This window comes from Antechinus flavipes, chromosome 1 (genome assembly GCF_016432865.1).
Source record: "Antechinus flavipes isolate AdamAnt ecotype Samford, QLD, Australia chromosome 1, AdamAnt_v2, whole genome shotgun sequence".
NCBI lineage: Eukaryota > Metazoa > Chordata > Mammalia > Dasyuromorphia > Dasyuridae > Antechinus > Antechinus flavipes.
In genome coordinates, this window is record NC_067398.1 from 656,292,662 (window position 1) to 656,344,094 (window position 51,433).

Below are 51,433 nucleotides of genomic sequence, written 5' to 3' on the forward strand. Positions count from 1 at the left end.
TATACTAGTTATTCATGATCTTTTCTGTAACCAGTTTTTGGTGGGAACCTAAGCTGGTTAAAAAAATATATGCTAAGTGCTACCCTTCCCTTGAGAAGTGTGATCAGGGAAAGTAGGCCCTTAGACTGCCATACTTGAGTTGTGGTAGAGAGATATAACTATAGCTCAATACCCTTTTTGAACATAAGTAAAAGAGCAAATGACCAGCCACTTGCCCTCCTGCTCCCCACAAATGTGGGAAATCTTCAGCTCCTATTTGAGAGATGGGCCTGTTCCTAAGTTAGATATCTATGCCACATTTCAGAGTCAGTCAAACCATATATAGAGTTAGTTCCCCACACATATCTTATGCATAGGACTCAAATCTGGGCTTACTCTGAATCTTAAAATCTATCATTTGTGGAGAAAGGAAAGAGATCAGGGTTTTGAGTCATGCGAATCCCATAACCCGAGCCAGTATTTTACCCCAAATCATACTAATCTTGAACCTGAAGAAAAAAAAGAACAAGGTAGCAGATAATTGGTGCAGAATTTTTATCACTCAGTTTTTTTTTTAAACAAAAGATTCAGAGGGGGAGGAGATGAGTTATATGTTGAAAATTCCTGTAGTAGAAAAGAAAAAAGGAAATAAAACTGCAAAGAAAAAGGGTCATGTCAGATGACAAGTTTTCCTTTTCTAACAGGTTTCTAGGCTTGATAGATCAATGACATGTGGTAGATATATCAGAAAAGCAGAATTTCCCTCATGATATTCTCATGAACAAGATGGAAAAATATGGGTTAGGTGAGAGTCCAGTTGAGTGGATTCTGAATTGAATGACCAGACCTAAAGGGTGATTCATTAATTAGTTAATGTCAGCTTGGAAAGGAGTGCCTCAGGGACCATCTAGATGTCTGTGGTCCTGAGCTGTTTGACATTTCTCAATGACTTGGATGAAGGCATAGATGACATTTTAAATCCAATTTCCGGTGACCCAGAGCTAAGGATAGCTAACATACTGCATGGTAGTCTGGATCTGAAAAGATTTTTGGCAGCTTGAATGAGGGACTATATCCAATACAATTAAATTGAGATAAATTTAAAATCCTTTGCTTGGGTTAAAAAAAAATCACCTGCACAAGTAATTTATGGGAGAAATGTGGCTGAAAAATATTTTATATGAAAAAGATTTGGAGATATTCATGGATTGAAAACCTAATATGGGATATGGCAGTCATAAGAAACTAAATCTTAGGTGGCAGATAATAACCAGCACATATATAGCATTTCAAGCTTTGCAAAACACTTCACAAATATTAACTTGTCATAATTCTTGGTGATAAGTACTATTAATATTTTACAGATGAGGAAACTGAGAGACAAAGATTAAAGCGAGTTACCCAAGGTCAAAATTTTAAATATCTGAAGCTGGATTTGAACTAAAATGACCTAGCCACAGTGCCACCTAGCTGCCCAAGGAAAGAATTCATACAAAGGAAGTAGTGTTTGCTCTTAGTTGCACCAAAGCTCCATGGAGCGTGCCCAGGAGAGAATGAACATGTTGATGCAATGAACTGAGGACTCTTCCATAAAAAGCATAATTAGAAGGAAATAGATTCAAACTAAAGAAGGTGGCAGCAGAAAGGTTACAGCTGAAGGTAATAACAGAAAGGGCCGTTCGTGGGAGGAAGATTAGGCATGTTCTACTGGGCCTCAGAGAGTGGAACTAGGAAAAAAGTATGGAAGTCAAGAGAAGGCCAGCTGATGCTTGATGTAACAATTGGAGCTACCCACAGAATGTCCCTTGAGGTCCTGTCTTTCCAGCCAGACCTCAAACAAAGGTTTACCTTATGCTCAGATACAGGACAAAATGGCTCCTGTAGTCCTAATTCTGCAAATTGTATAATGAAGGGATTGGGCCATGTCCACTAGCCAGCTTCAGTCCTGGGACTTCTTTTCCCCCTACACTATTTCACTTGGTAATCTGATTCAATTATCTCTATGCTGATGATTCTTAAATCCAATTATCTAATCCCAGCCTCCCGTCTAATCTCCATCTTGAACTAGATATCCTGGAAACATCTTCAACTCAACATGTTCAAAGCTAAACTCATAATCTTTTCCCCCTAAAACAGCCTCCCTTCCAAATTTCCCTACTACTGTTGAAGGGCATACAATGCATGCAACCTGGGTGTTGTCCTTGACTTCTCACTTTCATCCTTCTAATCTGTTGCTAAGACCTATTGATTTTTACCTTTGTAATATCCGTCAAAAATGCTGCCTCCTCTCCTTTAATACTGCTACCAATCTGGTGTAGGCCTTTATGTCCTCCCTCCTGGACTCCTGGACTATTGCAGTAAGTTTTTGGTGGTCTGCCCGCCATACATCTCTTCCAGTTCTAATCTATCCTCTACCCAGCCAAATCCCAGCTAAAATCCCACCATTTACCAGAAGCCTTTCTCAATCCCTCTTAATTTGATTACCTTTCCTCTGTTTATTTCTTATTCATCCTTTATATACCTTATTTGTATATAACTGTTTACATTTCATTTCTTCCATCAGATTGTGAGTAGCTCAAACTTAGGGGCTATCTTTTCATCTTTCTTTGTATCCCCAGAACTTAGCATAGTCTGGCACATAACACATGTCTAATGTTTATTAACTGAGTGACTCATTTCTTTCAGGCCCTATCATCCCTTGAATTCCCCTGGCTCTGTACCCCTTAGTCCTGCTTCTCATAGAGCCTCAGGACTTCTGTTTGTTTTTCCCTTGGTCTAAGCCCCATTGAAAAGGTGATGGATCTTGCTGTTTTGTACACACACACACACACACACACACACTCACACAGAGGTTAGACACACATACACTCAGATTAGACCTGGAGTTAGAATCCTCATGCTTTGTAGCTATGTAACCTCAGAGCCTTTTGGGAACTATCCTCTCCTAATTAATACCAATTAATATTCATACAGAAATTTAATGTTGGCAAAATACTTTATACATGTTACTTCTTCGGATCTTCACAACAACTTTAATATTTAAGGTCTTCCACAGCTGGCACCTAACCACATTTCTGGTGTTATTTCCTAGTACTTTATTTCATGGACTTCACATCCCAGCACATCTGGACTATGTTTAGCTGTTCAATAAGCTTCCATCATTCACCTCTTGCCTCCATGGTTTTGCATAAGCTACTTCTCATGTTTAGAATGAACTACTTCCTCTATCTTTTCCTCTGGGAAAATCCCTAATTTCCACGATTTATTTGTTTCTTTTCCTCGTTTCCTCAAATTCTATTTACTTATTTAGGTGTTAAATTTCCTGAGTGTAATATTTTTGAGAGAGGAGATTTTTTGTCTTTGTACATCCAGCTCCCAACTCTTGAGTTCTACATGGCAGGTGCATAATACTAATTCATTGAACCAAAATGAATTAAAACCTCTTCCCCTTTCTAGATTTAGGCTTATCTAAAATGAGGGAATTAGATTACATTGTTTCTGAGATTCTATCTTGTTCTAAATCCTATGAGAGTGTTTTTTACCAGCTGAAAGATCCAGGCCCTTTGGCTTCAAGTTGGAAGTCCAGTTATTTTCCTCATCTGCAGCAATGACACATCCTCTTCAGTCCCCGCCTCCTCTGTCCCTGCCTGATCATCAGCTTCTTTCCCATCCCTGGGAAAAGGTTATCGCTAAACCCAGGTGACTTCCTTGGGAATGGAGGGGTCGAGGAGATGGACACCGGTCCTGCTGCTAGCTAGAGGAGATAAGAGAGGTCATACCTTATCTTATAACACTTGGCTATAAATGGGAGGCAGAAGCAGGGATGGAAAAGGCAGCGGGACCTGACATAGCGCTCTGGTTCCAGGCAGGTATTTCTCCCCAGCAATCCTTGCCTTTGGTCCACCATGCCCAAGGCTGTGCTACTCCTGGTACTGTGGGCTTTGCTGGGGAATCTACCAGCAGCTGAGGGCCGGACATCTCCCTACGCAGTAAAGCTGTGCGGCCGAGAGTTCATCCGGGCTGTCATCTTTACCTGTGGGGGATCTCGATGGAGACGAGATAGGGCAGGTGAGTAGTGGGAAGGGAGGGGACACCTGAGAGTGGAGCCAAAGCCTAAACCATTGACCGTGGATGCTGAGAGTATGTGTACATGTGTGTTTCAGGCTGGGCCAGGGAGAGCCAGAGATCAGGCAGAGCAGGAAGGGGACACAGAGGCAGTCTAATCAGTTTAATCATTCATTTTACAGATGAGGAAACTCAGGATAAGGAGCACAGTCACATGGTCAGGCAGTGCCAGAGACAGGATTTAAAACTAGATCATAATTTTCTTGAATAAGAGGCTTCAGACTGGAAGAAATTTAGAGACTGTTTAATCTAAACAAACCCATTAGAATCCATGCACTTTTAAGGGCTCTGTGGGGAGAAAATGAGTCTGAGGTGGGAGAGAGACCTCATTCTGTCCTGGGAAAAAAGGAGGACCTGCAAGCACAGATTGCACCAGCTGAAAGTTTCTAAATCCCTTTTTAGTGGAGGGAAGTCTGAGGCACTTAAGGGACTCAGCCCATTCAAGGGGAGAATTCAAGAAGCTATATCATGTCTTACTCTGTTTTCTAGGGAATGCCTTTGCTGAGGAGTTGGGGGATGAGTCCCAGGAGACCACTTCGATTGAATGGCTGTCCAGCCCCCTCGTGCCACTGTCCAGGGAGCCTGAAGACTTCTACAGCAGTGTCAGAGGCCCTAACTGGTCCGGGATGTCCAGAAGCCGACCAGAATTGGAGCCTGAGGCCAAGCCTGGCCAGGGCTTCCTTCGGGGGGGCCGGGATGTTTTAACAGGCATTTCCAGCAGTTGCTGCAAGTGGGGCTGCAGCAAGACTGAAATCAGCAGTCTGTGTTAGATTCTCAGGGGGAGATTAAAATTTCTCTGCAGAGTTTTAGACTCAGGGGAGTCTGACTTTTCCCCTTATTCCTCCTGGTTCTAGACTCCAGTCCTCCCCGCTCTTTGCCCTACATAAAGCCACATTCTATGTCCTCTCTCTGCTCTCTGTCTCTCTCTTTCTCTCTCTCCCCTCTCTTCCCCAGACTCTGTTCTTCCCTTTGTTTTCCAGTCCTAGAGTGGGGTACCCTTCCCTTCCATGTCCCTACTCTAGTTTCCTTTCTGGTGTTAAGATTTCTCTCTGCTTCTCAACTTCTCTCTAATTGCCTCTACCCCCAGTTCCAGATCTATGTACTGTCTCCTCAGCTTTGTACCTCTCCTCTGCCTGGCCCTTGAGCTTCCTCTACCCTGATCCTGTTTGGGAAATGGAGCCTGCCTATCACCCTTCTGCTATTTTTGTGGATACAAGGAGGAGGAAATCAATTGTAGGGGGTGGTCATAGAGAACAGTCCTAAAGTCACTGATTTCTGGCCCTGGGGAGGGAAAATTGTCATACGGAATTATGGATCATACATTTAAAGCCAGACAGGGCTTCAGATGTATTCCCACAGTTACAATTTGGGATTGGCCCATACATGATGGTGAATATCCACTATCATACCTACATTATTTTACACCTAGAATCATCCAGTCACACAGGGCAATGATAGATAGTTGCTATTTGCACTCACTATGGGGGATGGGGAAAGGGTGGGTGGCTGGGGCTGGGAGGCCGGATGCATGGGTTCAGGATGTGGGTTGGCCCTGGTCCAGGCTCTCTCAAAATCTCAATAAAACTCTGAATGACTTTGTGTGTATGTGTATCTATTGATAATTGTAGGGGTAGGTGGTCAACTAGCCTCCCTTCTCCCCCCACTCCCCAGCTGAGGGGCAGTGCACCTCCCTTGAGCCTCAGTTTCCCCAAGAGAAATCCTCATTGGTCCTTTGGTTAGGGCACACCTCCCTCCCACAATCTGGGACTTTCTGCCCTGAGCATGGGGTTGAGGGTTGTTATTACCTCATCAGTTAGAGCAGGAAGCTAGGTCCGGGGTCAGCTGGAGGGAGCAGAGGGAGCCGGGTAGGGGCTGCCATGGATACACTTGGGTGCAACTGGACTCCAGGCGCCAGCTTTCCTCTGTTCCCGGCACAGCCGCTACCCCCAAAGTTACTGCTATTGCTGTGGCTATTGTTGCCTTTGCCAGTGAGGTCTCCGGATGTCCCAGAGGGTGAGTAACTGACTATAGCCTTCCATGCCCCTGATCTGCTCACCCAGCTCTGGTGGCTCTGGAGGGCCCTTCACTTCACGCTGAGCCTCAGGCGGGTGTTGGGTGGGATCCTCTATACCCTTCTTTTTCCATTCCCTCTCTCCTCCTCTGGGCAGTTCACTCCCTGTGAATATAAGAGAGCTGAGAATGATTTATATATGTATAGCTTGGAGGAAGAGAAGAGGGAGGCTTGGGAGGAGTAAGGCCCCAGTCCCCTGGTGTGGTAGAAGCTGGAAGTTGCTCCTTCAAATGATTTTTATTTAACTGCCTGTGTACATAAGTCGTGCTGACCACTGGGTAAGCAAGGAACTTTTGATAAAACATCTAGAAAATTCATGGAGATTCCTATTAGTGGGGGATGATTATTAGTGTAAAAAAAATTGAGACTTATAGTTAGTTGAAATTTGAATTGGAATCCTGACTCAGACGGGTCCTCACTGGCAGTGGGGACTGAACTTTTAACCTTAGTTTCTTAACTTCTAAAATGTACAGTTTTATAGTCCTATAGTCCCTACCTCCCATGGTTGTCAGGAAGAATAAATGAAAGAATGTATATAAAGTGCCTTGGGAACCTTAGAATAAAATGTCATTTATTACTCTTAAGTCCTTATACTTTTTCAGTTTCATCCTCTATGAAATGGGGCTAAAAGTATTTGCACTATTTAACTTACAAGATAGTCATGAGGAAAGTGCTTTGCCAATCTCAAAAACATTGGGTTGTGGTATTTTATGAGGCTGTATGCTCTTCACGATTACATGATCAAATGGAACACTGAAGTAATACATATGAATCCATCCACAAGAAGGTCATGATTGAGTCAAACTCAAGGATTCAGATGCTCCCAGGCAGAAAGGGGAAGTCAGGAGGGTCTATAGAAAAGAGTTCAAAAATAGATGAGCTGAGGTACTGCCCATCCTTTCTACTGACCAGCTGCTGGATTTGAGCCCTCTCTGACCTTCAGCATCCTCCTCTGTGAAATGAGGAGATTGGATACCATAATCCCTTTCAGGTCTGACATTCTGTGAGTTGAGCTTTAAAAGAATGGAAATTAAGCAGATAAAGAGGGAGAAAACTTGTAAGTGTAGGAGACCACGTGGGCCAGGAGAGTGGTGAGCATAACTAGGAGTCAGAGAGGTCTATAGTTTGGTTAGAGAGTGAGGAAAAAGTGGAAATAAGTATAGGGGCCCAATAGGAAAAGAGATTGGAAAGACTGGGGGGTGTGTGGCAGATCTGGAGTTGCTTTGAATGCCAGGAAGCAGGGACTGATCTTGACTATAGCTGCAAGAAGTCATGGGTTTATGGGGCAGGGGAATAATGTGACAAGATCTCTCTGTGTAAAACTGGAACAGGATGGCATGCGGACCAGGAATCCATGCCCTCCTGGGCTTCACTCCATCAACTCCAGTGCTACTATATGAAGCCCAAGGAGTACATGAACTGCACCTGGGCACCCAGCTTGGACCCTGACATTCCTTATAACTTCTACTTTCAGAGCTTAAAGTAGTGAGTAAAACGACTTTTCTACCACACCCCTCCTCTCCCACATCCCTTCCTCCATCACCATCAGAACTGGCAGCTTTCAGGTCCCACCCTCTAGCCCCACTGATGTACTTCCTCCTCAAGCCGGGGAGAAGACCCGGCACTTGGCACCCCCAAGCAGATTTGCTCAGGTTTCAGGATAATTTTATCCTCTCCTCCAAGTGATTAAGTTGGTCCCTTAATGAAGAGGAATGTGGTACATGGGAAAGAGCCCTGCCTTTGATGCTTATTCAATGTGATATTGGGCAAATCACTTCATCTCCTTGGGCCTCAGTTTCCTCATTTGTAAAATGAAAAGATTTAAAGTAGATGATCCTATAACTTCTATCGACCTCATGGGTCAGATGAGAGGATGGATAAAATCCAGCTCTAGGATGCTTCTAGATTCCTGTGTCCTGCCTCCTCCACGATCTTTCTGTTTTCTCCCTCACCAGTCACTCTAATAGGATCCAAAATGTCACAGTGCCCAGAGATCAGAGCTGGGTCATTGTGGAACGGGAGCACCTCACCATCGCTGACCAATACCTTGTATGGCTGAGCCCAAAGGACAAGACTTCCCAGCCTGGCGACCCAGCGCCACTCAACTTGTCTTTGGATCACATAGGTACCTCCAGAGAGCGGGGAAAGGGGGTTCCTGTCTGGAGAAGAGCTTCTTAGGAGTGCCTGGGGTTCACAGGATTATTGCTCTTTTTCTCTTCTACAGTAAAGCCTGAGCCACCAAAACTAGGCCAAGAAGTAGAGTTCTCTAATGACCCTACAGAGGTCACTGTGACTTGGACCCTCCCTGACTGGCCTTCCCATGAGAATTTCGAGTGTCAGCTCCGCTTCCGGGAGGTCTCTGCTTCAATATGGCAAAAGGTGAGTCACATCCCCCAAATTTCTGAAGGCCATTTTGGGTTTGATGTTCCAGAATAATATTAATGATAATAACTAGTATTTACACAGTACTGTAAGACTTGCAAATTACTTTATATATACTAATTTGATCATTTTTATTATTATTATTATTTTTTCAGAGCCAGAATTGGTTTTATTGATATTTTTCATGTTTTTTTTCCCACCATATTCATTTCTCAGTCTACACCCTACACTCTCGGTGAATCCTTCCTTGTAACCAATAAAAACTGTTAAGCAAAACTAACCTACACAGTGACCATCTCTGGCAGTGTATGCTGCATTCCATGCCTATTGCAGTCCAGCTCTCTGCTGAGAGGAGGAAAGTGTGTTTCATTATCTGTTCTGAAATGAGATTGGTTATAATTAATTCGAGTTCAGTAGTCTTTTGTGTTTTAATTTACACTATTTCAGTCATTATGGATATTGTCCTTCTGCTTTTGCATATTTCACTCTATATACCCTACCTACCAATATGGTAAGGCCATTGGATTTGGAGATAGCTATAGTTCAGCTGTTTCAGTCATATCTGACTTTTTATGATCCCATTTGGGGTTATCTTTTTTTTTTCCTCAACAGGATTTTATTTTTCTAATTATCTATAAATATAGTTTCCAACATTAATTTTTTGTCAGATTTTTAGTTTCAAATTTTTTCTCCTTCCTTCTCTTACCTCCCCCCCTCAAGATACTAAGCAATCTGATATAAGCTAATATAGTAATATTGTACAGTCATTTTATTTATTTATTTATTTTAAAATAACTTTTTATTGACAGAACCCATGCCAGGGTAATTTTTTACAACATTATCCCTTGCACTCGTTTCTGTTCCAATTTTTCCCCTCCCTCCCTCCACCCTCCTCCCCTAGATGGCAAGCAGTCCTATATATGTTAAATATGTTGCAGTATATCCTAGATACAATATATGTTTGCAGAACCAAACAGTTCTCTTGTTGCACAGGAAGAATTGGATTCAGAAGGTAGAAATAACCCCGGGAAGAAAAACCACAATGCAAATAGTTCACATTCGTTTCCCAGTGTTCTTTCTTTGGGTGTAGCTGCTTCTGTCCTGAGTTAGGTCTCTTTGTCAAAGAAATCCACTTCCATCAGAATACATCCTCATACAGTATCGTTGTTGAGGTATATAATGATCTCCTGGTTCTGCTCATTTCACTTGGTATCAGTTCATGTAAGTCTCACCAGTCCTCTCTGTATTCATCCTGCTGGTCATTTCTTACAGAACAATAATATTCCATAACATTCATATACCACAATTTACCCAGCCATTCTCCAATTGATGGGCATCCATTCATTTTCCAGTTTCTAGCCACTACAAATAGGGCTGCTACAAACATTTTGGCACATACAGGTCCCTTTCCCTTCTTTAGTATTTCTTTGGGATATAAGCCCAGTAGAAACACTGCTGGATCAAAGGGTATGCACAGTTTGATAACTTTTTGGGCATAATTCCAGATTGCTCTCCAGAATGGCTGGATGTGTTCACAGCTCCACCAACAATGCATCAGTGTCCCAGTTTTCCCGCATCCCCTCCAACATTCATCATTATTTTTTCCTGTCATCTTAGCCAATCTGACAGGTGTGTAGTGGTATCTCAGAGTTGTCTTAATTTGCATTTCTCTGATCAATAATGATTTGGAACACTCTTTCATATGAGTGGAAATAGTTTCAATTTCATCATCTGAAAATTGTCTGTTCATATCCTTTGACCATTTGTCAATTGGAGAATGGCTTGATTTCTTATAAATTAGAGTCAATTCCTTATATATTTTGGAAATGAGGCCTTTATCAGAACCTTTAACTGTGAAGATATTTTCCCAGTTTGTTGCTTTCCTTCTAATCTTGTTTGCATTAGTTTTGTTTGTACAAAGGCTTTTTAATTTGCTGCAATCAAAATTTTCTATTTTGTGATCAGTAATGATCTCTAGTTCATCTCTGGTCATAAGTTTCTTCCTCCTCCACAAGTCTGAGATATAAACTATCCTATGTTCCTCTAATTTATTAATAATCTCATTCTTTATGCCTAAATCATGGACCCATTTTGATCTTATCTTGGTATGCGGTGTTAAGTGTGGGTCCATGCTTAATATCTGCCATACTAATTTCCAGTTATCCCAGCAGTTTTTGTCAAGATTATTTTTATTATTATCATGACTGTTATCATTAGTCCCATTTTACAGATGAGAAATGACAGGGAAAGCCACATAAACAATAAGTGGCAAAACCCAATTTTCAACTCAAATTTTGGGTTCTCTTTATGCTATTTCATGTGATTCCCCTCACAAGCAGACTGTAGATAGGATATAACTATGTCATAACATTTTTAAGTGCCTCCAGGGTACCAGACACTATGCTAAGTGCTAGGGATATAAAAAGAGACAAAGGACAGTCCCTGTCTTCAATGGGCTCACAATCTAATGGATAAGACAATGTGCAAACTAATATGTACAAATGGAACAACATTTGTATCTTCATGATCCCATTTGGGATTTTGTTGGCAAAGATACTATTAGTGGTTTGTCATTTTTTTTCTCTGATTCACTTTATAGATAAAGAAACTGTGATAAAAAGGGTCAAGTGACTTGCCCAGGGTCACACAGCTGAGGCCAGATCTGAACTCATGAAGATGAGTCACCCTGACTCCAGGCCCAGCACTCTATCCACTGCGCCATGTAGCTGCCATATATAGGATAAATAGGAAATAATGAACATAAGGGAAGTATTAGAATTAAGGCAAATTGGGGAAAGCTTCTAGTAAAAGAAGGGTTATTAGTTGGGACTTAAAAAAAGCCAGGAAGGTCAGTGGTCAGAGTGGAAGAAGGAGAATGTTCCAGGCATAGGGAGAAACCAGAGAAAATGCCAGGAGTCAAGAAATGAATGTCTCATTCATGGAACAGCCAGGAGGCCATTGTTACTAGATTGAAGAACAGATAAAGTATAAGAAGACTGCAAAGGAGAGTGGAAACTTAGTTTAAAAAAGGTTTTAAATGTCAGAGGATTTTGTATTTTATCCTGGAGATAAGAGCCAATGGAAATTATGGAGAAAGAGGAAGGATCTGACATAATCAGACCCAGAATAATCTAGCCTACATATCTGTGATAGGATGAGAGATGTGGGCTGAGGTATAAAACAATTCTGATGTTTTAGATTAGGTTGAATGACTAGCCACAAAGAGTAGTGATTAAAATCTCCATCTGTGTAATAATTTCCATGTAGAAGAGGCTGGGGAGACTGCATCTAGAAATACACAATCATGTATAATGGAAGTACCCTGCTCTAGATTTGGACCATGTGCAGATATGCCAGAATTGGTCCCAATCTTCCATGATTCCTTTGCTGAGGTAGGGAATCCATGTCATAATGCATATCATATTTTTTGATATATTGGGCAATTTTGCTAAGAATTTGTTTTTCTTCTTTCTTCTTTCATTTTAAAAAAAATGATTTGTTGTAAGGAATGATTCTCTGGGAGGAAAGAAGAAGGATTCAGTGAGGAATCTAGGTGATATAGCAATATAAAATTTTTTATAACATTGGAGAGAATACTTTTCTTTGAATGATGGTTGAATTCTAAAACCAGATTAGAAAGAATTTAAAAGAAGAAAGGAAAGCAATGAATCTATATAGTTGTTTTTTTGTTTTTTGTTTTTTTTTGTTTTTTTTTTTTGGAACTTTGGCTATGAAAAGGAAGAGAGAGGGAGGATATTGAAGAGATGATAAGGTCAAGTGAAGGTTTACTAAAAAAGAGGAAATCACAGATTTGTTTGTAAGCAACATGGGAGCCAGGAATAGAGAGCTATTGAAGATAAGGGAGATTGATGGGAGGGAGATGATTGTAAGGGCAGTCAGATTCAAGACAAGATATCTAGGAGGAGCAGTATGTTATTATCTATGTTACAGTATGTGAAGATGCACTCATACGAAGAGTAATTGGAAGTAATTCATTGGATTCCAAAGACAAGAACTAGGAAAAATGGGGTGGGGGTGTGGAGTTGTGGATTGTATTGATTGAATAAGCCAAGCCTTTCACAGTTGAGCTTTATTACCCCATTTCTGTCACTGTGCACAATGATCTCCTGGTTCTTCTCACGTCACTTTGCATCAGTTCATGTAGGTCTTGCCATATTTTTGTGAAATCACCCCCTCACCAGTCATTTCATAGAGCACAATAATACTCCATCACAATCAGATGTTAGAAGGCTATCTTCATTCTGTATCACTTTATTTGGCTTCCTGTGAGGTTATCATATGCTGCATAGGACCACTGAGATTTTTATATGGCCCTTGGAGAGGGATTGTCTGAAGATCATTATATGATGCATGAGAGAAATGATTATTAATTATTATGTGTAATAATACTGGCCCATTGAAGTTAATCTATAGATCCACGGAGGTTATTACATGATCTATGGGAGCTAATTCTCATCCATAAGGGTTATGATCCCTCCTTATCTTTCCCTCAGGTGGAGTCTAGAAATTTATTTCATGAGCTTCAGGGCTTAAAGCCAGCCACAGTTTATGAAACATCCTCCCGCTGCCGGCTGCAAAACAACATGGGCTTTTGGAGTGACTGGAGTGCCATCCTGAAATTCCAAAGCCTCCCAGCTGGTAAGAAGTCCCTTCTTCTCATGGGCCTGGGAGGCCCAGTCCCGGATGTTCCTATGCTTCGTATTTCCTGTCCCTTCCTAGCAACTAAAGAAGTCCCTCACTCTACTCTCCTTTCTCTTTGTGCTTCTGTTTAGCCCCAACCGGCCAAGTGGATGTGTGGATCTTTGGGTCACCCTGCAGCAGCTCACGTCCCCAAGAAGAGCCCTATGTATTGCTATGGAAGGTGACCTGGGGTCTAGGGTTGTCCCTATGCATGGGCCTCAGCCAGAGGTAGTTGTAACTTGAACATAGGAGCTGGGGTGGGAAGGGGAAGGTAAAGGCATAGAGACTGGGGAAGAGGAAACTTAGGCTCACTTTTCAGAGGGCTGTGTCCCAACTGGGGCAGCATGATATAATTGAAAGAGTGTTGGACTTTCGCTGATTAAGGACCTGGGTTGAAGTAATTTATTCATCCTACTTAGTAACTGTGTGACTTTGAGTAAGACTCTCCCCCTTCCTGTTTATCAATGTCTTCTTTTGTACAAGATGGGGAATGATATTTGTTACTTTAAAAGGTTCAAATATTCTAATATAAAGGGATGTGCTTTTCCAGGAGGGTAGGAACACTTGTCTTAGAATATTAATGGATTTTTAAAGTCCTCTTCTTCTAAAAACTCTGCAAGGAAGGTAGTACAAGATATATTATTTGCTCATTGCAGATGAGAAACCAAGAGAGGGAGGTGACCCAAAATGGTCCAAGGTAAATGGCAGAATCAAGACCTAAGGTCAGGCTTCCTGAATACAACTCCAGCAATCTAAGCTAAACTTTAAATCCCTTTCTTCCAAAGTGGCCTAGCATCTAGTCCTGACCTTCATATACACCAGGCATTTAATTAATGTATCTTGAATGAATGCTGATCTTCCTCATGTCACATTGGTTCCTGCTTTTCCTGTCTTAGAACCTCATGCCTGGGTTGGGGCTCAGCTATAAGGTGGTATTCCAGGTACCAGGTGAAGACCTGCACTCCAAAGTTGTACCCTGCTGCAATGTCACCCTTCCCAAAGGCACAGAGTGGATATCGATAGTGCCTTTCAATATTACTGGCCAGGGACATACATCTAACCTTACTTTGGCTTGTTCAGGTAAGGGACTGTGAGCTTTCTCCAGGAAGTATGGGAGAGAGATGGTGAGAGATTATCCTGTTTCCTGGGGGGGGGAGGGGAAGGGGGAGTCCTAGGTATCCCAGAGTAGGGTGTTTTGCTTCTAGAAGGAATAAGCTGCCCATCTCTAGAAGTCTTCTACTTTCTGAACAATATGGGATATTGTCAAGAGGATCCTTGTTGACATACAGATTGAAACAGATGAATATAGAAATGTCTCCCATTTCTGAGATTCTGTGACTTGGGGGAAGAGGCCATGGAAAAACAACAGATAGGAAAGAAGCACTCATTGGGAAAGAATTGAATAAGCCACTTGCAATGGGAACAGCAGATAGGGAAGAGGTATAATAGGGTCTGATTTCCCTACTGTATTGACAGGTAGGGCTCAAAGCCTCTTGGTTTGCACTTGTCCCTAGGTTCTGCTCCTAAGAAGGTCCAAGTACACAGCATGCAAAATCAGGGGATGTTGGTCACATGGGCTCCAGAGCCACAGGAACACCAGGAGTTTGTAATAGAGTGGATCCAAGAAGAGATGTCTCCTCAGGGGCTCAACTGGACCCGTCTACCAAAGGGGAATCACAGCATTCTGTTGAGAGGTACATTAAGGAACCAATCAGGCTATAGGGATGTCTGTATCCTCCCTCTAAACTGTCAAAGGGTTCTACAGGCTGATGGATAGGTGGACAGGAAAATTTGTGTCATGGTGAAAAAATAAATTAGGAATGGTTAAAAAAGAGAGAGAGAGAGAGCTGGTGTCCACAGTGGACTGCAAACTCAAAAAGGAGGTTGGTCATGCAATACAAAAAAGTAACTGCATTGTGAGTCATTGGACCCAAAAGAGTGATAATCCCACTATCTTTTGTCCTATTCAGATCTTGTCCCCATATTATGTTCAGTTCAAAGGCGTTCAGTCAGGATGGTGAGAGAACATAAGATCAGATCATAAGATCAGCTCGGGAATGCTGAGTTTGGAGAAGAAAATATATAAAAGGGGCAGAAGTAGATTAATGACTAATAACTGTTTTTACACAATTGAAGGACTTTGGTAGTGGTTGGTGGAGGTTGCAGACATAGGCTTAATATCAGGAAAAACTTTCTCCTGGTGAGAATTGTCCAAAAGCAGAGTGAGCTATCCTAGGGGTCAATGATCCTTTTTTATTTGTAAGTCCTTTAGGCTTGATGACTGACTGTTTGGGGAACCTGTTGTAGAGGATGTGGACTTAGTTGGAGGTGGGAGTGTTCTCATTGTTTTCAAAGATGCTTTACAACCCGAAATTTGGTGGTTCTGGGAGCTTGGAAAGGAGAGGCTCATAGGCAACAAAGATGAAGAATAGAAGATGTGATAGGAGGTGGGGAAAGCAGGCGTGGAGGTGGGATGGAGAAGGGATGGGAATGGGCTTTTCCTGTGATTTTTCTGAACCCATGTCCCCTCCCTTCTTTCAAGGAAACTTCAAGAAAGGAGTTCCATACCGTGTGACTGTGAGCAGTGTCTCTCAGAAGGGCCTGGCTTTTGCCTCTCCAGTCTGGGGGTACAGTCAGGAGATAGGTAAAGGAACTGGGATGGGGCATAGGAGAAGGAGGGGTGGCACATGGGTCCTGAGGAAGGGGTTGCAAAGGCCTCTGATATTTCTTTTTCCCTCCAGCACCCCTAGAAGGGCCAACTCTGTGGCAGATTCCAAATTCTGCCAGTGGAGCACTGACTGTAGCATGGGCTGAGCTCCCCAGAAGAAAGCGTGGGGGATACTTCACACACTACACCGTATATGTGCAGCCAGATTTGGGGTCCCCCACCCTTCTGAATGGTAAACATGTACCCCCTTTTTCTTCATCCCCCTGTATTGGCCCCTAATCCAGGTTTAGATTCCACCTTCCTGGCAAGTCTTTGAAACACTGTCTCCAGCCAGTCCACTGTGGCTAATCCTGGAATCTACCACCCAAGGACTTCTGACCTAGCACACTTGCTCACAGAATCACAGAATTATGGAAAGGCCCTCAGAGATTACCTAATCATCTTATTTTACAGATAAATGAACTAAGGCCCATAAAAATCAAGGAATTTACTTGTCACACAAAAAATTTAGGCGCATAGGATTTAGTTCTAGACAGAGCTTGAGATATTATAGTCCAATTCTTTCATTTTACAGATAAAGAAACTAAGAAGCTGAGAGAAGGGGACAAGTACTGGCCCAGGGCCACTCTGTGAATAAAACTCAGGTTTCCTGGCTTCTGGCATAAGGCTATTTCCTTTGTCCACACTGCTCCTGAACTTAATGCAGGTTTCTTCCAGGAAGCCTCCCTATCTTCCCTCTATTAGTCCCCTCTGCTCTATTTTCTCCTCACTGACCACTCTGTCCACATCCTCTCTGTCCCTTTAGTGAGTGCAGATACCAGAAATATAACCCTGTGGGACCTGCCTGGAGGATACTATAAGATGTGGGTGATAGCATCCACCATTGCTGGTCCTGGACAGCCTAGCCAGATCCTGCAATTCTTCCTCCCTGGTGGGTATGCTGGAGACATAAAGCCCAGGTGCTGCTGGGAAGGGGGAGGGATGTAGGTTTAAGAACTACATTGTGGAGTTAAGGGAGCGGCACCCTTATGAGATGGAAATTTTGCATACAATCTTTTGACCCTCACTTCATTCTAAAGAAGTCAGAATTTTTTTTCTTTTTCTTTTAAGGGATATTTATAGTACCTTATTGTAAAATTTGGGTTAAGTGTTTAGTCACAAACTATATTATACAATACTATACATACATTTTATAAATTTCTGAGTTTTTAAATTTTTTTCTGTGATATCTGCTGACCTTTGCATGTTATCTGCAGTTTCTATAAAAAAAAAAAACTCCCCTAAACTTCTCATTTAATTTCCCCATAGCATATCAAAACCATTATGGGGAAAATAGTGATGTGGAAGTGATAACTGTACTGACAGGTGATGATGGTGGATGGTAAATCCTAGCTTTTAACAGAGGATTAGAGTCTGAAAGGAACAGCTGCTGGTCAATGGAATGCATGGCTTTGAAGGGGAGTCAGGATGCTAGGGGCCTTGGATGAATTGGAGGTGGGTACAGGTTAGGGGAACATGCTGCTTAACACATATCCCTAGGCCCTGATATCTGATTCCTGGCTTCTTTTGCTCCTAGAGAATAATTTGGAAGAGTGGAAAGTGCTGCTGATTGTCCTGCTGTTCTGTGTCATGTTATTGCTGATTTGCTGCCTGGGTTTGGCATTTTCTAATTGGTGAGGGCTTTGGATGCCTAGGTCCTGGCCAGGACTGCCAAGGGGAGGGGAGAAAAAGTGTGGCTTGTACATGAGTCTATTGGGTAGAGAAATTCTGGATTTCTGAGAGGACAGAGTATCTTGGGTTGGAGAGCCCGATGCCTTCATGCTACCCCTTAACTATGTCATTGACTTTCTTTTCTTGGCCTGACTCAGCTGCCTCCAACTCCGTCACAAGCTTCTGCCACACTGGGTCTCTGAAAGAATCCCTGATCCCTCCAATAGCAAGAGCTTGCAGTCTTGGGGAGAGGTGAGCAGCTGGGCTTCCTAATCTATGAACTTGGAATTTAAACTCCTCTTTGAAGCTCTTGAATTCCTCCTGTCTGTCATATGTTGGGCATGGGAGGAAGGAGAGGAATGGCCGGGTGGTGAGGGAAGGAAGACCCAAAGCCTCCCTTTTCACCGTTCTTCATTAGGAGCTTCCCCAGGCTTCACCTCCCAAGGAGGCCCTTTTCCTAGAAGTGGAAGAAGTGGAGACTCCAATATCCCCAGCCCTCCAGGCTCCAGAGGCTGCCATCCCACTTGCCTCTGGATATGAGAAACATTTCCTGCCCACACCTGAAGAGCTGGGCCTTCTGAGCCTGCCCAGATCACAAACCTCTACCTGTCCTGGACTATGAAACTGCCGAGAGGATAGATCTATGATGTAGAGGAACCAAGCTCAGGATCAAGGCATCGTGGAGGCAGGGGAACCAAGTCTCAAAACCATAGAACATCAAACCTGGAAAAGGTTTAGCAATCTTCTTGTCTGTTCCATCTGCCATCTTACAGAAATAGAGACTAAAGGGGCAAGGAGAGAGTGAAAGAAGATGGGCCAAGGCCATATAACAAGTTAGAATCAGGGTTGGGACTCAATCTTGACCCCTATTGCACCTACTAAGTCCTTTTATGTTTTGGGAGAACTTTAGAAAAATCCTTGTGTGTTAGTCTGGTCATTTGGAGCACTTGGGGAGAAAAGGACATGACTTCCCACGGTGAGTTAGAAAGTTTAGGGCTGGAAGGGACCTCAAAGGTCAAATAGTCTACCTCCATTCCTCTTGTAGAGTAGGAATAGAAGTGCAGAGAGAGGGAGCTTTCCTCAAGGTTGCATGGCTCATTAGAAGCAGGAGAACGCAACAAGACCTAAGCGCCTGACCCTAAATCTAAGACTTTCTCTCTTTTGGCCTACATTCCTCATTCATCCTACCCACATTTATGAGCACAGGATTTAGTTGTCTCTCCCCTGCCCCCAAATCTTGTATGGCCTCCCCACTGCGATGGGACCAAGTCCAAACCCTTCTTCTTTACGTTCAAGAGCCTACAATCTTGTCCCAGCTCTCTAGATTGCTTCCCACGGCTTCTCTCTGCCCCCCACCTCACTGCAGAACCCAACAGTCTATATATATAGCTTATCATTCATATCTAAAACACATTCCCACCACATCTCCAGATTTTAGTTCCCTCCATTCACTCTTCCCTTATCCCCTGAACCTCTAATCCATCCTTTCAGACTTGCAGATGTCACCTCCTTTAGGAAGCCTTCTCTCCAGAATGGATTTCCTCCCTCCTCTCTACTCTCCATAGACTCCATTTGTACCACTCTCACTAATACAGATTATATGTCACATTGGTCTTGGATTCTAGCTGCCTTATCTCAGACTGGGCTGCAAAGTCCCTGAGGGGCAGGATCTAGGACTTCTCCATCCTTGCTTTTTCCCCAGTGTGACCCAGAATCAGAGGCACTTAAGGACACAGAATTAACATCCATTGAGAGCTTCAAGGAATCTTGAAAACCCTCCAGTCCAAGCCTTTCATTTCATAGATAAAGAAACTCAGGCCTGTTATAGATGTTAAGTGATATATGGCTAAGGTCACTCAAGTGGTGAGACAGGGGTGGGATTTGAACCTGGTTTTTTTAAAATTCTAAATCCAATGCTCTTCCTATTTCACAATGCTGCTTAATGATTGAACTGAGGGAAACTAAGGCCCCCGGGAGGTGTTGGCCAGGGAAAAGGTACACCATGATCCCACCCAGATCCCAAGGTACCAGTCCACCATTGTGGACTTGAAATCATGAAAGCTTGAGATCAAGTTCTTTCTAAGCCCCTTCCTAGCTGAGTTAACCACGGACAAGTCACTGGATCATCGTCTCATTGGTAATATGATAAGGATAATAATAGCACCTACCTCATAGGGTTGTGAGAATCAAATGAGATCACGCCTGTCAGGCGTTTCACAAACTTTAAAGTGCCATAGAAATGCTAGCTATTTATTATACATTAGTCCTATCTACTTGTTTACCATTATTCCTAGCTCAAGTTTCACAGAAGGACTTCTACTCTCACCATGCACCTTGATGACAGCTCCCAGGATTCCCATCCAGAAGGGACCTTGTCTTCTCACTTCCTTTTGCAAATGAGAAAACCGAGACCCAAATCCCTAGTGAGGAGCAGACTCCACCGCACTGCTATGTAACCATGACTTAGAGCTGGATGTCAGTCTGAGCAGTCATTCAGTTCACCTTTTTCATATAATAGATGAGAAAATGGGATCAGAGTGAGGATGGGGCTAAGCCATACAGATAGTAGTGAGTCATAGAGTCGGAATTTGGACCCAGGTTCTCTGACCCCAAATCCAGATTTCTCCATGTCATTCGGTTCTCCATTTTATTTTCAAGTATTAAGGCATCATTGAGGAGATGGGACTGAGAGAGGGAAAGGAGGAAAAGGATCGCTGGGGCAGTGGGTGAGGGTCCAAAGGGCAGCAGGACTTCCACAGTCCTACATGGGTTAAGGCTGTGGTAGCCGGTGCCTGGGCCCTGTGTCAACTCCGGCTTAGCTGGGCAGTGGCCCTCCCCCGTGGCTGTGCCCAGGGTGGAAGGGAGGGCGAGGTAGCTGTGAGGTTGATGGGTCAGGGTCAGGATGGAGGGGGAAGCCTCACACCCTCAGGCTCCCCCTGGCTTCCACGAGGTCTCTCGGCTGCTGGAGGGATGGCTCACATCACTACACAGCACTGGCATGTCTGCTTGGAGCCGCTGGCCTGCTCACTGTCGGGTGGAGGCTCAGCCCGCTGGGCAGGTGTATAGGTGGGCACAGGGCGGCTAGCAGGGTTCACAGTGCGTGTAGCTGGCTGCAGGAGGGGCTGGCGTTCTGGGGGCCCCGCTTCAGGGGCTGGGAGCTGCTCTAGGGATGGAGCTGGAGCCTGGGACTCACTCGGAGCTGACGTGGCTTCTTCAGCCTGTGGTTCTGGACCTGCCTCACTCTGGGTAGCTTGTTTCATCTCCTGTTCTTGCTCCCCTTTCTCCTCAGAGTCAGGCCCCTTCTCTTCCTCTGGATCCTTCTCTGCAGGTGTTTCCTTTTCTACTTCTCCTTCCCTCTCCCTTTCCTCCTCCTCCTTTGATCCCTGCTGTTTTTTCTCTTCCTCTTCTCCATCAAGCTGCTTTTCTCCCCCTGCTTCCTCCTCTGTCTCTCTCTCTTCTTTTTCCTCTTCTTCCTTTCCTTCCCCTAGCTGCTCCTCATCCCCCTTTACTTCCTCTGTTGTATGTATCTCTTTCCCACCATCCTTTTGAAGGACTTCCTCTGTCTCACCTTCTGATCCTTGCTTCTCTGTCTCCAAATGTTGTTCCTCCTCTCCTTCTTTCTCTGTTCCCAGCTGTTCTTTCTCCCCTTCCTCTTCCCTCCCTGGCTGCAAGATTTTCCCTGCCTCACCTTCCTTTGATTCCTTGGAAGTTCCTTCTGATTCCTCCACCAGTACCTCCTCCCAGTCTTCAGTGATGACTACCCTCTCTACCCAGATGAAAGAGCCCTCTCCTTGGTCTCCCAGCTCGGGACTCTTCCCAGAGCCTTGCTCTTTGGGTTCTAGCCCTGAGCTAGCAGGGCTGCCCGTGACTGTTTCCCCTCTAGCCATCTCCTCTGAGTCCCCCGCGTCACTGCCATCAATTCCCCCCAGTCCCTCCCAAACTACCTCGACAATGCCCCTGTCTTTGGTCACCCACTCGGGAAGTTCTGAGGCTTCCATCATTGACCGGCCCTTCATTGCCTCTTGAACTATTTCCTCCACTTCCTGGACTCTTCTGTCCTTGGTCATCCATTCAGGAAGCTCTGGATCTCCTGCTACCTGGTGGTCCCCTATCACTTCTAAAACTATCTCTTCAACCTCCTGTTCTTTTGCCTTCCCCATTTCTGTACATGCGGGGGCCTCTCTGGCACTTTCCTCCAGGAACCTCAGCCCATCCCACTCTACCTTTACTATGCCTGGTCCCTGGACTGTTCCTCCAGAGCTGTCCACTCCATCTCCTGCTCCTGGACTTCTGTCTTCTACTGTGTCCACCTGATTCTGGGTTGGCTCTAGCTCCACAGGGGTGGGTGTTGGGCATGGACCATTGGCCTCGACAGTATCTGCTGTGGACACCTCCTCTTCCTTTGGCTCTTGGGGAGTTGTGGCTGCTTCTCCCCCCTCCTTGGGGATCCTTGAGGTAGAGGGTTCAGGTGTGGAAACGTCTGGCATGACAGGAAGGGAGGCTCGTTTCTCAAGATCTTCCTTGCCTAGGAGCAGAAAAGAGGAAGACCTAAAGGGTGAGTTAGGGACATGATGTCTGTTCCTCTCTTCCACAGTCTCATCTTGGGAAAGGACCTCAAAAGTTATCTAACCCAAGACATATCTGAATAAAAAAATCCCTTTAAAACATTCTTGATCATCATCAATTTTTAAAAATTCGTATGAATAATGTGATTTGTATTAATCATTCTGTGCTTTTGATTCTTTTTTGTTTGTTTTTGGTTTTTGCTGAGGCAATTTGGGGTTAAGTGACTTGCCCAAGGTCACACAGCTAGGAAGTATTAAGTGTCTGGGTCAGATTTGAACTCAGATTCCTCCTGACTTCAAGGCTGGTACTCTATCCACTGTGCCACCTAGCTGCTCCTCTTTGATTCTTTTTGGTACATAACTTTAGGATGAGAATGACTTGAGCAAAGGTATCATATCTGATATTTAAAACTGGCTGTGTTGTTTCCAGATTTGTCATTGTCTTTTGAAAACCAGTTTTAGGTCTCTTCATCATTCTACTTGCTTCCTTCCTTTTTAGATTAAAGTTTCCTGTACAAAAAAAATAAAAATAAAAATCCTTGACAAGTAAAACAGTCATCAGCCTCTGCTCGAGGACTTTCAGCAATGGAGAGTTCATTTTCTCTTGAGAGGACATGATTCACTTTGGATAGTTCCAATTGTTAGGAAGTTGCTGGTTTTTTACTTTCTTCTTCTTTAAACCTTTCTGCAATCTCCCACATTGCTCTTAGTTTTGCCCTTTGGAGATGAATAGGACAAATCTTATCCTATGTTATATAGGATGGTTATTTAAGTGTTTGAAAACAGCTCTCATTTTCCCCGAAAATCTTTTCTGGGACAAGTGTCTCCAGTTCCTGTGATCCACCCTCGTATGGCATAGTCTCCAGTCCTCTTTCCCATCCTGCTTGTCCTTTTGGGTTCCCCTCTAGTTTGCTGATGCCTTTCCATAAATGTGATGCCTAGGATTAAAAATGGTATGCTAGGTGTAGTTTGACCAAGAAAACTACATCTTGGAGACCAGGAGAACATTCACCTCTCTCATTCTGCACCTAAGCCTTAGTGAATGCAACTTAAGGTTTCATGAATATTTTTGGCTTTCATTCCTGCTGCCCTGTTGACTCAGAGTGAGCTTATAGTTCACTAATATTCCCTGATCCTACCTACCCTCCAATTCCCTCATGAAAACTTTTGTTTTGTGTAGTAGAAAAAGAACTAAATCTGAGATCTTGAAGATCTAAACTCTAATTCTGGTTTTGACTACTAGGGAGTGTGATTTTGGATAAGTCACTCTTCTTAGCCTTAGTTCATTCATCATCTTTAAAATGAAAACAATAATGGTCATATTATTTGCCTCTTGTTGTAAAGAAAACACTTATAACTCTAGTATCCTATATGGGGGTCTTATAGATTTAGCTGAGTGCTGGAGCCATCTGAAATTGACTAGAATGAGCTGGTTGTTAAATTTTCAGTGTGAACATTTATACTTTGGAAATAGTCAAATGTTATAACTCAGGGCTTGATTTGTGTTTTGTTTATTGTCTAGACTTAAGAAAGTGACTGAGCTCATGTTAATAATGCAGATTAAATTTAAAATTATATCCTGGGAATTTTTTTCCTGGAAGCCGGGTGTTAAATATTTACCAATAGCTCTATATGTTATGTTAGCTATTACTTTATTTATTTATTTTTGTGGGTTTTTTTCCCTCTCCCAATTCTCTTTCCCAATTTCAAGCAATTGGCATTAAGTGACTTGCTCAGGGTCATACAGCTAGCTAGGAAGTGTTAAGTGTCTGAGACCAGATTTGAACTCAGGTCCTCCTGACTTTAGGGTTGATGCTCTATGTTAGCTATTATTAGCCAAGTCTTGACATATTGATTTTTTTTAGTTTTTAAGTTGATTTATTAAATCTATATATAAGATTTTACATTTATCTTTATTAAAATCCATTTTATTAGAATAAACCCATCATTTTGGCCTGTCAAAATTTTAGGGGATTTCAATAATCAACCAACACATTTACTGTTCTTCTCAGCTTGGTGTTTAATGAAAATTTGATAAATATGCCATCAAGGCCTTTATCCAATTTACATCCAATGTTCAGCATTAAAATTGTTGAACAGGCTTTTTAGGTCAGAGGCAGATCTTAGGGAACTCTGAGCCCTGTCAGCTGGTATTAAAGCCCATAGCTGCTCCCAAAAAAAGAGGCATGAAGACACTTACCTTCAGAACCTGGCTCCATGGCAGTTTGAGAGAGAGAACGGGATACCTAGAGGGAGACAGAGAGAGACCCTTTGTTCCTCCTTCTTCCAAATTCTGGACCTCATCTCCTCTCATTTAGACCATTAGTAACCTCCTATTTCATCTCTATTTCTCCAGTCTCTTCCCTTCCAATTTTTTTCTACTGAGACCATCAGTGTCATTTTGCTAAAATCTCATTTTGACCATGACTCTCTTTCATGGCTTCCTACTGCCTCTGAGATTAAATTCGAACTCCAAATCCTGGCATTCAAGGACCTTCATCAACCTATCCATTTCATCCTTCCTTGTATTCATACACTAATTCTCTGGTCTAAACATACTGTTTCTTTTTGCTGTTTTCTTTATAATCTTTCTCCATGAAAGGGGGGGGGGAGACAGAGATAGAGAGACAGAGGCAGACAGAGAGAAGAAGGAGGAGGAGGAGGAAGAAGAAGATGAGGAGGAGGAGAAGGAGGAGGAGGAGGAGGAGGAGGAGGGGAGACAGAGACAGAGAGACAACTACAGAGAAAGACAGGAACAGAGATTGACACAAAGAGAGACAGAGACAGAGATACTCAGACAGACAGAGGCACAGATTGGCACAGAGTCAGAGATAGACACAGAGAGACACAGATACACAGAGATAGAGTTCGACACAGATAGTGAGAGAGACAGAGATAAAGAGATAGAGACAGAGACAGAGACTGACACAGAAAAAGAGACAGTGAGATAGAGACAAAGAGAACAGAGATTGACACAAAGAGAGACAGAAGTAGAGACAGAAACTGAGAGACAAATTGACACAGAAAAAGAGAGAGGAAGAAAAAGAGAAACAGGGATAGAGAGAGGGACAGATATAGAGAGACACAGACACAGAGAGACAGAAAAACCTAGATGTCATTTAACCTAACTTCTTCCATTTATAAAAAAAAAAAAACCTGAAATGTACAGAGAGGATTGTCTAAGGCCACAGAGATTATAAATAGAAGTAAGAACTTAGAACTCAGCCTTCAATCGTTAAGTCTCGAGCTCTTTCTACTCTGCCTCTCCATATTAAGGACTTAGAACTCTAAGATGTCTTAAAAATCATCTCCCCATTTTTCAGGGACCATCTAAAGTTTCAGCCTTCTTTCTATTTTTAGCAATTAGTATAATGCCCGGCATATAGTTATAGTTCATGCTTATTAGCTGGCTGGCTTTTGGAAACTTAGGCTGAACATTGCCTCCCACATGATGGTGTTCTGCTTCCTCTGGGTGCTAGTGCTCTCCCTACCTTGTATTCATTTTATCAATATCTATAGACACTTACATAGTACCTCTGGTTCCCCAAGCTAAAATACAAATTTCAGGAGGGGCACAGATACTTTTGTCTTTTTAACTCCAATATTTAACCCAATGCTTGGCATCTAGTAGACACTTAAATTAAGGCTTGTTGATTGATCATACAATCTTTCCTGATCTACACAATGCTCTTTCCCTTCTTCGACTCCTATAGCCCTTTCTGAATCTCTTATTAATCTGACCTGTGCCTGAGGACATTGGCTAGACTTTGAATCCGTCCAGAGGACCTAGAGTTGGAAAGGATCTTTGTGGTCAGCCCTACAGAATCTGTTTGAAGAGCCCTCCAGAGAGTCATCAACCAGCATTTACTAAGTGCTTACTCTGTTCCAGACACTGCGTCACATACTAGGGATACAACAAAATACAAAATACAATTCTTTCCTTTCAGGAGCTCATGTTAGCTACATACAAACAACTGTAGGCATATAAAATCTATAGCTAGTAGTTATATACTACTTCAGGTTTGCAGAGCCAAATCTTTATGTATATTAACTCATATGATCTTCATAAAAAGCCTGTAAAAAGTGCTTTTATCATCCTCATTTTACAGATAAGGAAAGTGAAGCTGGAAGTGGTGAAATTACTTGCTTAGGTTGCACAGTTAGTAATTGGCTGAGGCAAGAGTCAAACTCAAGTTTTCCAACTGATATACCTGCCCTCAATCCACCAAGTGACCTAGCTGCTCTATTTATACCAATATATAGAGTAAATTGGAGGTAAACTCAGAGAGAAGGAACTCATGTTGAAAGAGATGGAGAAAGACTTTTTGCAGAAGGTAGAATTTTGGCTGAGACTTGAATGAAGCCAGGAGGTATGGGGACGAGTAGCCAGAGCATCCTGGGCATATATAATAGTCAATAAAAAGGCATGGAGACATGTTTGAGGAATAGAAAGTAGGATGTTATTGAGATGGTAGGATTGGCAGTATTTGGCAACAGAAATGTGTATGAAGTGTAAGAGATCATGTGGTCATGATACCTAGGTTATGAACTTAGGTGGAAGGTTGATGGTGGTCTTGACAGTAACAGGAAAATTACAAAAAGGGGAGAGTCGGGCTATCAATATGAGTTCAGTTTGGGACATCTTGAGTGTGACAACATATGGCATTCATTCAAGATGGCTAATAGGCAGTTGGTGATGCAAGAGTAGAAGTCAAAAGAAAGATTAAGGTTTAGAGAAACAGATGTGAGAATATTATAGATCATAAGGATGGAGAACTTGGCGTGTTTGTAGATGTTAGGAAAGCAACTAGTAGACATGGAAAGACTGAAGAACAGTGAAGGACTGGGCATGATGTAGGGGACATTCTGCTGGAGAAGATGGGATGTAATGAGATCATTTGTACTTTAGAAAGGAGAAAGGTGATCCCTTCATGTGAAAAAGGGATGAAGGAGGAGAGAATGGGAGAAGATGTCTGAATGGTTTGAAATGAGGAAGGGATAATAGACAGCTCTAAGAATAGTCACCCTTGAGGAGTAGTCATTCAGTCTTTGAAGATCCCTAGAGATCTCTGAAGAAGATCATTTCACTTCTAAATAACTGATTGCTAGAAAGCTTTTTTCTGACATCTGAGCTCTATCTGCAACCTTCTCCCATTGTGCCTACCTCTGTTCTCTGGGGCCAAATCAGAGCAAGACTAACCCCCCTCCAATGTGATTGCCTTTCAAGTACTTGAAGACCCCATACCTGTAGAGAGGTTCTAGTAACAGCACAATTAGGAAACTAATTGTTAAATTTTCAACATGAACATTTGCACCTCAGAAATTGACAAATGCTATAAATCAGAGATTGATGTATTATTTTGTTCTTAGGAAAATTGTGGATAAATGTTAATAATTCAGATTAAACTTAAGAGTTCAGAATGGGTATATATACACACATGTGTATACATATACATATACATATACATATACAAACTGTACACATACATAGTTGGAGAACTGGTTGTTAAACACCAATTAGTACATCCTTTAAGTCTCCAGGTTAAACATCCCAGGTCCCTCAACTGATTTTTATATTGTATTATTTTGGGGCCCTTCATTATCTTAGTTGCTCTTTTCTGGGTGATTTAGAGCATGTCAATGACCTTCCTAAAATTCATTACTCAGGTTTGAAACACTATGGTCTGAGTAGACACTTGTTCCTAGACACTGTCTCTTTTAGTACAATCCAAATCATGCCTGCTCTTTTGGCTCCTGGACCTCCCTATTGACTAGTTTTTACCTTGCCACATAGTAGAGCCTCTGGATTGTTTTTTGATACACTATCATCCTGCTTCCCCCATCTTGTACTATTGAAGTTGATTTTTTAAACCCAAGTGCAAAACTTTATATTTATCTCTCCCCAATTTTCAAGCTTAGTTAGATCTTTGTGGATCCGAATCATTCTGTGCATTTTACAGATTAGGAAACTGAGACTCAGAGAGAGGACACAGTTTGTATAATGTTAAATCCAGAACTCTTTCCAGACCTCTACCTGTTCACTACCATTCAAAGTAGATACCTAGGATAATTTACCCCCTCTCTCTTCCCTCAAAAAAATAGACATCTTTTACATCCCGTTTTGTTCCCTCTCACCTGTCGGCGCCAGGTAGGCCAGGCAGAAGTCTTGTGCTGGGCACCTGTCGATGCACTCTGTAGTAACTGGAGTTGTGACTGGAGTCTGGGGAAGAGATTGCTGCTGGAAGCCAGGAATCTGGTCTCCCACCCTCCCTCTAAGAAATGGCACCCAAGTGTCCAGACCCCAGAATCTCAGAGCTAAGCCTCGGATAGCCTGGCTTCCGTAAGCTCATGAATGGCCCTGAGAGATCATTCAATCCAACTATTCATTCTGAAGATGAGGAAAATGAGACAAAGAGGAGAGCAGGGATAGAAAAGGAGGGGAAGAGAAGGGAAGAGAAAGGGAAAGGGAAGGGACTGGACTTGCCTAAAATAGTCAGTGCCAAAACTAGCTCCCAGTCCACACACATCCTCTTATTCTAGTTCAATGCACCTCACTATTTCTGATCTGCCAAAGGAAGGGGCAGGACCCAGTTGTGAACAGGAATCCAAAGGCCAGGTGGGTACTTAATAACAAAGCCCTCCCCCCTAATCCCTTACGTGAACAGACTGTCTTCCAAGTGTTGGATTCTGGCCTGGGCCTGGCCCTGGGGGGAATGGGGATCCACCTCTGGCTCAGCGCCCTCAGGTCCCTCAGCTGTCCCATCCATCAGCCATCGCTCCCGAAGGGACTTCCTCTTGGGGGAGGGCAGGGAGGAAGATGAGAGCCTAGCCAAAGACTGGACCAGCCACCACTCTCCCCCCCCCCCCACACACACACCCAGACTAGGACAAATAACCCCCACCACAGACCCTTCCCCAAATACCCCATCCCTAGACTGGAACACGCCCCCTCTCCCACTACCCCCTCCCACGCCGATAGACCTTTCTCTTTTGCTTCCACTCCTACGGCCCTCCCTCACTGACCCCGCTAAGATAGAGGAATTCCATTCTTGCCCTGCTTCACTGGGTGTCCTCAGATTGGGACCGTTAGGTCTCTCCCCACCTTTAGTCGTTGCACTCTCAATTTTTCCTCCTCTAGCTCCCTCCGCGCTCCGCAGATCTGTTCTTGAAGCCGCCGCTTCTCCTGCTCAAAGCGAAGCAAGTCGGGCTTGTGGCGGCCCAGCGGAGAAGCCCAGCCCTGCCCAGTACAGCCTAGTCCAGAAGAAAGCCCGACCCAGCCCAGTCCAGGCCAGGAGGGAGAAAGCCCAGCCCAGTCTAGCCCATCTCAGCCCCGTGGAGACTTGCAGAGCCCAGCCCAGCCAGACCAGCGGAGACGGGAGACGGGAGACAGGACAAGGGATCGCTCCAGCATGCGCCTCCCTCTCTGGCTCCCTCCTTTCTCTCTGCCTCTGAGGGGCTCCCCGGGGATGCCTGGAACCGAGATGCCTAGGGCTGGGGGCGAGGGAGGGAGGGCAGAGGATAAGGAAGTCCTACTTGGGTTCTGGGAAGAGGTGGAGTAGGGAAAACCCCCCCCACCCCCTACCCTCTACTCTCTGGAGCCGAGACCTGCTGTGGGTTCGGGGGAAGAGGGGGTGGTCTGGGAAGCGCTGACTCAGCAGTTCTAGAGAGGGCGGGTGTGAGGGAGAGGAGAAGGGGTGGTGCTGGCCGCGCCCTGGGGCCGGATCCTGCGGCTCTCTGCCAGAGGCGGGAGACTGAGAGAAGATGGAAACGGGGAGGGGGGGGGAGGTAAGGGACCAGCGGGGTGGGGGATGAAGGAAAAGAGAGGATGAGGAACAGAGAATGGGTGAAACATCAGGGGGTGGGAAGTAGGGAAGGGTCAGAGAAAAGGAAATATGGTGATGAGCACAGGGGGATGGAGAGAAAGGAGTGGCGAGATTGGAGCTGGGTCCTTCAGAAAAGAAACGGGGACAGAGAGATGGAGAGCACAGGAACGGAAGAATGAACAAAGTAGAGTAGAGATGGGTGGCAAATGAGAGAGAGGATTCGGATCTGGGAGGATGGGTAAAGCGCGCTGTGGGAAGATAGGAGTTTGGGGTGTCGGGATGGAGAGGCACGATTCGCACAATGTATGAGATAAGAGTTTGTGGGAAAAGGAACAGGAGATGGGGAACAGAGTACAGGGAACCTGGAAGTATAGAAGGGGAGAGAGAGCCTATTGGGGGGACAGGACAGAGACACAGAAGACTGGAAGCAAGCAGACGGAAGGTTGAGGGATTAGGCACTTTGGGGCCGGAGGCATCTGCTCGCTCGCTCGCTCCAGAGGTGAGTCCGTGCAGCCTCGGTCCACTCCCCCAGCAGGAGAAGACCCTCGTTGGGAACGGGAATGGGGACGGGGCGTGGGCAGAGGCTGCAGTCTCAGGCTCTGGGCGGACTGCAGGCTTCACGGAGGGGAGCAGAGAGAGGAGTTCGAAATTTCCCCGAAGCCTCCGGGAGGGGCCAGAGCGCGCTCGGTCACTTACAGCAATGACCTCCAGACGCTGACGGTAGAGGGCGCTCTCGACCATGGGCCTGCGAAGAGATAAGAGAAAGTAGGGGCGAGGTTAGGGGCAGGTGGGGAGCCAACCGAAGATGGGAGAGTTTGATGCCCTCAACCCCTCAGCTCCCTGGAGCTCAATGACGTAACTCCTCAGTCCCGGCCCTGATCAGGGTCCCCAGGAACTAGAAAGGTCGCCTCGACTGAAGAACAATGAGGGTTTGGGGAATTTGCGAATGGAGGTCTGGGTGGTCAGTCTCTAACCCTGATCAGAGCTCAAGACGGAAAGAGCAACATACAGCACAAAGAGCATTGGGTGAGAGGGTTGCAGACCCCAGACCCAAATTCCTGCTCTGAAACTTTCTAGGTCGTAATGTTGAGCAATTTACTTAAATTCTTTAAGCCTCAATTTCTTCCTTTAAAAGATAAGGGAATATCAATGAACCACGTTAAACAAACCAACCAACCCACATTTCAATTCACCACCAATTGGAAAGAAAGCAAAAGAACGCTTAACTTTCACTTCACCTAATCATTAACGAAAACAAAAGATAGAAATAAAGTTAGAAGGGTTGCTCGGAAAGACAAAAACCCTATACATTGTTGATAGAGCTGTGAGGTGGTATAGCCAGTTGGGGAAAAATTAATTTGGAAATATTTGAGAGTGATCAGAATGTCTACACCTACATCTAGAGATTATATTACTAGCCATTTGTCCCAAAGAAATCAATGACAAGAAGAATAGCCCCATTAATATCAAAACATTTACAGGAGCATTTTTCCATAGTCTAGCAAAGGATTAGAAACAAAGTAGATGCCCACAAATTGTGGTACAAAATGCTAGTAGAATATTACTATTTTGTGAAAAACTTAAGCCTATGATGGATATAGAGAAAGATGGGAAGACTTATAGGAAATGATGCAAAATGAAATAAACAGAGCCAAGAAAACACTATATATAGAACCTAAAAGCATATTAATGAAAAAGATCAGCAACAAAACCATTGAAATTAAATGCAATGAAATTAACTAAGCTTGGCCACAAAGAGGAAATATGAGAATGTATCTCCCTCCCTTCTTTGTAGAAGGGACTATGGGTGTGGAACCCTCCAGATGAGATCAGACTTTTTTTTCCCCCTCTAATGGCTTTTTTTTGCTGTGTTTTTTCTCTCCTTCTTCTTAAGCTGTGTTATGAAGGATAACTGGGGAGAAGTAAGGGATATCTTGAGAAATGTAGGTGTTAGAAAAACAAAAGATATCAAGAGTTTATTTTTTTAAATATTAATGTTTTAGGGATTGAATCGAAGGGGAAAAAATGACTAAACTGATTATATCCAGCAATATCACTACTAGGTATAGTTATACCACAAGGAAGTAAAAGATAAAGGGGAAGGTCCTATATACAACAAAGTAATTATAGCATTGAGGCAAATTGGGAGAAGTAAGGGATATCGTGGAAAATGTAAGTGTTAGGAAAACAAAAGATATCAGAGTTTATTTTTAGGGATTGGATTGAAGGGGGGAAATGACTAAACTGATTACACTCATTGACTCAGCAATATTACTACTAGGTATGATATATACCACAAGGAAATCAAAGACAGAGGGAAAGTTCCTATATACAACAAAATAATTATAGCATTGAGGCAAAAATCTAAGGTCTCCTATTGCATCCAGGGCCATTGATACTCTTCCTGATCCATAACTTGCTTCTGATCCATAACAGGAGCCAAATGGCTCCTGAAGAGAAAATGAGGCTGGAGACTTTGCACAGCCCTGGCCCTTACTTAAACCCAATTCATTTTCAAGTCATGTCATCACCTTCTTGTTGTCATGGTCATCTTCAAGAATGAAGGATAAGTCACAACAACATTATGGCAGCACTTGTGTTAGTTAAAAATTAAAAAACAAAAGTGGGTGCTCATTCACTGAGGAAGTAGATGAACAAATTGTAACACAGAAATATAATGGAAAAATTTTGTGCTAAAAGAAAAAATTGAAAATATTTGTTGATAACTCCTATTTTCCTTCTCATCTCATCTCACCAAGATATCCCTCCCTCCTCTTTTACTCTGGCTTTGAATAAAGAGGTGGCCTTTTCCTTTGCCAAGGTCAACCCTTCTATGTGTACCCTTGATCCTGTCCTCCACTTATTTTTCCAGCAAATTTCCCCTTCCATCATCCCCAATTTTTCTTATCTTCATTCTCTTTCTATCTCAGTTCTTTTCCTGCTGCCTTCAAACCCACCCCTACCTTATTAAAACCTCATTAGATCATATTATGTTCATCTTATTATGCTATCATTTTATTTATCTCCACCCTTTTTTCTTTGTGGTCTACTTCCTCTTGTTTCATGCTTTTCGACATCCTTTGCAATCTGTCTTCAGGTCTTATCATTCCACTGAAACTGTTCTTATCAAATAAGTGAATTTACCAAATTTGTGTTACCAAATGTGTGGTTGGTTATATAGACTTCTTGACTTCTCTGCCTTTGATATTGTGCATCATCTCTTGAAGAGTCTCTTTTCTCTGAATTTTTCCCATAAACCTCTTTTCTGGTTCTCCTCCTATCTCTCTGATCACTTCTCAGTCTCCTTTCCTGGTTGTTCATCATCACGAGATTCTCCCAAGTTTCTGTTCTGGACTCTATTCTCTTTTCACTCTATTCTTTCTCATTTAAAAAAATTCAACAGCATCCATGAATTCAATGATCCTATCTATATTTCAGTTCTATACATCCATCCCTAGCTACTCTCTTTAATGAGCTATAATCATACAGCTCTAATTACCATCTTCTCTCTAGACATCCTGAATTGGATGTTCCATAAGCATCTCAAACCTCAAATGGCTTCCAAGGACATCACTAGAGTCTTCTTTTACTCATTCACCCCGCCTCCCCATATCAGATCTTGTTATTTCTACTTTCACATCTCTTATATATGTCCTCTTTTCTTCACTCACACAGTCCCCACCCTGGTACAAGCCTCTAAAGTGGGGTACTCCAGTACAATAGCTTTATTATTGGTCTTCCTGCTCTAATGCATTCTTCATTCAATTACCAAAGTGATTTTCCTAAAACATTTTGTTCCACTGTGTATGACTCTTCATGATAAGGAAACTAAAGTCGTTTGTCACTTCCTTCTCCAATTCATTTTATATATGAGGAAATTGGGGCAGAGTTAAATGACTTGTCCAAGGTCACACAGTAAAGTGTCTGAAGATAGATTTGAACTCAAGTCCTCCTAACTCCAGGCCTGATGCTCCACTTGTGTCACCTAGCTGAATATCTACGCAATAAATTCCAGAGTTCCATATTACCGCCAGGATCAAACAGAATCCTCTAGCATTTAAAGTTCTTCCCAGTTTATCCTCTTCCCCTATTTCTAGGCTTTTTATACTTGACTCTCTCCATACATATTACAATACAGATACACAGGCCCCCAAGTTCTTCTCTCCATAATACACTCCATCATCTCCTGATCCTCTATCTTTTGACTTTCTGTATCCCAAATGTAGAGTGTTCTTCCTTCTATCTCTGGCTCATAGCTTCCCTAGCTTTCTTTAAGGCTCAGCTTAAATCTCACTTTCTATAGTAGATGTTCTTTGATCCTCCCAGTTACAAGGACATTCTTTCCTGAGATTATATTTCACCTCTCTATCTCTATCTATGTACATATAATATATCTAACAATATACATATTGTCTCCCCCATTAGAATGTGAAATCCTTTATTTCTATCTTTAGCATTTACCAAAATGCCTGGCAAACAATAAGTGCTTAAAAATGCTTATTTGCTGATTAATTAACCAAAAAATAAGGAAAGAGTTCCAAGAAAGTTGAAGAGACTTGTTTATACTGATGCAGAAGAGAACAAACAAAACCAAAAGAACAATATACACAATGCCCAAGATAATGGAATGGAAAAGAACTAGGAGACATCAGAAATTAGATTAATTAAATGACTAAATCTTGATTATACTGACTTGATGATGAAACACTCATCCTTCTGTTTGATAAAAAAGTGGTTGACTTGGGCATCAGATGTGGTTAATGTTTGTTTGTTACAAAGGAAATTTTTTTAAGGAGGGGGAGAGTTTTAAGACTTGCCTTTTTATCCTTGTTTCTTTTTCTTTTCTTTTTTTGTGATAAATTGGGGTTAAGTGACTTATCCAGGGTCATACAGCTGAATTTGATTCCAATTCCCTGATTCTAGGGCTGGTGTTTTATCCACTGTATCACCTAGCTTCCTGTCTTTTTTTTAAAGCAACAATAAAACACTAATAAAATAAGACAAACATGGTTGCTTGATTTCTTTTCTATCTCCTATACCTCTATTATCATCTATATCCCATTACTATTTATTGGTGTCCTTTAAGGATCTGTCCCGGGTTCTCCTCTTTTCTCTTTCTCTCCTCTCTCTCTCTCTCAGTGATTCCATCACCTCCCAAGGATTCAATTATCTCAATACTGATGACGCCCAGATCCATGAATCCAGTTTTAATCTCTCACTAAACTCCAGTTTCATATATCAACTGCCTGAAGGATACCCCCACCTAGATGTCTCTCAGGCTTTTCAAACTCAACATATACAAAAGCATCTCAGTCTCTTCCTCCTAAACCTGCTTCTTTCCCTATTTACCACTTCCCCTCAAATCACTCAGACTTGACTCTTCCTTCCTGTAGCATCCCTGACTCTTCCCTCCTGCCTCATCCTCCTTAAACAATCAGTTACCAAGTCTTGTTGTTTCTACTTTCATTCCCATGGCTAACATCCTAATTCAGATCTTCATCATCTTTCATCTAAACTACTGCAACAGCCTCCTAATTGGACTCCTGATTTCCAGGTATATCCAACTACACAGAAACAGAATAACCATTAGTCAGGTGCCACAGTGAATATCACACAGGATTTGGAGTCAGGAAGTTTTGATTTCAAATCCAGTCTCAGATACTTTCTAGCTGTGTGACTCTAGACAAGTCACAATCTCTCTGAGTCTCAGTTTCCTTATCTGTTAAATCAGGGTTTTTGTGAGGATCAAATGAGATATTTGTAAAGCTCTTTGAGAACCTTAAAACAATGTATAAATGCTCATTAGTATTTTTTTAATAAAAGCTAAGTTTATTTATGAGAAGAAAAATGAAGAGGTACAATAGATACCAGGTAAATATGAAATAGAACTGGGATCACCATTCTAAGGCTCTAATTTGACTAATACATTTCTCTTTTCAAGACTCTTCGGTGGCTCCCTATTCCCTCTAGGATAAAATACAAACCTTTTAGTCTGACATTTTAAACCTTTTACAATTCCAGATTACACTTTTAGGTTTATTTCTGATTATGCCTTTCACACACAAGTTTCAGCCAAGCTAGCCTAATGATCATTCCTGCTACATGATACTCTTCCTCTATCCTTGGGGCTACTTCACAGTCTGTCCCAAGTTCCTGAAATACACTCCCTTTTCAACATCATCTTTTAAAATCCCAATCTTCCTTCAAGGCTCAACCTATGATCTACCTCCTATGGGAAATCCAATAGTCAAGCAGTACAGTTTCTCTTGGGTGCAAGGAAATTGGATACACTGGACAAATCACTGGATATGAAATAAGAGGACCTTTGTTTGAATCCTGATTCTCCCACTTACTACCCCTGTGTTGCTGGGTAAGTCCCTTAATCTCTCCTTGCTTCAGGCCCCTCATTTAAAAAGAAAAAAAGTGAGAAGGTTGTATTATACAAGTGTCAAACATGGGGCCTACAATACTTTTGAGAGTGAGCCACCTCAGATCAACATATAATTGGGAAATGTTTAACAAAATAAAGAAAAATATAACATGGAGAATGTTAATTTGTGGTTTTCTAAGTCAGTATGGAACCTTCAGGGATTCCAACGCACTGTCTGATGGCCCCAGTTTCCATTTGAATTTGACATTTTTGGACTAGATGAGGGCTTCTTAAACTTTTTCCACTCACGACCCCTTTTCACCCAAGACATTTTTATGCTTGAAACTGAGCTGAGGCATTTCTGGCAGCATTCTTGCATGTGAAATGCAAAGTGCACATGTTGTGTGTTCAAAACCAAGGCTGCAGTGAAGTTGTGCTTTGATAAAACATAGGCAAGTTCTGCCAGAAACACCTTGGATTCATTCCGCATTTGATTTTGAATTAATTTTTGGATGTTGCATTCAGAAATCTTTTACTGCCAAATTTTTCGTGATCTCCACATTTAGTTACAGAACCCTCCATGAGGTCGGGACCCACAATTTAAGAAGCTGTGGGTTAGAAGACCTTTGATCTGGGATGCTAGGATCCTTCCTCCTCAAATGATCATAGACATACTTTTCTTTTTATTTCCAGCTAAAATCTTAATTTCTATAGGAAGGTTTTCTAGATCAGTGCCAGTGCCTTCCCTCTGCTGATTATTTCTAATTTATTCAGGAAATAGCTTGTTTATACATAGTCAGTTTGTATGAGTTCAGTTCTATGAGCTTTTTGAGGACAGGAACTGCCTTTTGCCTTTCTCTGTACCCCAAGCTCCTTGCACAGCGTGGGGAACATAGTAGTGCTTCGTGAATGTTTAGTGGTTGACTGACTGACTTGTTGTAACTCTCTTCAGGCGAGTGTAAACTAACTCTTGGAGATCAAGAACTGTTTTTTATATCTTCTGGGTGCTCAACACAATCACCTTGCATCCAGTAGTTACTTAGATGAAAGTGTGTTGGATGACTCCAAGGCTCATTCTGGCTTTAAACCCTCTAATCAGAGAATATTGAAGGTGAAAAGATTTTTAGATAATTTTGTCCAATCCTCTAATTTCACACATAAAGAAACTGATTTCTGGAAGTGAATTCACTAAGGTTATATGGTCAGAAAACATGTACATAAATCCAGTCCTTCAGAATCTTTTTTTCCCCCCTGAGGCAATTGGGGTTAAGTGACTTGCCCAGGATCACACAGTTAGAAAGTGTTAGGTGTCTGACTCAGGTCCTCCTGACTTCAGGGCTGGTGCTCTATCCACTGTACTAACTAGCTGCCCTAAATCTTTTGATTCTAAAGATAATGGGACTCTCAGCAACAGCACTGGCATGATGTATGTTCAACAGTCTCAAAGGTAAAGGAACTTACCACCTACCTCTAATGTCTTTGTAATATCAACCTGTTTATTTCCTAGACTGTGGACACCAAGGGACCTCCCCATCCTGACTGGCTTTTACAGGATAAGCGTGTGGATTTGTATGCACCTCTTTGCTGCCTCTCGAGGGAGAAAAATCTTTGCTGTTACTATGACAACTTGGAGAAATAGCTTGTTCCCCTGACCCTAGGGGGTGGTTGAGGGTGGGAGAGTGGGATGCAACCGTTTCCATGGCCTGTAGCATAGAGGGTTCAGAGCTGCAAGGGACATTAGAAATCATCTAGTCCAAACACTTAAGTTTATAGATCGGGAAACTGAGGTTTAGAGTGATTAATGACAAAGTCATCCAGCTGGTAAGGAACAGAATTTGAACTCGGGTCTTCTTCCAGTATGCCATACTCATTCTCATGATTGAGAACTTGACTGGATCTTTCAGGGAGTAGCTAGCTAAAGTCACTGATTGAATCCCTTCCAGTGAGCTCTGGGGGACCAAGGAGGGAAGATCCTTGGCAGACTCCCTTAGGAAGAGTGGTGCTCTGGAGGCAGTTAAAGGGTTTGGAGCTGGAAAGGGCCTTCTGGATCAGGAGTTGATAACCTGGGGTCCATAGGCCATGGATAAATTTCAGGGAAGAACTTGGAAGGGAAAAATTACATCTTTATTTCAATATAATTAATTTTCTTTATAATTCTATATATTTTCTCTAATGCATTTAAAAACATTATTTTGAGAGAGGGGTTTATACATTTCATCAGGATGCCAAAGGGGTCCAAGACATATACACAAAAGTCAAGAACCCCTGCTCTAGACCAGAGTTTTTTAAACTTTTTCCACTCTTGACCCTTTTTCTCCAAGAAATTTTTATGCAACCCCAGGTATATAAGCATACAAAATAGGTATATAAACCAAACATTTACTGACAATAAATCATAATTTTGCCATTCCCACATTCAGATATGAGACTCTGTATGGAGTCATAGTTTAAGAAGCGAGGCTTTAGATAACATAATTCAACTCCCACATTTTACAAGGAGGGAAGATGAAATCCACCCCCCACCTAAGAGACTTGTTCCAAGTCATACTGGAAGTAAGGAGCAGAAGTGCAATTCAAATGCAGGTTTCTGGACTCCAATCCAGAGTTCTTTCTACCAGATCAAGCTGCTTCTCAGAATGGTATCCCTGGCTGCATGCTCCCAGCTTATAGTAAGGTGGGTGGGGTGGGGTCTTCTCAAAGAAGCTGCTTTTTCTCTTAGGTAGGTCCCTGTTGGGGGGCCTTCTCCCTCCCCACAAGACTCCCTCTGGGACTTGATCTCCCCTGCCAGTTCCCTGCTGGGGGGATCAGGTTCCCTGTTGCTTAGCAGCTAGGTTTCTAGATGGTGAATAATGCAAGTAGGAGATCCAGGGGTTCGACAGGGCCTGAGAAGGCCTCTCTGAAGCCCTCTAGCCCTGTGCCTTCTTTTACCTCCAACCAAAAATCTAGGTCCTGAGGGGGTCAGTCCAGGGCCAGGAGATATAGGCAAAGGGGTCCTATGAACCCATGGTTAACTCAGAGTTTATAGGATTTAATGCTTCAATGAATCATAAAGATCAACTAATCCAATCCTGCCTTTTTTATAGATGGGCAAAAAAGAATGGGTAATGGCTTTGCCCCCCTGTCATACACCCCAATAAGTAAGGAGTTTGATAGTTTTTCTTCCTCCAAAATCCAGTACTCTTTCTGATGTACTGGGTTTTCCGCCTTTTACACCTCCATCTGCTTCTTGGTCTACTTGGAGTCTCAGGAAATCCAGGGTCCTGACCTAGTGGCCCAGGGAGGGGGTGTCCCCCCACCTCAGTGACCTCTCTTCTCACAGGGCCTCATCCTGCAATGCTGGGCTACATTCCTACCTCCAGCCTAGACTTTGCCCCCAAGACCCATGACTCCTGAATAGTAGGTATCAGAGTCCAATATAAGGGGGAGGGGATGGGAAAACGCCTTTCTTTTTCTCACGGAAAAAAAGATTGGGATGTGGAGCATTTGTCTCCTTTAACATGGCAGCTGGGGTGGGGATGTTCCTTTTTGGTCGGGGACCCAGAGAATGGGACCAATTGTGACCTCCACCAGGGGGCAGGTGCTCGAGGGAGGAACTGCCCCCTTGCTAGCTGGGATCACAGGATTCGGAGCTGAAAGGATTTGAGAAATTAGCCAGCGCCGCCCCTGATTTTACAGACGAGAGAAGCAGGGTCCATCGGGGTTACTTGACTTGCCTAAGGTCACACATAGAGTCGGTGGCCAATCTGGAATTTAAACTCTCGTCCTCTGACTTCCAACCCAGTGCTCTCTCCACAACACCCGCTTCAACTGTTCAATGCAGCCTAGGTAAGTTCCCCTTCCGAGCGGCTCTAGTCCCCGTGCCCTCTCCCAAGCCCGTACTTACATCGGATTTGCTGGGGTCCACCCGCTGGGGGGCAAACCCTGGCTCTGGAGGGCCATCTTGCTTGTGGGCTGGGCTGCCCAGCTGGGCAGCAGGTGCCCGGAGAGGTTGGGGACGACAGGTGGGGGTGGGGGGGCTGCTTCAGGCACCAGGAGAGCTGGTCAGGCTGGTTTGGGCGGAAGGAAGTAGGGAGGGAAGGGAAGGGAGAGGGGGCCTGAGCCAGAGCTGGCTGGCCGACTTGGGGAGGCACTATCAGCTGTCCTGATGAATTATTTACCAGCCACCAGCTGCCTCCCTCTGCTGCTCCAGCAGCCATCCTGCGCGTACACCCGCACAGATCTGTCAGCGGACTGGGCAGACAACTGAACACAGTCTGCGGTATGGGGGCAACGGGACTCGGGCGGGAGAAACGGTGAGACGGTCACTTTGGGAGAAACCTGGGAAGACTTGCATGAATTGATGCAGAATGAAGAGAGCAGAACCAGGAGGACAATCGCTACCATTAAAATAAAAAGCGGATGCTTTAAAAGCCTTGAGAACTCTGATCAAGGTACTGACCGGTGATGATTCCAGAGGACTGATGATTAAGCCGGCTGCCTTCTGACGGGACAGCGAGAGATTATGGAGTCTTCAAAATGAGACACACATTTCTTTTCATAGCCAATATGGGGCTCTGTTGGCATTAAGTATATTTGTTATAAAGGTTCTGTTTTTGTATTTCTTTTTCTTCCCAGGAAGAGAGTTGGAAAAGAGAAAAAAAGAAATGCTTATTAATGGAAAGAATAACATTTAATTTAATAGAGAAGGGGGGAGGGATTGGCCATTAAAGCACATGTCCTGACTCTTTGTGCATTTTTAGGGATAGCAGCAGACAATGACTCTGAAAAGATAGCACTTAAAGCTTAATTTTAATTTAACTCTTTCATTTGGGCTATTGAGGGCACTGAGGCCCAGAGAGGGATGCAAGGTCCCAAAATCTGAGGGAGATAAATCTAAGTGGCCACTAGGTAGCGCAGTAGATAGCACCAAACCTGGAGTAGGAAGACCTGAGTTCAAATCTAGCCTCAAAAATGTACTAGCTAGGAGCAGGTAAATGGTGTAGTGGATAGAGCCCCAGCCCTGAAGTCAGGAGGATCTGAGTTCAAATTTGACCTCAGGCACTTAACACTTCCTAGCTGTGTGACCCTGGAAAAGTCACTTAGCCCCAGTTACCTCAGTAAACAAACAATGTATTAGCTATGTGACCCTGGACATGCCCACTTAACCTCCTTAGAGCCTCAGTTTACTCATCTACAAAATGGAGTCTCAAATAAGATAATACAAAAATTGGCAGATAATAGGTGCTATATAAATGTTAGCTGGTGGTAGGAGTAATAGTGTTGGTAACAATGGTAGTAGTGATGATTGCAGTAGTAGTAGTAGTACTGATAGTAGTAGTTGTAGTAATGGTGATGGTAAGGGAGGGAGGGGAAAAAAATCGAAACACAAGCGAGTACAAGGGATAATGTTGTAAAAAATTACCCTGGCATGGATTCTGTCAATACAAAGTTATTATTAAATAAAGTAAAATTTAAATAAAAAAAATAAATAAAAATAAATCCCCCCCCCAAAAAAAAAGAAAAAGAAAATGGTGATGGTAGTTGTAGTGGCAGTAGTGTTCTAACCATTGCCATAGATCTCTCATCTCCAGGACCCCCCCCCCCTTCCTTCTTCTTGAACTGTAAGACAGGATAGAGAGGAAAGTTAGAGCGGGGCTGGATTAGCCTAGGAAGCCTGAGGAACAATCCACTAGGTGGAATCCTAGTTTCACATTGGAGAAGCAGAGGGGAACAGTTTGAGGGGAATGGAACTTGCCTCCCCCCAAAAAACTTTTGAAAGTTGTGAATCAGTGTGGATCCTCACAACAACTCAGGGAAGTAGTGCTATTATAACCCCCATTTTACAGATAAAGAAACTGAGGCAAACAGACTTTAAGATACTTGCCCAGGGTCTCACAGTCAGAAAGTATCTGAGGTAGGATTTGAACTAATGCAGATCAGATGGGCTACTCTTCTATAATTTAATCTTAGAGAATGATGTGGGGTCTTGAAGAAGTCAAACAGAATGTGTCTTAGATAGCATCTGAACTCTTTTATTTTCTGACCCTGAATCCAGTCCCTGATCAGGAGATAATATTGCCTCTCAGACTCAAGTTTTACAAGTCACTTTTGTCACTACCACCTTTAGAGATGGGTGACACTAACACTCTTACTCCCTCTTTATAGATGAGGAAATCAAGGCTGAGGCACTCAATAGGACTTGTCCATCGTCATACAATGATCAATAAACAGAGCCTGCCAAGACCAGGTCTTTTGATAACAATACCGGGCACTGGGGAATTCCTGCAGTGTAATGAAAAGATGACTTGATCCAAATTTAAACCCCAACTCTCTTTCTTACTACCCATGTGATCTTGGAAAGGTCATTTCTCTTATCTGGGTTTAAGCTTGCAATAATCTGTAGTAGTGGAATTATTGGACTAGATTATATCTGAGGTCCCTTGGACCTTCAAATCTATGACTCAAAATGTTTAAATGGTGAGCAGATAATCCAGGGTACAGAAGCTGAAAGAAAAGAGATACCTCTGGGTGGATGGAAGAGGAATCAGAGAAGACTTCTTGGAGGTGGTGGTGGTAGTGGGGAAGGGTTTGAGTAGCACAAGCACTTAGCAGAGAGCTTTGCACATGGTTGTGGTTCACCCTTCATTTTTCAAAAAGGAAGAATGACATCACAACACTAGAGTAAAATGGTGGGTGTTGGGTGATGTCCTGGCTTGCACATGAATTGGATTTAAGTGATGCAAAATAGCACGAAGTTATCAGTCTCATTTTTCTTCTAGTCATCAAAATCCAGTGGCAGGATAAAAGTTAAAAAGTTTGATGATGGCCTGGGATGCAGTGGATGATTTGGTGCCTTCAATGTTTGGTCAACCTTTAAGCACTCCATAGAGATTACTTCAGTTGCCTTCATAGGTGTTTGAACAAATTGTTCTCATCCATCCCTTCTGATGGAGAAGTCTTTATGTGTTTGGAGTAGACACTCCCCTAGCTCACCAAGGGGTTTAAGATTTGTGTGTTGCTTTCAGACTGATGTAGTTGTCTGCCAAGATGTGACTACTGTGCATTCTACATCTTCTTAGAGCCACAGGTGAGAGCTGGGTGAATCAGGTGGACATCAAAGGTGGATGAACAACCCTGAAAAGGGTTAGCAAGCCCTCATACCAGAGGTGTTAGTCCTCCTTGAATATCCCATACATGGTACATAATAGGTACTTAATGTCTGTTGGCTGACTGACAAAAGGACCTGAATTTGTTAAATAGAGGAGAGGAAGGAGGAAGAGTATCCTTTTGAGAAAAAGCAGGAATTTAATGTATTCTTTCCATAAAGTGGTACATGTCTAATAATTCACTCTTGGGGGTGGGAAGAGAAGTATATATGATACTTTAAAATCTAATCTGCATTATTAACATATTAAAATTTATTTTCTTAAGTCTAAAGAAAGAACAAAACAACGTATCAAGACCCAATTTGTAGGAGTTGCTGATTTCTGAGGTACAAATGCTCATACTGGAAACTTAACAATAGTCTTTCCAGAATCCATCAAGCTTCACTATATCCATCCTATAGTTTGCCCACTTGGCTCCTCTCCATCTCATCTGGGTCTGAATTTTGGTAATGTTCCCAGGATAAGCCTACATGTAGGAACACTGATCTTTTAAGGGAGGTCCTAGTCGGGTATTGTGCCTGGAATTTTTTGCTTATGTCTGGGCTCCCCATTTTAGGAAGGAAAAAAGACAAATTGGAAGATGCCCAGAAAGTTAGGATGATCATCTTATAAGGGGATCAGTTGAAGGAACTGGAGATGTTTCACTTGGTTATAGAAGATCTAAAAGAGACATGAAAACTGACTTGAAGAGGAATGGGATTTACGGGTATAAGATTTAGCACTAGAAGAGACCCTGAGATCATCTAGTACAGTGTTTCCATTTTACAGATGAAGAAAATGAGTCACCGGGGAGAGTAAGCAACCTGCTGGATGTCACACAGGTGATCACACCCATTTCTAGTACACTTTCTTCACAGAAATACAAAGACACATTTTGATGAATCATTATATTCATTTTACAGAAGACAAACTGAGATTTGGAGGAGGAAAGTGAGTCACCTTAACTTACAAAGCTTTTAGTGGAAAAGCTGGGATTGAAGTTCTGGCTTCAAACTGGGTCCCAATTTCTTTTGCAAAACTAAGGACAGGCAAGGAAATAGCAGTTAATAACTGGAATGATCTAAGGAGGAGAGATGCTGGGAGAAGAGTAAATCAGGAGAAGGAAATAAAAGAGAGATTCTATGGGAGAAGAGACAATAAAAATTTTTTTGGATGAAAGGCTTATGAAAAAAACAATTCCTGGGACTCGGGGATAAAAAATAAGTCAGGACTGAATGAATAACAGGGACAAAAGAGGAGCAGTTACTTCAGGTTACCACTTGGAGTGCTATATACCAACTGAAAATTAAAAATTTGTGCAGAAGGAAGGTGCAGATACCCGACCGCCACAGAAAACTACCGAACATAGACCCCCCCTGCTGCCATCCTGTTCCCCAAGGATTTTCACTTGCCTTCTGCCTATTCATAAAAATCAACAAGAGAGATAGAGGCTGGGTTCTGGGACTTCTGCGTTCTGAAGGATAAGGGCTTCAAAAACAGAGTTTTGGTATGAGGAAAACAGGATACAGCCACCTAAATGAGGAAGAAAATAAAACAGAGCAAAGACTCACACATAGGGCAAGCCGATAGACAGACTGACCAAGAGACAAGAAACGCAGACAGACAGACAGGACAGAGATAGATAGAGAAACAGAACAGAAATAGAGACAGAAACATAACAGAAACCAGAGAAATATAAAGGCAAGCAAAGAAACAGAGAAAGAGACCAAGGCAAAAGCAGAAACAAAGTCAAAGAATGAAAGAGACAAAGGCAGATTGTGGTTGTTCAGTCATGTTCAAGTCTTTGTGACCCCTCTGAACCATCATATATCACTACCTCTCAAAGTTCATGTCCAAGTTCATGTTTCTTGTTTTCATGACTCTATCCATCTCATTTTCTACCATCCCCCTTTCCTTTCACCTTCAATCTTTCCCAATTTTATGGTCTTTCCCAATGAGTCCCATCTTGTCACTATGCGGCCAAAGTAAAATTTAAGCTTCAGCTTTAGTATTTGACCTGTCAGGGAATAGCCTGAATTAATTTCTGTAGATATTGACTAATTTGTCTCCTTGACATCTAAGGATTTTCAGAAGACTTCTCCAGCACCACAATTCTGTGGTGCTCAGCTTTTCTTTTTTCTCACAGCCATACATTGCTACTGGAAAAACCATAGTTTTGATTATATGGACCTTTGTTGGCAAGGTGATATCTCCACTTTTTAAGTATGTTTTATTATGCTTTTTAGATTTGCCATAGCTTTTCTTCAGAGGCAATAGATATTAAAAGATAATGGAGACTGAATATAAATTAACACATGCTGTATTCACTTTCTTTTTTCTTTTTCTTTTGTTTCATTTTCCTCTTGTGGTTTTCTCCTTTTGTTCTGATTTTTCTTTCCTAACATGATTCATAAGAAACTTTGTGCACAAAATTAATGTACATGTATAACCAAAAAATAAATTAAAGAACATGAATTTGGAAATAAATTTCCCTAGGAGGAACCCTAAAAAGCAGAATTAGATAAAGATAAGGAGACAGAAGCAGAGACAGATCAACATATAGTGAGTGACTGGTTGAGAGGCAGGGGTGGGAGTCGGGGTGGGCTGAAACACAGAACTGAAATTGGTGATAGAGAATAGCAGAAAGAAATACAGAGATATAAGTGTGGGTGTAGAATCACCTAAACAGAGGTATGGGGAAAAAGAGGACAAAGAAGAAAACAAAAAATTAAAATAGAGAAAGAAATAATGGGCTAAGAGACAGAAGTGGGTATGGTCAAAGGTTCAGGGAGAGAACTAGGTAGAAAAACTCAGAACAGTAGATGTCACTCCAGTCTCTCTTTTCCTTAGAAAGCCTTAGAAAGCTCGATCTTCGGCAAACAGCCTGGAGCAGATTCACTTTCTACAACTGGATCTCAATGGTCCAAAGTCACCACTGTTCAGGCTACAATATATAGCTTCCTACGGTCCACCTGCCCAGGACAGATTCGATGGGAGAGAAGAAAAATGTTTTATTCTCTAATATTTCCACTATAGTGGAGGAGAGGAAGCAGCAGCTTCTGTAGCTTGGAATGTCGAAGTTGAAAATGTCAGGTCGGCTCCCAGAGTCCCAGTTGGTCTCCAGGAGGAGGAAGCAGAGGCTGCTGAGTCTATAGAAGAACCAGTAGAAGATGGCTTAGATATGGTCTTCCACACTATCAAAGCTGCCAGGAATTCTCCCCAAGGGAGGACCAGACAGGCTTGAGGGTAGTTATCCCTCTGCGGTGGGGATGAGTAGTGCCAGCTGATTACCGAGCTGGGGGATGGGGTGTGTAGGGGGGGTGTACTCAATTTGCAAGCAGGGAATTCAGCTCATATTAAAGAGGAGGGTGAGAGAAGAGAGGGATTTAAATGGCCCTAGGGTGGGATTGGCCTCCAGAGGCTTGGGAGGAAGGCGGAATCCCAAGGAGCCTGAGGTACGGTAGAGGCAGATCCCATCCCAGGGCTGAATTAGGATCCCTGGATTGTGAAACAGGTTCGGTGACACTAAGGATCTTGCCCAGGGACATAGAGCTAAATACCTTCTGAAAACACAGTCTGGACAACTGCATGAAGTGGGGGCAGAGTTGAAACGAGTATAGATCATTCAGAGGGGTGTGGGGAAGGTGGACATGGTGTCACGTGCTAACCCAGGGGGCATGGGGTACTGTGTTTCCTGGGGAGAGCTCTCTCAAGGTTCTTTTCATTCTAGAAGGTCACCCTAGCCCAAGGCCACAGAAGTCCAGGAACCTAGTCTAGGTGGTATCAATCGGATTGGCGCCCGGCTCAGTTTCACAGACCAAAACTATATTCCGACAGAGGGCCCAGGGGCAGAAGGGGGTGCCCCAGGCCGGGGCGAAGAGCTAAACTCTGTGCCGGGACCCCGGGAGGGATTCGAGGGCTGCAGGTGCGGCCGCGGCGGCTGTGTCGGGGGCCGTGCGGGGCGGGGCCGAGGTCCAGGCAGGTGCAGGGGGCGGGGCCTCGCCTGCCCTCGGGGCGAGGAGGGGCAGTTCTCGAGGGCCAGGGGCGGGCCGGGGAGGAGAGTCGGGCGGGGCAGACGGGCAGTAGCACTCAATGTCCCAGGACTCGCGGCCCGCAGCTGCCACAGGCACAGAGCTGGGCATGGAGCTCTCCGGGGCTGCCTCCGCGACCGCCGCCGAGACCCCAATTGAACGGGAGATCCGTCAGAGCCAGGAGCGCGAAGCGAGCCTGCGACGGAGCCGGGGTTTGAGTCCTGGCTTCGCTAGTGGGGAGCTGGTGGAGCTGCGCCTCCGGCCCATCCTTAGCCTGCTGCCGGGACCGGGGCCTGTACTGCCCCGGGATGTGGAGCGCACTCGAGCTGGCGTCCAGATGCAGCGCGACATCGCGCGGGAAGCGCGCCGGGAGGAGGCGCTGGTGCTCCCGGGCCCGGGCCCCTGCGGTGGCCAGGAGAGCGGCGACGGGCAGCAGTCGCTGAGCGAGCGCAAGCTGGTTTTTGAGGCTGGGGACGCGCCTTCTCGGGTAGAGACGGTGACCCGGGGCCCTTCGTTCACTGAGGCCAGTGGCGCCGCCCATGTGGTGGTTCTGGAGCATCGCAGCCGGCTTCGGCCACCAGTTTTAGCTCAGGCTCCTATTCCTGCTCCAGTTCCAGCAACGGCTCCGGCCCGAAATCCTGCTCCAGCAGTTGCCCGGACGCCAGACCTGGCCCTAGCCCCGGCCCCGGCCCCGGCTCCGGCTCCTGCCCCGGCTCCGGCTCCTGCCCCGGCTCCGGCTCCTGCCCCGGCTCCAGCCCCGGCGCCGGCTCCGGCTCCTGCCTTGCCCCCGGCCGCGGCTTCAGCCTCTGCAGTGAGCGCACCGATCCCGGCTCAAACTTCGGTCCCAACTGTGGCCCCGGCCCCAGATCTAGCTTTGGCCCCGGCCCCCATAACGACCCCCTCCCCCGCTACGGTTCCGATTCTGACCCGTCGAGTCCAGTTGTCGCTGCTAGAGCAGGAGGTCCAAGAAGTTCATCAGAGGGAGCGGGAGCTGCAGCGCCAGAGACGCAGCATCTATGGGACCTCAGAGTTCAAGGAGCCGACCCCGAGTCTCACCGGTAAGATGCCGGGCCCTCCCCCTGCCTAGATTCTCGGGCTTCCCTGGGCGAGTTTCAGATCTTCTGCTTTCGAACCCCCAATTCCTTCAATCCCATCCCCTTTACGGGACTAACGTGCCAAGGGAGTCGGGTAAGCGAGGACCTGAATAGGCCTTAGCTTCTATGTACATTTAGTAGGGCGTGGACTGCTTTGGTCCGGTGCACTAGGCTTGGGGAGGAGGAACTTTTCTGGGCCATAAAACAGGAAAATCGCCGAAGTGAGACGGCGGAGAGGCTGCTCCCCATTACTTTATTTGCCCCCTTTTCTTGCAGAGAGCACACCTTCTGGAAAGCTTTCAGTGGTATGGCCCCCTCGACGGAACTCGGAAAACGGCCTCGAGCAGGTGAGAAATGTCTTCAACATTCAGGAATTTATCCATGTTTCAAGTACTGACCATAGCAGCTCCTCTCCCCCCACTCTAAGAGACTCCAAATCCGGGAAGGAGACTAAATTCATGGGGCTTCAGGCTGGGCCCGGTGCTGTCCTAGGCTCTGTCCTAGGCTCTGTCCATTTGGATACTCAGTGAAGTGGAAACACCAGTCTGGAGCCCGTGTTCCAGTATTGGCTTTGCCACTCATTCCCATGGTGGTCTAGGAATAGATTATCCCTTCACTTTCACATTTCTCTGGGCTTTCCCATCACTTTAAAAAAAAGGGGGGGGAATGAAATAGCCCAGGCAATAAAGTTCAAGATGGCCATAGTAATTCACAATTTAGAAATAATTTATTTGTAATTGGCCTAGATGGTCTGCATGGCCAGGACGGACTTCCAGTAGGATTTTGGCATGGTTCCGGGCCCAACTGAAGTAGGGGCAGCCTTATAAGCATTCTTGTTCACCCTTGGTGGCACATTTTGACATTAACCAGTGACTCGACTTTACAGGATGAAAGATGCAATAATAGATGTTTAACATAGTTTATAGGTCAGGGTTATCGAACAGATACCCCTCATTGTTGAGCAAGCACTTTGAAGTGCAGAACACCTCCTTTAATCTAGCTGAGCAGACCTTTCTCTTCGAGCCCCAGGCCCTTTAACCTAAGATTGAGGGAGGGGAGGGGAGGGGAGGGGAGGGGAGGGGAGGCCAGTCCTTTGGACATTTCAGGGGAAGGGAATAAGATCATAGATATAGACCTGGAAGGGACTACAGAGGCCATCTAGTACAACCCTCTCATTTTACAGAGAAGTAAACCGAAGCCTGGGGGGAAGGAAGGGGAGAGGAGGGGTTAAATGATTTGTCTAAGATCACACAGCTAATAGGTGTCAAAGATGGCATTAGAAACCAGTTTCTTCTTATGCCAGAGCAAATGTTCCCACTATACTTCACACATATGATCTAGAAAAAAAAATAATTAGCGGTCGAAGGGACTTTAAGAGTTTAAGTCCACTGCCAGTCATCCCTTCCCCATCCCTCATACAAGGTCTAGATATGTAATGCTCTGGAAAAGATACTGGGCTTGGAGTCAGAGATCCTGGATGCTAATTGTGCTTTCTGTTCACTATCTGTGTAAACTGGCTAAGTAACTGCACTGGGGGGTTCATTCCTGTGAAATGAAGGAGTACTACTGGATGACATTGAAAGTCTCTTTCAGCTCTGGAAGGGAAGCTCAGATCTTGGTTTAGGAGCTTGTCTGTTTTTTTCCTGCTCCCTGCACTCACCCTCTGTTGTTCCCTTTCCTTCACAGGATTACCACGACAGTGCCTGGCCCGTTGACAAAGAGAAGAAGATCTTGATCCACACTGGGGAGTCCCTCAGCCAGGAGGAATAACTGGTCACCTGTCCCTTCTCCCTCATTAACCTGGACTGAAGAGTCTTAATTGGTTACACCTTCTCCTCCACTAACCCTGGCTAGGGAGTCTTAATTGGTTACATCCCCCTTAAATACTTCCCTCACTAACCCTGATTGGGAGTTTTGATTAGTTACACCGCCACCCTTCCGGCTAAATCTGGCTGGGGGCTTTTGATAAACCACCTCTCCTCAATGCTGCTGTGGCCCCCTAACCCATCCTGGAGGGAGACAGAATGCCTTCCTCCCCTGCCCTCTCTGGGAAACTGACCAGCCCATATCCAGGCTTCTGACTGTTACATGGCTGGGGGAGAGGGAATCTTCTTCAACTTTCTCTGCTCACTGTGCCATTAATAAACACTCCTTCTTTCAAGAGTTGTTTGTCTGTAGTTCTTCATTCCCCAGGGACTTTGTAGTATCCTGCCTAGGAAGGGGGGGAAGCAAAGGTTGGGCAACCAAAACATTTCTGATGGGTCTAATTCTGGCTAACCCGAGGAGGCAGTGGGATGCGGGGCGTGGGGGAGAACATTGGGGCCTGGGAAAGCTACGGGAGGAACCCTTCGGAATCTAGCTCTTGTTACTTAGGAGGCAGTTGGCAGCCCCTTATCTGCTGCCCCTGCCCAGCTTGTTCCCTGGGACCACAGTCGTGGGAGGAGGAGGAAGGGACAGATCAGTTCATATCCTTCTTTTCTGGGCTGCCGGACACTCAGAGTTTTATCCTTCCCGGATGAATTCTAGGATGCCCAGGGCTGGGCGAAGCCTCATCCCTTGCAGCTGGAGTCTCTAGGTCTTGTCTCATGCTGCCTCCACGTGGCCAAAAATAGGAAGTCCAATCTCAATTGGAATTCTCCCTTTCCTTTCCCTTTGAAAAACTGAAGCTGAAAGAAAGTCAGATTGCAGGATGGACTGTAGGCACTCTCAGGACAGACACAAACAGCTACTAAAGTAGAATTTAGAGCTGCTGGGGAGCCAATGGAATCCTACCTTTTTACAAGAGAAAAC

General features: G+C 44.0%; 4 protein-coding genes across 4 annotated transcripts; 3 read left to right on the forward strand and 1 right to left on the reverse strand.

Moving 5' to 3' along the window:
* The first annotated feature begins 2,847 nt into the window (after positions 1-2,847).
* RLN3 (relaxin 3) lies at positions 2,848-5,687 on the forward strand. The gene is made up of 2 exons (XM_051965992.1): positions 2,848-4,047; positions 4,594-5,687. The coding sequence occupies exons 1-2, from the start codon at positions 3,885-3,887 to the stop codon at positions 4,872-4,874; spliced, it is 444 nt and encodes a 147-aa protein (XP_051821952.1). The 5' UTR covers positions 2,848-3,884; the 3' UTR covers positions 4,875-5,687.
* A 275-nt stretch (positions 5,688-5,962) lies between these two features.
* On the forward strand, positions 5,963-20,170 carry IL27RA (interleukin 27 receptor subunit alpha). Its single transcript, XM_051971684.1, has 14 exons — positions 5,963-6,117; positions 7,507-7,660; positions 8,131-8,300; positions 8,400-8,554; positions 13,072-13,216; positions 13,351-13,439; positions 14,155-14,338; positions 14,773-14,952; positions 15,801-15,902; positions 16,000-16,158; positions 16,732-16,857; positions 17,503-17,599; positions 17,795-17,888; positions 18,055-20,170. The coding sequence occupies exons 1-14, from the start codon at positions 5,982-5,984 to the stop codon at positions 18,256-18,258; spliced, it is 1,995 nt and encodes a 664-aa protein (XP_051827644.1). The 5' UTR covers positions 5,963-5,981; the 3' UTR covers positions 18,259-20,170.
* A 99-nt stretch (positions 20,171-20,269) lies between these two features.
* On the reverse strand, positions 20,270-40,495 carry PALM3 (paralemmin 3). Its single transcript, XM_051971683.1, has 7 exons — positions 40,278-40,495; positions 30,721-30,769; positions 29,304-29,384; positions 28,859-28,995; positions 28,337-28,421; positions 24,402-24,447; positions 20,270-22,161 (listed from the first exon to the last, which is right to left on the reverse strand). The coding sequence occupies exons 1-7, from the start codon at positions 40,331-40,333 to the stop codon at positions 20,612-20,614; spliced, it is 2,004 nt and encodes a 667-aa protein (XP_051827643.1). The 5' UTR covers positions 40,334-40,495; the 3' UTR covers positions 20,270-20,611.
* A 7,083-nt stretch (positions 40,496-47,578) lies between these two features.
* MISP3 (MISP family member 3) lies at positions 47,579-50,806 on the forward strand. Its single transcript, XM_051971685.1, has 3 exons — positions 47,579-48,607; positions 48,920-48,990; positions 50,330-50,806. The coding sequence occupies exons 1-3, from the start codon at positions 47,611-47,613 to the stop codon at positions 50,411-50,413; spliced, it is 1,152 nt and encodes a 383-aa protein (XP_051827645.1). The 5' UTR covers positions 47,579-47,610; the 3' UTR covers positions 50,414-50,806.
* Positions 50,807-51,433: the final 627 nt, after the last annotated feature.

Bases quoted from the DNA above. Each gene is read 5' to 3' on its own strand.
- RLN3 (XM_051965992.1), top strand. From the start codon at position 3,885: ATGCCCAAGGCTGTGCTACTCCTGGTACTGTGGGCTTTGCTGGGGAAT. The intron at 4,048-4,593 runs GTGAGTAGTGGG...TCTGTTTTCTAG, and splicing joins ATGGAGACGAGATAGGGCAG to GGAATGCCTTTGCTGAGGAG.
- MISP3 (XM_051971685.1), top strand. From the start codon at position 47,611: ATGTCCCAGGACTCGCGGCCCGCAGCTGCCACAGGCACAGAGCTGGGC. The intron at 48,608-48,919 runs GTAAGATGCCGG...CTTTTCTTGCAG, and splicing joins GCCGACCCCGAGTCTCACCG to AGAGCACACCTTCTGGAAAG. The intron at 48,991-50,329 runs GTGAGAAATGTC...TTTCCTTCACAG, and splicing joins CGGAAAACGGCCTCGAGCAG to GATTACCACGACAGTGCCTG.
- PALM3 (XM_051971683.1), bottom strand. From the start codon at position 40,333: ATGGCCCTCCAGAGCCAGGGTTTGCCCCCCAGCGGGTGGACCCCAGCA. The intron at 29,385-30,720 runs GTAAGTGACCGA...CGCTTTGAGCAG, and splicing joins AGCGTCTGGAGGTCATTGCT to GAGAAGCGGCGGCTTCAAGA. The intron at 28,422-28,858 runs GTAAGGGATTAG...TCTCTTCCCCAG, and splicing joins TTGGAAGACAGTCTGTTCAC to ACTCCAGTCACAACTCCAGT.
- IL27RA (XM_051971684.1), top strand. From the start codon at position 5,982: ATGGATACACTTGGGTGCAACTGGACTCCAGGCGCCAGCTTTCCTCTG. The intron at 13,217-13,350 runs GTAAGAAGTCCC...GCTTCTGTTTAG, and splicing joins ATTCCAAAGCCTCCCAGCTG to CCCCAACCGGCCAAGTGGAT. The intron at 14,953-15,800 runs GTACATTAAGGA...CCTTCTTTCAAG, and splicing joins TCACAGCATTCTGTTGAGAG to GAAACTTCAAGAAAGGAGTT.